The 72,089-nt window shown below is 43.2% G+C and overlaps 1 protein-coding gene across 3 annotated transcripts; it reads left to right on the top strand.

Annotated features, from left to right (window-relative positions):
- Nucleotides 1-9,570: 9,570 nt before the first annotated feature.
- On the top strand, nucleotides 9,571-46,249 carry LOC123410161 (protein SWEETIE). 3 transcript variants are annotated; one of them, XM_045103056.1, is made up of 48 exons: nucleotides 9,571-9,814; nucleotides 10,330-10,537; nucleotides 12,382-12,488; nucleotides 12,873-13,109; nucleotides 13,216-13,305; nucleotides 13,372-13,459; nucleotides 14,131-14,195; nucleotides 15,080-15,184; nucleotides 15,620-15,709; nucleotides 15,803-15,883; nucleotides 16,225-16,293; nucleotides 17,327-17,452; nucleotides 18,056-18,162; nucleotides 20,787-20,919; nucleotides 21,006-21,112; nucleotides 21,713-21,829; nucleotides 21,913-22,080; nucleotides 22,941-23,027; nucleotides 23,129-23,222; nucleotides 23,662-23,730; nucleotides 23,831-23,953; nucleotides 24,039-24,110; nucleotides 24,198-24,302; nucleotides 24,471-24,559; nucleotides 29,742-29,898; nucleotides 30,968-31,117; nucleotides 31,719-31,768; nucleotides 31,873-31,972; nucleotides 32,099-32,155; nucleotides 32,886-32,953; nucleotides 34,104-34,197; nucleotides 34,779-34,999; nucleotides 35,114-35,261; nucleotides 35,367-35,435; nucleotides 39,004-39,060; nucleotides 39,255-39,341; nucleotides 39,433-39,561; nucleotides 39,663-39,863; nucleotides 39,939-40,382; nucleotides 41,029-41,082; nucleotides 42,676-42,773; nucleotides 42,887-42,974; nucleotides 43,091-43,226; nucleotides 43,549-43,859; nucleotides 43,940-44,083; nucleotides 44,169-44,333; nucleotides 44,426-44,551; nucleotides 44,819-46,249. In XM_045103056.1, the coding sequence occupies exons 1-48, from the start codon at nucleotides 9,644-9,646 to the stop codon at nucleotides 45,686-45,688; spliced, it is 6,732 nt and encodes a 2,243-aa protein (XP_044958991.1). In that variant the 5' UTR covers nucleotides 9,571-9,643; the 3' UTR covers nucleotides 45,689-46,249. The 3 variants fall into 3 exon arrangements, with proteins under 3 accessions (XP_044958991.1, XP_044958993.1, XP_044958992.1); XM_045103058.1 differs by having other exon boundaries at nucleotides 42,890-42,974; XM_045103057.1 differs by having other exon boundaries at nucleotides 9,572-9,814; nucleotides 18,059-18,162.
- The last annotated feature ends 25,840 nt before the right edge of the window (nucleotides 46,250-72,089 follow it).

Consider the following 72,089-nt stretch of genomic DNA (forward strand, 5'->3'; position numbering starts at 1 on the left):
TTCTCCTCCACGATCAAATCGTAGACACTTAATTTTTCTGTCACGTTGATTCTCGACCTCACTCTGAAATTCCTTGAACTTTTCAAATGTCTGAGATTTGTGCTTCATCAAGTAGATATACCCATACCTACTCAAATCATCGGTGAGAGTGAGAACGTAACGATAGCCACCGCGAGCTTCAACGTTCATTGGACCACACACATCAGTATGTATTATTTCCAATAAGTCGGTTGCTCTCTCCATTATTCCTGAGAATGGAGTCTTAGTCATCTTGCCCATGAGGCACGGTTCGCATGTGTCAAATGATTCAAAGTCAAGAGACTCTAATAGTCCATCAGTATGGAGCTTCTTCATGCGCTTAACGCCGATATGACCAAGGCGGCACTGCCACAAGTATGTGGGACTATCATTATCAACTTTATATCTTTTGGTACTCACACTATGAATATGCGTAACATCACGATCGAGATTCATCAAGAATAAACCATTCACCAGCGGAGCATGACCATAAAACACATCACTCATATAAATAGAACAACCATTATTCTCTGACTTAAATGAGTAGCCGTCTCGCATTACGCAAGACCCTGATACAATATTCATGCTCAAAGATGGTACTAAATAACAATTATTAAGGTTTAAAACTAATCCCGATGGTAGATGTAGAGGTAGCGTGCCGACGGCGATCACATCGACCTTGGAGTCATTCCCGACGCGCATCGTCACCTCGTCCTTGGCCAGTCTCCGCTTATTCCGCAGTTCCTGCTTTGAGTTGCAAATATGAGCAACATCACCGGTATCAAATACCCAGGAGCTACTACGAGTGTTGGTAAGGTACACATCAATAACATGTATATCACATATACCTTTAACGTTGCCGGCCTTCTTGTTCGCTAAGTATTTGGGGCAGTTCCTCTTCCAGTGACCCTTTCCCTTGCAATAGAAGCACTCAGTCTCAGGCTTGGGTCCATTCTTTTTCTTCTTCCCGGCATCTATCTTACCGGGCGTGGCAACGGCTTTGCCGTCTTTCTTGAAGTTCTTCTTACCCTTGCCTTTCTTGAAACTAGTGGTCTTGTTGACCATCAACACTTGATGCTCTTTCTTGATTTCTACTTCTGCAGACTTGAGCATCGAGTACAACTCGGGAATGGTCTTCTCCATCCCTTGCATGTTGTAGTTAAGCACAAAGCCTTTGTAGCTTGGTGGGAGAGACTGGAGGATTCTGTCAATTATAGCATCATCCGGAAGTTTGACTCCAAGTGAAGTCAGACGACCGTGTAACCCAGACATTTTGAGTATGTGCTCACTGACAGAACTGTTCTCCTCCATCTTACAGCTAAAGAACTTGTCGGAGACTTCATATCTCTCGACACGGGCATGAGCTTGAAAAACTAGCTTCAGCTCTTGGAACATCTCATATGCACCATGTTGCTCAAAACGCCTTTGGAGCCCCGTTTCTAAACTGTATAACATGCCACACCTAACGAGAGAGTAGTCATCACTCCGCGTTTGCTAGACGTTCAGAATGTCTTGGGCTGCTGCGGGAGCGGGAGGGTCACCTAGCAGCACATCAAGGACATAAGCCTTTTTAGCTGCTTCAAGGATGAGCTTCAAGTTGCGAACCCAGTCCGCATAGTTGCTACCATCATCTTTCAGCTTGTGTTTTCTCTAGGAATGCGTTGAAATTGAGGTTGACGTTGGCCATCTACAATATTTATAAAGACAACTTTTAGACTAAGTTCATGACAATTAAGTTCATTTAATCAAATTAAGTATGAACTCCCACTTAAATCGACATCCCTCTAGTCATCTAAGTGATACATGATCCATGTTGACTAACCCGTGTCCGATCATCACGTGAGATGGACTAGTCACCATCGTGAGCAACTTCATGCTGATCATATTCAACCATATGACTCATGTTCTACCTTTTGGTCTCTTGTATTCGAGGTCATGTATGTACATTCTAAGCTCGTCGAGTCAACCTAGGTGTTTCGCGTGTGTAAATCTGGCTTACACCCGTTGTATGCGAATGTTAGAATCTATCACACCCGATCATCACGTGGTGCTTCGAGACAACGATCCTTCGCAACAGTTCACACTTAGGGGAATACGTTCTCGAAATTTTAAGAGGGATCATCTTATTATGCTACCACTGTTCTAAGCAATAAGATGAAAAACATGATAAACATCACAATGCAATCATATAGTGACATGATATGGCCATTATCATCTTTGTCTTTCGATCTCCATCTTCAGGCATCGCATGATCATCATTGTCACCGGCGTGACACCATGATCTCCATCATCATGATCTCCATCGTTGTGTCTCTGTGAAGTCGTCACGCCAACTACTACTATCACTACTACTATAGCTAACCGTTAGCAACGAAGTAAAAGTAGTAAGCACATGGCGTTGCATCTCATACAATAAATTAAGACAACTCCTATGGCTCCTGCCGGTTGTCATACTCATCGACATGCAAGTCGTGAAACTTATTACAATAACATGATCATCTCATACATCATACATGCAACATCACAACTTTGTCCATATCACATCACATGTCAAACCCTGCAAAAACAAGTTAGACGTCCTCTAATTGTTGTTGCAAGTTTTACGTGGCTGATTTGGGTTTCTAGCAAGAACGCTTTCTTACCTACGTGACAGCCACAACGATGATATGCCAAAGCTATTTACCCTTCATAAGTACCCTTTTCATCAAATCCAATCCGACTAGAGTAGGAGAGACAGACACCCGCTAGCCACCTTTATGCACGGTGTGCATGTCTGTCGGTGGAACCAGTCTCACGTAAGCGTACGTGTAATGTCGGTCCGGGACGCTTCATCCCACAATACCGTCGGAAAAGAATAAGACTAGTAGCATCAAGCAATTGACAAATCATCGCCCACAACCTTTTGTGTTCTACTCATGCATAGAATCTACGCATAGAAAACCTGGCTCGGATGCCACTGTTGGGTAACGTAGCATAAATTCAAATTTTTTCCTACGCATATTCAGATCTTCCTATGGAGAGACCAGCAACAAGATAGGGGTGAGTGCATCTTCATACCTTTGAAGATCGATAAGCGGAAGCGTTGCTAGAACGCGGTTAATGGAGTCGTACTCGTGGCGATTCAGATCGCGGTGTGATTCCGATCTAGTGCCGAACCACGACACCTCCACGTTCAACACACGTGCAGCCCGGTGACGTCTCCCACACCTTTATCTAGCAAGGAGGAGGGAGAGGTTGGGTAAGATCTCCGACAACACGACGGCGTGGTGTCGATGGAGAGACGAGGTCTCCCGGCAGAGCTTTGCCAAGCACCGTGGGAGAGGAGGAAGAAGGGGGGCAGGGCTGCGCCGAGGGAGATGGAAAACTGTGTGCAAAACAGCCCCAAAACCCCCACTATATATAGGAGGAGGGGAGGGGGGTGCCACCCCTAGGGTTCCCACCCTAGGTGGTGCGGAAGCCCCCCAGATGGGAGGTGCGGCGGCCAGGGCACGGGGAGGGGGTGGCGCACCCCTAGGTGGGCCTTAGGCCCACCAGCGCCTAGGGTTTCCCCCCCTCTCCACCTCCTGCGCCTTGGGCCTCCTTGTGGGAGGCACACCAGCCCACTTTGGGCTGGTTGCCCTCCCTCTTTTGGCCCATGTTACCTCTTGGGGCTGGTGGCCCCTCCCGGTGGACCCCCGGGACCACTTCCGGTGCTCCGGGTACACTACTGGTGACGTCCGAAACATTTCCGGTGTCCAAAACCATCCATCCTATATATCAATCTTTACCTTCGGACCATTCCGAAGCTCCTCGTGACGTCCGGGATCTCATCCGGGACTCCGAACAACTTTCAGTAACCTCGTATAACAATTCCCTATAACCCTAGCGTCATCGGACCTTAAGTGTGTAGACCCTACGGGTTCGGGAGATAGGCAGACATGACCGAGACACCTCTCCGGCCAATAACCATCAGCAGGGTCTGGATACCCATGGTGGCTCCCACTTGCTCCACGATGATCTCATCGGATGAACCACGATGTCAAGGATTCAATTAATCCCGTATACAATTCCCTTTGTCTGTCGGTATAGAACTTGCCCGAGATTCGATCGTCTGTATACCTATACCTTGTTCAATCTCGTTACCGATAAGTCTCTTTACTCGTTTCGTAGCACGTCATCGTGTGACTAACTCCTTAGTCACATTGAGCTCATGATGATGTTCTACCGAGTGGGCCCAGAGATACCTCTCCGTCACGCGGAGTGACAAATCCCGATCTCGATTCGTGCCAACCCAACAGACACTTTCAGAGGTACCCGTAGTGCACCTTTACCCAGTTACGTTGTGACATTTGATACATCCAAAGCACTCCTACGGTATCCGGGAGTTGCACAATCTCACGGTCGAAGGAAAAGACACTTGACATTAGAAAAGCTTTAGCATACAAACAATGCGATCTAGTGATATGCTTAGGATTGGGTCTTGTCCATCACATCATTCTCCCAATGATGTGATCCCGTTATCAATGACATCTAATTCCCATGACCAGGAAACCATGATCATCTATTGACTAACGAGCTAGCCAACTAGAGGCTTGCTGGGGACACATTGTGATCTATTTATTCACACATGTATTACTGTTTCCTTATAATACAATTATAGCATGAATAATAGACGATTATCATGAACAAGGAAATATGATAATAACCATTTTATTATTGCCTCTAGGGCATATTTCCAACAAAAAGTACATCTCTCTAGTCATTTGAGTGGTGCATGATCCAAATTCACTAACTCAAGTCCGATCATCACGTGAGTTGAGAACATTTTCAGTGGTAAGCATCTCCATGCTAATCATATCAACTATACGATTCATGCTCGACCTTTCGGTCTCATGTATTCCGAGGCCATGTTTGCACATGCTAGACTCGTCAAGTTTAACCTGAGTGTTCTGCGTGTGCAACTGTTTTGCACCCGTTGTATGTGAACGTTGAGTCTATCACACCCGATCATCACGTGGTGTCTTGAAACGACGAACTGTCGCAACGGTGCACAGTCGGGGAGAACACAATTTCATCTTGAAATTTTAGCGAGAGATCACCTTATAATGCCATCGTCGTTCTAAGCAAAATAAGATGCATAAAAGGATTAACATCACATGCAATTCATAAGTGACATGATATGGCCATTATCTTGTGCTTCTTGATCTCCATCACCAAAGCACCGGCATGATCTTCTTGTCACCGACGCCACACCATGATCTCCATCAACGTGTCGCCATCGAGGTTGTCGTGTTATCTATGTTATTACTACTAAAGCTACGACCTAGCAATATAGTAAACACATTTACAAACACAAACGTTAGTTTAAAGACAACCTTATGTCTCCTGCCCGTTGTCGTAGCATCGACGTGCAAGTCAATATTAACTATTACAGCATGAGCATCTCATACATCCAATATATCACATCACGTTATTGGCCATATCATATCACAAGCATACCCTGCAAAAACAAGTTAGACGTCCTCTAATTTGTTGTTGCATGTTTTACGTGGCTGCTATGGGTATCTAGTATGATTGCATCTTACTTACGCAAAAACCACAACAGAGATGTGCAAATTTCTATTTAACATCTCTCCAAGGACAGCCTCGGTCAAAACCAATTCAACTAAAGTTGAAAAAACACGCACCCGCCAGTCATCTTTATGCAACGAGGTTGCATGTCGGTCGATGAAACCAGTCTCATAAGCGTACGAGTTATGTCGGTCCAGGCCGCTTCAATCCAACAATACCGCCGAATCGATAAAAGACTAAGGAGGGCAGCAAATCGAACATCACCGTCCACAAAGCCTTTTGTGTTCTACTCGAGATAACATCTACGCATGAACCTAGCTCATGATGTGTCTCAAAAAGCCCTAAACTACCAATATATATAGGAGGAGGGGAGGGGCTAGCCTTGGGGCACAAGGGCCCCAATGGTGCGCCCGCCGCCAGGGAGGAGGAGGACTCCTCCTCCAATTCGGTTTGGGAAGGAGGAGTCCTCCTCTTACTTCCCATCTCCCTCTTTCCTTTTTTCCTTCTTTTCCTTTGGTATTTTTACATGTGGCGCCATAGCCCTCTTGGGTTAACTCCACCAGCCCACTAAGGACTTGGTGCGCCACCCTAGGGCCTTGGGCTCACTCCCGGTGGGTGGGCCCCTCCCGGTAAACACCCGGAACCCATTCTTCACTCCCGGTACACTACCGGTAATGCCCGAAACTTTTCGGTGACCAAATAAAACCATCCTATATATCAATCTTCGTTTCCGGACCATTCCGGAAACCCTCACGATGTCCGTGATCTCATCCGAGACTCCGAACAACATTCGGTTACCACACATTTAACTCAACTATACTAAAACATCATCGAACCTTAAGTGTGCAGACCCTGCGTGTTCGAGAACTGTGTAGACATGACCCGAGACACTCCTCGGTCAATATACAATAGCGGAACCTGGATGCCCATATTGGATCCTACATATTCTCCGAAGATCTTATCGGTTTGACCCTTAGTGCGAAGGATTCATATAATCCCGTATGTCATTCCCTTTGTCCTTCGGTATGTTACTTGCCCGAGATTCGATCGTAGGTATCTGCATACCTATTTCAATCTCGTTACTGTCAAGTATCTTTACTCGTTCCGTAATACAAGATCCCGTGACTTACACTTAGTAACATTGCTTGCAAGGCTTGTGTGTGATGTTGTATTACCGAGTGGGCCCCGAGATACCTCTCTGTCACACGGAGTGACAAATCCGAGTCTTGATCCATACTAACTCAACGGACACCTTCAGAGATACCTGTAGAGCACCTTTATAGTCACCCAGTTACGTTGCGACGTTTGATACACACAAGGTATTCCTCCGGTGCCAGTGAGTTATATGATCTCATGGTCATAGGAATAAATACTTGACACGCAGAAAACAATAGCAATAAAATGACACGACCAATATGCTACGTTCATAGTTTGGGTCTAGTCCATCACATAATTCTCCCAATGATGTGATCGAGTTATCAAGTGACAACACTTCCATATAGTCAGAAAATCTTGACCATCATTGATCAACTGGCTAGCCAACTAGAGGCTTGCTAGGGACATTGTTTTGTCTATGTATCCACACATGTATCTATGCTTTCATTCAATACAATTATAGCATGGATAATAAACGATTATCTTTTAACAGGAAATATAATAATAACTATTTTATCATTGCCTCTAGGGCACATTTCCAACAGTGGGACCCACACGCCATCTCTTGTCTTGGCTCTAGACCCACGACTCTCTTCTCGGTGGTTCTAATTTTTTGACTTTTTGAGAATTAGCTAGGCTTCAGGAAAATTATTTTCTTTGCGAGTATTCCTTTTGGTGTTTTTGTTGACTATTTTTTGACACTCCACCTTTCTTTGTTGCAACTTGCAAAATAAGAGGAAAAGTATAATAATGGTGTCATGATGTGCAAAACATGAATAATAATGAGTGATCTATAGTATGAAACAATGATGAATAATGGACGCATCATGGGCATGTGAAGTTGAAGAGGGAAGGGTAATGAGGACATTCCCATGTATCTCTTTCTTAGTAGCCCGTGTCAATTCACATGGGATGATACTCCGGGCTTGTTTGGAACTACTTTTCTCCCTATAATTCGGCTTCGCTCTAGAAAAATGTAGGCCAAACAAAGTAGCTCCATAATTTGTGGTTTCACAAAAAATAACCTATAATATGGGGTACAACTTCTTGTTTTTTGTGAAGATGAAGTTGGGGAGAAATTACCCACGAGTGCCATCAGTAAGTGGATACTCATTTCCTTCTCCCCACGTGAGCCAATCAAATAGATAATTTCCACAAAATTTCTCATTCTTTATGTCAGAGCTTGTTGGAAGCCAACATGATAAACTGCTCTTTGATGACGCTGCAACTTATGTGTGGAACTGCTTAAAAGTGGATTTGATGAAGTGAAGCTGATTTTGGTGGAGCGGAGCACTCCCAAACATACCCTTCCTCTCAAACTTTTCCCACCACAAAACAAACGTGGGTTTGGAAATTAAAATAAACCTCCCAAGCGTAAGCATCCCCTTTCCACATATTGGCCAAACATATTGTAGGGAACTGTCCAAATGTTGCACCATCTGCTTCAGCATCCACCACCGACGTTGACTTGTTCGACATTCGTTTACTCATCATCTACGGATCAGACATCGCTCTGCTTGCTCCTTTCTTACTGATCTTACCCCCTCGCCACAAACAAGATCACCTTCTTCAACCATGTTCTCCATACCCTCCACCGCCATCTCACATAGCTTGAAAACAAACGCCATAGACATCGAGGGTTTGTTAATTGCGATCGCATGTTGTCCAAATGCGAAAGGTTGTAAGGTTGATTGACACTGAATGTATCTAATCTCCGTCGCCATAGTAAGAACCGTCACACTAGCGATGATTTTGGGTCTACTCAAAGGTCTACTACACCAAACTTGGCGACTTGACGCAGAAGGAGAAAACACGAAAGTTCACAATGCGAGAATGAATACAGACAAAGGGATCACTGGATGCCAATCAGACAAGACTCGGTGTGGTGTATCAACACTAAACCAGAGTCCACGAAAACCTAGCGTCATGAAAAGGCCCCCCTAACTAGTGATTTCGTTTATAATCTTATGTTGACCAACATTGTTAGGAATGTTAAAGGGTATATACATTTGCCGGTTTATTATATCTGGATTGTCTTATCGCCTCGACAAGCTGAACATAATATGGGAGCACACCAAGAGCATGATTGGTTGCTTCACAAAATTTGAGCTAGTCAACATTTTGTCAAGTATTTTTTTAACCATGCTTCACGCATAAAAAAAAATAACCATGCAATCGTGTTCTACTTCCTTTGTTCCTAAATACTTTCCGTGTATCTAAATAATTATAGTTGAAAATAATTAGGCTAGTTTTCTCCAACTACAATTGTTTATGTGCAGAGAGAGTATAAGTCTTCTTAGATATTTCATTAGAGGACTACATACGGATGTATATAGACATATTTTAAAACATAAATTCACTCATTTTACGTCGCATGTAGTCTCCAATAAAATATCTAAAGAAAACTTATATTTAGAAATTGGTCATCTTGGTAAGCTATCAACAAAAAATGTAATCAAAGAAATTGAGGGAGTAATGAAAATGATAAGGCCGTGTTTGGATTCACTGTATTGTAATACGGAGGCGTAAAATTAACACGTGCATCATACTGGTCAACAGTGATTTCTGTCTCAAAATGAAACTGACGGGCGGAGGTCCGTATTTTTTACATGTGTATTTTTAAAAAATACGTTATTCCAACCAGGGCCTAAAGCTAACCACGATGACCTTTCCATTATAAGTCGAAAAGCCAAAAATCTAGCTAGGAAAAGTAGTAGTACATCTTGTTTGCCAATTTCTAAAAGTTGCAAAATTAAAGAAGCTTTGGACTTTGGAGTTGCAAATGTTGGCTCGCCAATTTTTTGACTACCAACCAAGCACCCCACCGCGCGGCACGTCTACTCTAGATCTCCATCCGGAAAAGGCCATCGGCCCAAACACCCGCACGCCCTCCCGCTCCCTCTCCTCCCCCACCTTTCGCATGGCGAAGCGCGGCGTCGCCGGCGGCGAGCCAATTCCGCTGTCGCGGTTCGGCGCTCTGGTGGCGCAGCTGGAGTCCGTGGTGGCGTCGGCCAGGCAGAAGCCCCCCGACGCGCTCCTCTGCTTCGACCTCCTCTCCGAGCTCTCCTCCGCCCTCGACGAGGCCCCCAAGGTCGCGCCCCAACCCTCCTCTCCCATTGCCCTAGATCTCACCTTCCAGATCCCTGCTGCTATAGCAATGCCTACGCGTATGCTACTTGCGTACGAGCTCCCTGGATCGGTGTTGCTGTGCCGTGATCTGCCTGAATTGGCTCGTGATGGGGAGTAATTTCGGTAGTTCACTGCTAGAGTTCGGCGTCCTTGCTCCTTGCAAAGCTCCAGTCTATCCTAGTTGCTGGGTTGGAGGATCCTAGTATTGGGTCATATGGTTGCTTTTAGCTGCGGCTGAGGGGGCAGTAGAAGTAAATAAATGCTTCATGATTGGTACACATTTGAACTGAAAATTGCCCACTATTTTGCCTCCCTTCCTGTTTGCACGTGTCAAACTTGCCATGTATGAGCCACCTTAAGGAAGTTTGCTCTTTGATTATCTTAACCCACAAAGTGTAATATGCAGCTTCAGGTGATGAATGGAGGATTTTCTTGGTACCTCTGATTTTGAATTGTGTGCTTGATGTTGCTATTCAGGACACCATACAGCTCTGGCAAAGGAAGTGCGAGGATGCTCTCCAGTCCTTGCTTGTCTTTGGTGCTTGCCGCCCTGTTCGACGGTTGGCGTCATCAGCAATGGGGCGGATAATTCAGAAAGGTGATGCAATATCAGTATACTCGAGAGCGAGCACCTTGCAGGGGTGGTTGGTAGATGTGAAAAGAGCAGATCCCATGGCATGTGCAGGTTAGGAATCATAATTCATGCTGTATAGATTTCTTAACTTATTTTGAATGTGTTGGCAGTTGTAAGTTGTAACTTATCTATTAAAAAATTCGTTTAATTACACATGTAGCCAATGGGTGAACATAAATGCCCACAATTCTCAAAAAAGAGAAATCTTGGAAGCACTCTCATTAGCTGAATGAAAAGAAGGATCTATGCCGTTTGTTGACCCAATAGTAATGTTGTTGTATAGCTGTATAACATATACATTTTGTAAGTGCTACATCAACTAGTCATGCAATTTTTGATGTTTAAACTTTTAGTACGTGAAATTGTGTTGGATGAGTTCACAAACAACAACAACAACAAAGCCTTTAGTCCCAAACAATTGTGTTGGATGAGTTCACCTTCTTGAAAAATTGATCCTTTATATTTTACTCTCACAATGCATCTATTTGTGATTGCTGAACCATCAGTAGTTCACTCTTAGTCATTATTGCTGCTCTGTTTGCGTCTGGGCCAATACGTTCATAGGTGATGAGACACTATCACTCAAATCTATCGCACTCTTTGTGTAATTGACCTGTTAAAGTCATCGCCATTGCGACATTAGCTTGATTGACCCATCGAAGTCACTGTCTTGCTCTTGAAGTTTGCACCTCCTTTGCCATTGAAGGTGAAGCCGTCACTGCCATTTGCCCAGTACCACTGGTGTTCTTGTGATTCTGTCCTGCTCCTCTAATTAGAAATAGGGAGACAACACAATATTTCAATGCTAAGAAGAATATTTAGGTATTTATTATGGATAAGCATAACCCTATTTTCTCGTCCCAAAAAACCTATCTGGTTTCTCTGCGAAAATTTAGATTTTTGAGGGCCCCCCTTTTGAAAATCCCCCAAATGCTAGTTTCTTGGGGGATCTTAAGGTGTGCCAAGCCAAACTACACTGTTTTTTACTAGAAACACAGTACAGATGCTCATGTACACGCATACACACTCACCTCTATAAATGCACACACACACCCTACCCCCATGAGCACCTCTGAGAGACTGAGCCAGCAGATCTTGAGATCGACGAAGTCACCACAGACGCCTTGTAGTTGATGGGCACGCCATACCGTTGAAAGAGTAGCGTCGGAAAGCCTGGAATAAATCCAGGAAAATGCGACCACCCGTGCGAAGCCTTGGACTTGAACCTGGGTCGGCAGGTTCCAGCACAAGGAACCTAGCCATTTGAGCTAAGCTCAGTTCGCAAACTGCACTGGAATTTTGCCTACACATGTTTTGAATAGCAAAAAGAACGAAATAAGAGAAACACAACGGCATTCAAATTAGTGCAATTCCTCAAAAAGCTGTTACTTTTCCAACATGACGTAAGTGGAGTAACCAAACTACACAATCAGTGAAGGAAGGGAGGTCAGGTTTATTTACACGACCAACCGCTTGGTCCGGCATCGGGTTTACCCGACCCGTAGATCGGAAGAAATAGTTCTTTGAAGAAAAGTACCCATTTTTTTTGAAAATTGAATTTTGTGGCGCAGCATAGTGGCAAGCCTATTGCTACAAACACCATAATTTTTTCATGGAAGATCTTTATCTAATGTTGTTCACGGGACAACTTCTAAGAGTTTATAGATAGACCCTAGCCTTAAGTATCTTTATCAGATACTATCCATATTACTTGTCTTAGATTTGTCTATATACGGATGTATCTAGACACGTTTTAGTGTTTGCGTATCTAGACAAATCTAAGACAAGTAATATGGGTCGGAGGGAGTAGCATGTAGTAATCCAATAATGATGTGGTCTGCGTATGGATTATGATTATGTTTCTAATGATGTAAAACCCAATAATTTCCTAACAGGTGCAGCACAATGCCTAGGAGAAATTTACCGCTTATTTGGGCGCAAGATTACCGCAGGATTGATTGAGACATCAAACATCGTAGCAAAACTAATGAAGTATCATGAGGTCGCGTGCTTCTCCCTTCAGTTTCCTTATTATTCTTTCTGTTCTCATTCCAGTGCCTTCTACAGACTATTATCTGACTGTTATTTCGTATTCATATCATTTTTTTTATTTCTCTTGCAATACAACATCTTTGTTAAAATGTGTGGAATACTTGCTTTTTTTGTCTAGAAACAACGATTCCTACAAGATTGGGGACTTGCTGTAAATCTGAATATGTGGAATATACCTTTGGGACTTTTGTTTCTTTTTTCCTGTTTCCAAGGACCCATGATTTTCTTAATAGTGCTGCTGCAAAGCTCCAGCCCTGTTTCTTTTGTTATTTTGCTCCTGGTTCATTTTCTAGTTTCTACCAGTAAAAGCATTTTTTCTTACTTTAATCTTCAGGACTTTGTAAGGCAAGATGCACTCCTCTTGCTTGAGAATGCATTGGAAGGCTCTGGTGGTGGTGGTAGTGGTGCAGCTTATTTGGAGGCTTTCCGCATAATCATGCGAGGAGGCATAAGTGACAAATCATATATTGTTAGAGTAGCAGCAGCACGATGCTTGAAGGCCTTTGCTAATATAGGTGGGCCTGGGTTGGGGATGGCTGAACTTGATACTTCAATGTCTTGTTGTGTTAAGGTATCATTGACTCATTTTATCTGTTCCTCATGTTTAATGCAAGTTAAAAACCAGTGGTTGCAGCTATTTTAGCTTAATTTGATTTTTGTTTGATGACATTTTATAGGGCTTGGAAGATAATGTGTCAGGAGTTCGAGATTCATTTGCGGAAGCACTTGGTGCCATACTTGCTCTTGCAGTGAACCCAGATGCACAGGTATATAGCTTCACATGTTCTTTATTTTTTTTCCTGTCAGTTTCTGTATATGACTTTAGTTGACAGGTTACTAAAGGAGGAAAAAAGCAAAATGTTTCTGCAAAGAAGTTTGATGATGGTATACAGAAGCATTTAATTTTACCATTTGTTAAAGGTAAATAATATGGTGTCCTTTTCTTCTTTTTAAAAAATGGATACAGTGTCCATTTCTAAGTGTGATAAAGATATTATAGACACGAGTGTGTATGTATGTTCTTGTAACACCATTTCAAATAGTGTTTTTTCATTCAAGTCTTGCATATTTGCTGCCTTTAGTTAAAAAGGAACTTATATGAAGGCATTATGAAAGAGAGACATGTGAAAGTGAGACACTGTTTTACCAGTTTCTGAATTCAGTGTGAACCACAATTGTTAAACTTGTTGCCGAACTCACACTATACCGAAAGTGGGCATTGATAGATTGCTAGTAGCACACTTAAGGCTACCTAGAATTAGCATTCTCAATATTTGAATAGGGCAATTTGGGAATTCCTAGGTACCTCAATGGTGGGATATATCGCCGGGGTTCATTCCCTCTTGCTCCTCTTTTTATACTGATATAATATAATATTGCAATCGTGCAATGCTTTCTTTCTCTTATTTTCTATAATTATTTAAATTTATGCTATGTTGCTCTTTTTATCAATTATATCGCCAATGTAAGCACGTTGCTACTTCTGCATATGGCACAGATAACTTGGATGCATCATGTATGACTTAGTCGATAATCCATGCTTATGTGCATTATGTGCATTCACTGAAATGTTCTCTGTTTTCCTATTGCAGCAAATGGAGCCAATGCAAAGAAACTCCGAGTTGGTTTGTCTCTATCATGGGTGTTCTTTTTGCAGGTAAATTTTTGTTCAAACAGAAATAAAGGTTTTGTAGGAAGCAAACGCAAAGATGTTAAAAAAAATCACGGAATTAGAATAGTGCAATACTAAGGTGACTAAGTTTATGCAAGGATGCTACAAGGATGAGCTATTAAACGTAACTGACCGTAAGGTAAGTAAAAACACTACAAAATCATCCGAGTGAGATTGCCACAGGGCACAAAGGCCAAATATGCACAAAGATATGTGAAATTTAATGCTGAAGTGGGCTCAGACACTTTGATCTGACTACGCCCCATCCTCTCATCCATTGTACATATGCCATCTTTTAAAAATTTATAATTTTATAAAATGGCACAGTAGGGGCGCCCCCTACTGTTTTCGCTCAAAAAATAAAGAAAATAAAAATAAAACCATTTGGTTGAATTATCTTATGTATACAATGTACCAAACTGACTATCATGAACACCTAAAAGGTTGCTGAGTAGTAAATACCCTTTCAAAGGGTTGTTGGCTTGTTGCCGTTCAGTTCCATCCTAAGGGATGCATCATTAGCCATCTCAACTTCATTCTTTACATTGTTAGATTATCGCTGTACTAAATTAGCAACCGGCCTAGCTTCGTTGGGTGGGTGAGTGGATGTACAACCCCATCAATGAGATTTAAGTCCTCTTTAACTTGAACATCAGCGCTTATCCTCTAGCTAGAAAAAAAAGGAAACATACCTACTTCCTCCTAGTTATTGTCATTTGGCTCGCTCACAAAAGGTTGCCTTCCTATTTAACTAGAAAGATTATACGCCTCAATTCTACTAAATTTACCTTAATTCACAAGTAGCTTGATTACATTTCACAGAGCATTGATATTTCATTTCTATCCATTAACGAAGTCATCTGGTGCAGATGATCCATATGAAGTATGGTACCTTGGACAGTGAGCTTCAAAACTATGCTGTACAAGTGATGGAAATTCTACAAGGGAATGGTTCTCCTGATCCACACGCTTTGGTAGCTCCCTTTGTCAAGTTTGGTTTGAAGTTTGAACTTGTATATAAATATTTTTTCTAGCCATGAATTATTATGCTTTTAACTGGCTGTATTGTCAGCAAATATTTCCTTTACAAGAGAGACTGCTTTTTCCACATGTGGTTTATCAATTTATTAGAATTTATTTTGAGGACGGAATGATGGGGCTGCATGAGGTACCTAGAAATGTGATATGTCCGCATGGAATGAGTTCACCTATAGATGACAGAAATGTGACACAAGAAGTTGAACATGCGCTTTGTAAGAGGCCAGCAGTTTGATGCTTGTTTCCAGTTAGTCTAAACTAGTTTGAATTTGTAATAAGAAAACAGGATATCAAATACTGGCAAGAAAATGTTATTCCACTTCAATTGCTTCAGTTTAAAGTTCTCATTGCTTTTATATCTAAATGCCCAGGCATGTGTGCTATATGTCCTCCGAGTTGGTTTTGCTGATCAGATGACTGAGCCAACACAGGGTGAATTTTTGGTATTTCTGGGAAGAAAGGTTCGGTAGCTTCTCTGATTCTAAAAAACAGTATAAAAACCTGAGTTAATTTCCTTACATCCTTTGAATTTTTGGATGTATGGTTGAGTGCAGTTGGAGTCTTCAAACTATACTGCTCCGACGAGGGTGGCAACATTCCGCATTCTATCTTACCTCTTTAGAAGCTTGGGCGAGGTATTTGCACTCAAGGGATGATGTATTATCAATGGTTTTCCCTGTTTAATTTGCAGACTTGATTGTTATAACTCAACGAAGTGGCATACTTTATGCATTTCCAGTTACTTTGAGTATGCTTATGATTTTTCTCTAGCGTAAGTAAAATTCTTATTTGGCTATCTGCTTATGGGCAATTGCTCACTACCATCACAGAGATCATGAAGTTGGAAAAATACTATCCAATGTGTTACTCACATGTGGCTCTGAGCCTCACATATCATTCCCACAAGCAATGAATTTTCTGTTTTTGCGATCAATGCTATGTGTACATGAGAAACATCACATGCTTCATCACGCAGGTTCCATCTGAATTCAAGGATATTCTTGACAACACAGTCGTTACGGCATTATCTCATTCTTCAGCAAATGTATGTTGCAAAATAGGTTTCCTGAATTTTCATTTTGTGTACTCTTAAATTCTACGTACATATTTTGTTTTTCACATCATCTTCACTGTAACATATCTGCTATGCAACTCTATGATCAAACACATGTAGCTTACTGAAAAACCTCGTGTATGATGGATGTATACTACACAATTATTCTATTTCAGCTTTCAGAGATATATATATATTGGATGACTAGATAACCATGTAGTCACAGATCCACTTGCTTGTGCCATTGCTATATTACGGGTCAGTTCTTTTGGTGGCTTAAAAAATAAGCTGCCTCCTCCCCAGCTTTTCCCATAAGCCGCCTCCCTCATTCATTGGGGCTTCTGAACTAGTTATGGGATAACTAATTTAGAAGTTTCGATAAATTTTGTGAGCGACTTATTTTTTAACCTGGGGAGAGGCAGCTTATTTTTTAAGCCGCTCAAAAGAACTGGCCCGTATGTCATGTTACTCCGTCTTGACAACATTTTTTTAACTGCTTGTTTTTTCTCAACATCAATGAAATGATAAACCATTGATGTTGATGAGTAAACTACACATATACTTACTTTTCTGGTGCTAATATTAACTGTTCTGATTGCATAACACATTTCATTAATCTGTTTCCTGCAAACAACCAACATAGCTTATCACACACTTTGCCTGCTTATCGATACAAAACTTGCATGCAGTGTCCGAACTTCACATTCAGTGTATCATATGGTTGATCATACTGCCTACTGAATTACTGAGTACTGAGCAAAACTGAATATTACTGTGATCTTCCATTGTATTCTACAAGCCCCCTTTAACATGATTATATTGAAAGCTGAATATAGTTGCAGTCATTTTGGTATGTCCTGCTGTTGCTGCACCTTGTTTCTTTGCGGTGTACAGTTTTTTCTTCTAAAATGAAACTCAAGCCATGCTTAAATTTTCTGTTACCGTCAATGTATGCTACAGATGTTTCTTTGTATGTTGTCTTAAGTGGTTGATCAACCATATTATCTTTGTTGACATTATATAGGTTCGTGTCGAGGCAGCTTTAACATTGCGTGCTTTAGCGGAAGTTGATCCGACATGTGTTGGCGGTTTAGTCTCATATGGCATTACAACATTACATGCCCTCAGGGAGACTTTATCATTTGATAAGGTATAGTGAAGCTTGTTTGTTACGTTCCATAAACTTATTATACCTAATATAAGTGGTTGTCCTGGATGTTCAAAATGCACAGCTATCCATGCTACTTTAATCTTTAGCACATACTTAAATAGTCACTCTTTAAAGTGCATAGTCAACCGATGTCTCTGTTACTAATTGTAATTGAATCACTCATGTTACAATCTTGAGAATTGATCCATGTTGCAGCTTCATAATTACTTTCTGCTGTCTCACAAATAGGAAACATCGGTTAAAAAATATGCATCATGCGTACAACATGATAAATACATGTAAGGCTAGAGCATTGTACTTGCAGCACTGAAGATACAGTCTTTATACACTTGTTTTTACTCAAGTTACCTCACTCATTAATCAGTACAAAGGTTTGGTGATCTAGTCCAAACTTTCCTATTGGATGAGTTGGCACTAGCCTGTAACATATTATGTTGTTTTTGTAGTTTAATATGTTCATCAGCGACTATTGGTTTATCTTTTTCATTAACGTACTGCTACTTTATACTGTATTTGGCATCACATGTGCATGATACAGTTTTACTGCCTTAACACTTACCCTCTTGATAAATTTACTTAAAGCAGGGTAAAAATCTGAACCATGAGCTTGATTCGCTACATGGACAGGCCACTGTATTAGCTACTCTCGTTGCGATCTCGCCAAAGTTGCTTCTTGGTTACCCTGCAAGGTTCATTTTATTATACTTTGCACTATTTTTCTTGGTTGTTGTCCTTGATGTTTTCATATGGCAGTAGTTTGTGGGGCTGCTTGCATTATTTCACTACTACATCTTCATAGTATTTTGTAGCTTTAGAAATTTGCCTAAGGTTTGTTGTATCAGTTTGCTGCCGTATTCCAAAGTTTGGTTGGTAACAATTGTTATGAATATGCAACTTATATTACAAGGAGGCCAAAGCCGACATATATATGTATAAGAGGATGCCAAAAGTCTAGAATACAAAAGGCCAAATGCCGTCATCAATATAACTCTAACACCCCCCTCATACTCATGGTGGATACACACACTGAGTTTGGAGAGATGAAATCTATGTTGCGCTCTAGTCTGGGCCTTCGTGAAGAAGTCCGCTAGCTGTAACTCAGAAGGCACATACTGAAGAGCAATAACATCATCCTGCACAACAGCGCGCACATAAGAAGCATCAACACGAATATGCTTGGTAAGCTCATGCTTCACGGGGTCCCGCGCAATACTGATAGCACCTGTATTGTCGGACAAGAGGGTGGTAGGTGTAGTAACAGAGACACTAAGTCCTCCAGTAAACATCGTAACCAAGTCACCTCTGCCGTCAGAAGAGCCATAGCTCTCAACTCAGCCTCTGCACTCGAACGAGAAACTACAATCTGTTTCTTCGTCTTCCAGGCAATGAGAGAACCACCAAGAAAAACACAGTAAGCAGAAAGTGAACGACGATCCGAAGGATCACTAGCCCACGTAGCATTCAAATAGGCCTGGAGTTGTAACGAGCTGGAACGGGAAAAAAGAGACGATAAGAGATCGTGCCACGAAGATATCGTAGAACACGAAGAAGGTGACTACTAGTGAACTGAAGTGGGAGCTGAAACAAACTGACTCAGAATATGGCGGCAGAGGGAATTGGATCGGAAGATCACGAGTTGTGAGAGCGGAAAATTTTCCTAGAGCTCTAATACCATGTTATGAATATGCAACTTATATTACAAGGAGTCCAAAGCCAACATATATATGTACAAGAGGATGCCAAAAGTCTAGAATACAAAAGGCCAAACGCCATCATCAATATAACTCTAACAACAATGTAGACTTGGGCGAAGTTGTAGATTGGATCTTTGGCAGTGTGACCTGGTGGGGCTAGGTTCAACATTGAGTTGGATCAATATTTTTATAGTGCGTTGCGTGCCCTCATATATCTCTGAGTAGCATTAGCACCTCGCAAAAGTGCATTGTTGTTGTCAGGTTGTTCACCTGTTGATAGTTTGACACTGTATCAAAGTCCCTTCCAGCATCCAACCAACAACCAACAACCAAGCCTTTCAGTCCCAAACAAGTTGGGGTAGGCTAGAGTTGAAACCCATAAGATCTCGAAGCCAAGTCATGGCTCTGGAACGTGGATAGCTAACTTCCACGCACCCCTGTCCATGGCTAAGTCTTTGTCGATATTCCAAACCTTCAGGTCTCTCTTAACGGACTCCTCCCATGTCAAGTTTGGTCTACCACGACCCCTCTTAACATTCTCAGCACGCTTTATCCGTCCGCTATGCACCGGCGCTTCCGGTGGCCTCCGTTGAATATGTCCAAACCATCTGAGACGATGCTGGACCAGCTTCTCTTCAGTCGGTGCTACCCCAAGTCTCTCTCGTATATCGTCATTCCGTACCCGATCCTTCCTTGTGTGGCCACATATCCATCTCAACATGCGCATCTCTGCTACACCTAACTGTTGGATATGTCGTCTCTTGGTTGGCCAACACTCGCGCCATACAACATCGCAGGTCGGATAGCTGTCCTATAAAACCTGTCTTTTAGCTTTTGTGGCACTCTCTTGTCACAGAGTACGCCAGAAGCTTGGCGCCACTTCATCCACCCAGCCTTGATTCGGTGGCCCACGTCTTCATCGATATCGCCATCCTTCTGCAACATGGACCCTAAATATCGAAACATGTCTCTCTCCGGTACCACCTGCCCACCAAGGCTAACCTCTCCATCCTCGTGCCTAGTAGCACTAAAACTGCACCTCATGTATTCAGTTTTAGTTCTACTAAGCCTAAAACCTTTCGATTCTAGAGTCCGCCTCCATAACTCTAACTTTCTATTAACCCCCGTTCGGCTATCATCGACTAGCACAAATAATTTTATGAATTAACTAGCGCCTAGCATTATGTTTCTGTAGTTGATACAGAATCTACCTTGTTATTCATGTGAACAAAGCAGAAGCAACGGATAAAGAAATGCTCTAACATTCTGGAATCTGAACCATATATTTGGCATGGAAAGGATATAAATGCTCTAATATTCTGAAATCTGTACCATATATTTGGCATGAAAAGGGTATTGTACTAGGTTGTGCTAACTTTGTATTGGATGTATTATCGCAGGTTAACATAATTTTGATAAGCATTCTTAACAGTCTGCCAACATGTATTAAAATCACAATGTTAGAATGGATAACTCTCATTTTGTTATTTTGGGTTTGTAGGATCAAAATTCTGTTAGTGGGAATTATGCCCAAGGAATAAGCACCCTTAGTTATTTTTAATGTTTTGACGCTCATATATTATAAATTTATCTTACTTCTCTATTCAATTAATGTGCAGGCTGCCCAATTCCGTACTTGAGTTGTCCAAAAAGATGCTGAATGGCTTCAGCCGAAACCCAGTGGCTGCTACAGCAGAGCGTGAAGCTGGCTGGTTGTTATTAGCTTCTCTTTTAGCATCCATGCCAAAAGAGGTATTGCAGATAGTCTATGTGTCTCATGTATATATATTGCTATTAAGCTTACATAATGATGGCTCTTTTCTGTGGTATGTATGCAGGAGCTGGAAGATCAAGTGTTTGATGTTCTTTTGCTATGGGCCAGCCCTTTTACTGGAAATCCTGAGTCGTACCTTACTCATATACAGGACTGGGCATCAGAACTGCGGTTCGTTTCAGCAACTGCACATGCATTACATGTTTTCTAGTTCATATATAGTTTCATAATAGCTTAAAAAACTTTTTTGCGATACCGTTCATTGCCATCCTGGATGTCCATGTCCATGTTTTCCATACCTGCAAACTTTGCAACCTTGATATTTCTATTTCTTCCATGATTCTTTGTTTGATACCAAGTTGTGAGTTGTGACATGCATGTTTGGGCATAGGTCTGAAGACTGAAAGTAGGGCAATCGATTGTAGAGGCTCACCCACATCTATCCGTTGGCAGTGCTCTTCCCTGACTTGGTAGATAGGTATTAGGCCTTTTGCAGTCTTGGAGGAGGAGGGGGAAACTAGAACTTCTGGTTATTGCTTAAGGATCTCAATGACCTGCCTCCCCTTCATAGTAATAGAAGTCCCTGTCCATCTCAACTAAGATAGGCAACAGTGTCATGAAAGGTTCATATCGGTTCCTACCAGATACAAGCAGATAATACAAGAAAGTAGGGATAAAGAAATATTACACTGGACAACTTCTGCACATCTGTTCAATGCTAAAGTTTTAATTCTTTCAGTTAATTCACTGATTCTTTATTTTTTGCTGCAGTGTTCTGTCGGTTGCAATCGAGGCTCTTACTGCTTTCATAAGAAGTTTTGTTTCTCCCATTATCGCAACTGCTAATGGTGGAATCTTACTTAACCCTGTCCTGGCCTACCTTGGTGGGTGCGTAAAGTTCACTGCTGAATTCCTATTTTAGTCTTCAGTGTGTATTCCGTGAAGGCTAAGTTTCAAGCTATACAATGCAGAGCTTTATCCCTTATATCTTCGTTGAGCACTAAGCAACTGCCAAATCTCAAATCTGCACTGAATCTCTTCACAACTAGAACACTGATGGCGTATCAGTCCCTTTCCAACCCAATGGTTTATCAATCGGAGCATGAGCAAATGCTTCAGCTGTGTTCAAGCCCATTCAGGTGGTGTATTTTGAATAGCATGGTTTTATTATATTTATGCTTGGCATGCCATTATGCGTTAATATGTACAGTTGAATTTAATTAAAAATAACGAGCACCAGCACCTGCTACCAATCTCTGACCATAATACCCCCCTCCCTCCTTGTGATTATTTGGAGCATTACATTGCAAGCCCCGCAACTTATTTTTGTAGTGTGCTCAATGACCCTAAATTAGTTTTATTTCAGTCCATCTACTCAATTTAATGTAATCGACTACAAAGAATTGTGCAAGTGCAACTGTATTTGACTACTCAGAATTGTTCAACTAGGATGTTTTGTACTACTGAATTTTTTTTAACTAGGATTTTATTAAATCTATTCTACTCAATCATGTATCTTATTTTCACAAGAGTTTTCAATTGGGGTTGCCCGGCATACTTTAACTGCAACAAACACTCCAAGAAAATGCTTCTGGGACTCAGCGCTACAGTACAATTTCCATAACTGTTTTGTCCTTACTGCCGCGAACATTTTGGCATTATTGTGCTGTATATGAATTGCTTTCTATAACGCTGATTGATTCCCCAATATGGCATCATCCTGGTCTTAAAAGGCAATTCTGGCTTTTCAGTTTATTCTTTTGATCGCTATTTTCACATATGCTTCATCAAGGTACCTGGCTACATGAACTCCCAGCATTCTAGAACTTATGTAATTACGCTGTAGGTCCTTGGTGTGTTCTAAAACACAGAGGGTTAAAACATGTAATTAATCTACATGAATTCACATATTCCCTTCTTTTTGCTCATTCTGCGTTTCTACAATACTGTATCACTCGCCTTTTGTTCTATGTATTAACGTTCTGGGTGATCAAACTAGTGACCCTTCCGGATGGGAAGAAAGCTCATGCTTGAAGTTTCTGTTAGACAAGAGAGATGCTTCTTTGGGCCCATGGATACCTGGAAGGTAGCGTGCCAAGTATGAGTTCTCGTTGTACTGAACTATAGCCACCTCCGCTGTCTTCTTTTTAAATTATTTATGATGGTTTATTGGTTATTACCTATCAGGGATTCATTTGAGGATGAACTTCGAGCTTTTGATGGTGGTGCTGATGGATTTTTACCTTGTGTGTGGGATGATGAAATCAGCAACTTTCCTCAGGTAGTTATCTTTTCAATATCTCGGCCCAGCTGTCTTTATGCTACTTAAAAATATCCAGACAGGGAAACAACATTCTAGGCCAGTTCTAAAATACAATAACTGGTTCAGGAAGGAACTAATTTAGTACTCCCTCAAATAAGTGTCTCAAGTTTAGTACAATTTTGTACTAAAGCTAGTACAAAGTTGAGACACTTATTTTGGGACAGAGGGAGTATTAGTCAATAAGAATCATACGTTAAACTTATACCTAGAAAGCACCATGTACATGCGGAATTTTTTAAATGTTTCCTTTTACAAGAGACGCAATTGCTAATTAACAAAGCTGCCTGTGCCCGGCAAGCTCTTGCGATGCATGTATTGCGGGTATACTACCATTCTGAATGTGCAGTCAGATGCACACTCTGAATGTGCTAATATATGTTTGTTTTTCTTATTGAAGCCAGAATCAGTAAGCAAAATGCTGGTTAATCAGATGCTTCTGTGCTATGGTTCTATCTTTGCATGTCAGGTGCATTTAACTTCAGCATTTCATTTATTTTTAACTTGGGAATTCTGCTTCTGTTGGTTAACGATTTTCTGTTTTTGTTTGTTTATATGCCTATTGATAGGACAATACTGCCAAGATGAGGCTGCTGAACAATATTGACCAATGCCTCAAAGCTGGGAAGAAGTACTCCTGGTATATGTTTCTTGTTTCAAATGCCTGTGTTGCCCTATTGTCAGGGCTAAAGGTACTTCTAATATTTGTTATAAGCTGAGAGCGCTAACAGTCTGATTTATTTTCTGAATTTTAATATTATCGTGCTCTCTGTTCAGGAGTTACTGACTTTACGTGGCGCTCAATCATTGCCAACGGATATATTTAGCATGATCCAATCTATATTCAAGGTAAACTATGTGTACACACCATTTAAACTTGCGAAATTATGACTCCCCCCTCCCTCCCCTAGGATTTAACATGATTACTGGCATCAGGGCATCCTAGGGGAGAGTGAAATTTCTATAGCACAACGGCGGGCAGCATGTGAGGGTCTTGGTTTACTGGCACGCACTGGGAATGATATATTCACCGCAAGAATGGTCTGTCTCTTGATTGTGGTCCTACTTTTGCTGTTAATATTTGTCAGTATTAATATTTCCCATCTTATCAACCTCATTTTTTGGTTTAAAATTACATTTTTCATCAGAACAAAGATACATTTTCATTTTCTAGACTATAGTAATGGAACTGTTTTTTGAATTTGCTAGGCTCGTTCTTTTCTTGGGGAGCTAGTAACACCAGTGGATCTGAGCTATGCAGCATCTGTTGCACTTTCATTGGGTTGCATTCATCGAACGTAAGTTGTGCTTACTGTATTCATTCTTCCTCTCCCTATAAAGTACAGTTCAGGCTTTACCTGACGGAAGCCTTTTTTTTGGTCACCTGTGATACTGCTCACCTTACTTCGATATGTTCAGAACTGTGTTAAACAAATATTTCATCATTTGTGTTGCATAAGTATGGATGGCCCAAACCTACATCAAGTTTGGTCAGGCTAGTTTGAGCTAGCTTGCATTGTGCCTGCAAAGTTTAGATCATCATACTTTTGTAATTTGTATTTCTACCAGTTTCTGTACTAGTATAGAGACTTCATTGGTGAATGGTCATGACACCTTCTCTCTTTGCCTCCCCAACTCCCAGTTGTAAAAAACAACTAAAATAAAACCAGAGAAAGAGCTAGTAAGAGTAAATCCTAGCTATCTCACAAAAGAGGATATCTCATAACTAAATCCTAAATAACCTCCCTGCAACCTGTGTACAAAAAATCACACCAGTACACCATGGTGCATGGACGCACCAAGTAGACCGGAGAATGCTCCCCTTAAGTCTCGGGGCTTGGACCAAAAGTAAGAGGCAAAATACAGAAATTATGCAATTTAGTAGAGCAATTTTGTGTCTCAACTCCTGAACTACCCTTAGTAACAACACTAATTGATGAAGCCTTACTAAATTGCAGGCCCACCTGATCCTGATGAAGCCTTGCCCATGTTTTCCTTACTGGTTAGAACAACTCTTTAGCATGTGCATGCCTCCATTTTAGATAAAGCAAGCTGCAGCAACTGGTGCGGTCTGATTTCACCATTGGCAATCCAACAGAAGGACAACGGCCATGAAGTTAGGGGTATGATGAGGCATAAGGTTGACAGGGCGGTACACTCTGCTCTCTCGCGACCTCTACTCTAATCAAAAGACTAAAGGCCCCTACGGAAGATGAAAAAGGCGAGGACTGAAATGAGAAAGGAAGGAGTTCGGCAAGACGACTTCGGTTCACACGTGAAAGCGCTTCGAAAGGTGTCAGCAGGTGCACACTCGAGGGGATGGCATGGGCCAAGTGAAAGGACGTGGATGTCGCCTAGAGGGGGGGGGGAATAATTACGGTTTATGCTTGAACAAATACGGAATAAAACTAGCGTATAATTAGTCAAGCACAAAGCCTAAAACAACTAGGCTCACCTATGTGCACCAACAACTTATGCTAAGCAAGTTATACAACTAAGTGATAGCAAGATATATAACAAGAAACGATATGTCTATCACAGAGTAAAGTGCATAAGTAAAGGGCTCGGATAAGAGATAACCGAGGCACGCGGAGACGGCGATGTATCTCGAAGTTCACACCCTTGCGGATGTTAATCTCCGTTTGAAGCGGTGTGAAGGCACAATGCTCCCCAAGAAGCCACTAGGACCACCGTAATCTCCTCACGCCCTCGCACAATGCAAGATCCCGTGATTCCACTAAGGGATCCTTGAGGGCGGTCACGGAACCCGTACAAATGGCAACCCTTGGGGCGGTCACCGAACCCGTACAAATTGCTCGGAGCAATCTCCACAACCTAATTGGAGACCCCGACGCTTGCCCGGAGCTTTACACCATAACGATTGAGCTCCAAGGCACCACCAAGCATCTAGGGCGTCAAAGCATCCAAGATGAACAAGCCCTAGGATACCAAGCACCCAAGAGTAATAAGCTTCTCAACTTTTCACTTCCACGTATCACTGTGGAGAACCCAAACCGATGCAACTAATGCAATGGCAAGAACACACGAAGTGGTCAAGTCCCTCACACTCAAAGCCCTCCACAACAACAAAAGCTATGGAGCTCACAAAGAACTCCAAGATCTAGATCCAAGGGGTTCCCCTCACATAGAGGAGAGAGAAAGTGATTGGTCGAAATGTGGATCTGGATCTTCTCTCTCTTTTTCCTCAAGAACTAGCAAGAATCATTGGAGGGATTGAGAGTTAGCAAGCTCGAAGAAGGTCAACAATGGGGGAAGAACACGAGCTTAAGAGTTAAGTAGCATTGGGGAAGAAGACCCCCTTTTATAGGCCTCCTCAAATCCAACCGTTATGTGCACTGGTCGTGCACAAGCGGTACTACCGCTCGGCTGAGCGGTACTACCGCTCGGCTGAGCGGTACTACCGCTCGGCTGAGCGGTACTACTGCGCTAAGCAGGAAAAGCATGCAAATGTCAGAAACCTCAAGGCGGTAGTGTCGCCGGAGCGGTACTACCGGCTGACCCAGCGGAACTACCGCTGGGGATGCAGTACCAAGGTAAGCAGTAGTAGAGAGAGAGCAGGGCGGTAGTACCGTTCCCTCCTACCGCCCTACTACGGCTGAGACGAAAAGAGACTAGCACCACAAAGTAAGCGGTAGTAGCAGCGGTACTAGAGAGCGGTAGTACCGCTCGGGCGGTACTATCGCCCTACTACCGTGCTACTGCCGTGAGTGAAGAGCAGACAAACAGAACCATCAAAATAAGCAGTAGTAGCAGCGGTAGTACATAGCGGAAGTACCGCCTAAGCGGTACTACCGCCTGAGCACTGAAAACTGTTCTGAGAAATGAAACTGCCATAACTTCTGCAAATGAGCTTCAAATTGAGCAAACTCAAGCTTGTTGGATTCAGGCCAGCAAGAGCTATCCAACATCGATTGATTATAATAAGAAGAGACAATATAAAAATGCCAATGACATAGAGATGTGAAACCTCTATGAATGAAGAACCAACAAAAACTCCAACTTTGAAAACATCATAGAATATGCATGTGAACTCCGTCTTCGATGAACTCGAGCTTGTCATGAAGATGACCATAAGCTCGAGAACCCACATAGAGAAAAGCCAACCAAGAACCAAGAAAGATGATGATGCAAAGCATGCAATGGTTTGAGCTCTCAACGAACGATACGATCAAGCTACTCACTTGATAGCCCCCCTTGATAGTACGACAATCGGTCCTATAACTCGGTCTCGCCACTAACACCCTGAGACCAGTAAAATAGAAAACCTATCAAGGACAAACCTATACCTTGCACATAGTCCGCTTGAGCTAGATGATGACGAGCTTGACTTCCTCAAGTTGGACCACCTTTCTTGACTGCGTTGGCCCGGTGAAGACTAGTTGATTGCTCCCCCGTACTCCACTATGGGTGAGCAACTCTTTGTCACATCTTCACAAGTCCATTGTAACCATAATGGGCGGCAAGCTTCAAGCATGATCTCTTCGTGATGCTCCACTTGAACTTGCACACCGCAAACTTGATGACGATCGCCACTTGATGTCATCCTCCATGGGTTGTATGAGATCTTTCTCTTGACGCAAGCCTATGGACACATATCTAACCCCACATAGAACTCTCATGTAGATTATGGGTTAGTACACAAAGCGTAATGGACAATGCTTACCATACCATGGGTTCACTTGATTCTACTTGGTACATCTTGTACGCTTTGTGTGTTGATCAACTTGATTTACTCTTTGACTTAGTCTTGATCAACCTTGCATCTTATCTTCTCAATGGCCAATCTTTGAATAAAACCTTACATACCACCTTGGTCACCATATAAACTCCTTGACACCAATAGATGGACTCCAAGAAGTGCCTATGGACAAATCCTTCGAATATAACTTAAGGCAATCATTAGTCCATAGGGATTGTCATCAATTACCAAAACCACACATGGAGAAATCTATACCTAATAATAAAGCGGCTATTGCTTCCGTCGGAAAACCCACCGCCACATTTTTATAAAAAAGCCTCTGTAATTTTTGTTATTCAACCCGCGCTCCATCATTTATCTGCAACGCAAAAGGAAAAAACGATTCGCAGCAAAAATTATACCCGTACGCATCGTCTCCCCCCGTCGACCCTGGGCCACCCTGGCTTGTGCCTAGGCCGCCGCCACACCACTCGCCGCCGCGGCCGACCTCAACCGCCACCGCTGTCAATCTCAACCCACCCGCCTCCGCGGCCGTACCTCTCCCGGCTCACTGCCCCCGTTACGGCGCTTGAGCGCATCGCGTCGACCCTGGTCCACCCTGGCCTGTGCCCAGGCCGCTGCCACACCACTCGCCGCCGCGGCCGACCTCAACCACCATTGTCGTCGATCTCAACCCACCCGCCTCCGCGGCCGTACCTCTGCCCGCTTGCTGCCCCCGTTTCGGCCTCGAGCACAGCTTCTGGATCAAATCAACGCGACAGCTACAGTGAGTGGGGATGATGCGTCTGCTCGATGCAGAACGGCGGCGGCGCGTGGATAAGGCGCGGCGGAGCGAAGTACTTGGAGGTGGAGGCGGGCCTCCATGGCTCACACGGGGAACTCCGTGGTTATGGCGCGGCAACAGCGACTCCTTATGGCCAGATAGAGGCGTCTAACCCTTGCTCCCCTCATCGTATCCCCTCCTCCGGCAGGAACTCATCATCTGGTGAGATCCCCTCCCCATGCCTCCAACCGTGTGCCAAGCACGGGCAAGAAATTTTGTTTTGTGGGGATTTGTTTGCTGATGAATGAATGTATTGAATGTAAGATTGTATTGTTGTAGAGACAGAGAATGGAACACCACCTTCAGTTTGTCATCTGATCCCACATTCTCTACCCCATGAGTGAAATAAGATAACAGTCCATTGATCAATTCACGTAGCCTCTTTGTTTTGCTTTGCTTGTCCCGCTCAATTTCTCATCATGGTGTAATTAACAATGGACGGGTTGATTTCTCAACAAAATAGGATAGGACTGACTACATTAGTTAGTTAGCTTATTATTTTAATAAATCAAAATAATTATAAAAAGATTAAAAACGTGTGGTATTTTTTTCTCCCGTTGCAACACCAAGTACAGTGGCGGAGGTGCGATGCATGTTGGCGTGGACCATGGCTGGGAATTGCAGCAGAGCCTTTAATTTAAAAAATGTGTCTAGGGTTCAAAAAGGAAAATTTTGGGGTAATGTGTAATTTGAAGAAATATTAGAGCTTCAATTAAAAATTTAGGGTGTGGTTAGAGCTTGTAATATTTTTCTGTTTCATGTGTAGCAAATGCATTGGACTAGTCTTATGTATGTGAAATTGCTCGTTAGAAGCATGTATCAACTTGTCTTTTTATTGGGATTCTGTGAGGAGATGTAGTGGTGTCTATAGGGCAAGTTGAGTGGGTATGTTTGACACGTGGAGTTCACTGCAGTAATGCTGTTTTTGTTGGTGCAGTGCAGGGGGAATGGCATTATCTACTCTGGTCACTCCAACTGTGAACTCACTGTCTCATTTGAGTAAGAGTTCTAATTCTGACCTGCAGTTGTGGTCACTCCATGCTCTTCTTTTGACCATTGAAGCTGCTGGCTTGTCTTACGTCTCCCAGGTTCAGGTATTGGTCGTTGCAGTCTTATTTCATAACTTGTAACACTTTCTTAGAGCAATAAATTACATGATTCAACCTAGTGGGTTATAAACTGGCTGTGCAAGGGTTTTCAATGACTGTTCCTACATCATCTTAGTTAGTAATTGCATTCTCATCAGATTTTCATACGCAGAGAAATCTTGTAAGCGGCAGCCATGCATAGGTTTGAAAAGTATTGTCAGTTTCCTTTTGGTTTATGTCATCTTTCATACATGACATGCAATCTTTTTTGTAAACTGTCTACGCTGTTGTGTTAACAGTGTGAAGATTTATGCAACACACCAGAACACACCGGTATTAAGTGCATTTTTGCTTAACATCTCTTCCATAGGGATAGGGGTATGAGACTCAAGGATTGTATTCTTCACCGTTTTCTATCTCAAGGGAAACCCTGTGGTGACACTTCCTAGTTCCTATTAATCATGCCTTGGCGCACTGGCTTGGTCCTTGATTTTATGGAATATTATCCTATTTGAGACTAACACGGTGGATCTACATGTTTAGCATCATAACTGTGTCACATTGGCAAAACAATTTCCCTTTAGTGCCAGAAGCATTCTATGTAGTCCCCGCCTTCACACAGATTAAAACATCTCAGTTTCGTCGAATTAGGGTATGTTTGGTTGGTTACTATGGGCATGCTTGGTTCAAAGCTAACCTTGCCACATTAGTGTGGCAAAAACATTTTTTTTGGCAAATTGCCAAAACATGTCTGAGGTTAGGCAATCAAAGTAATCGCCATGTTGCCAAACCAAAGAAAATCTTGTCACACCTTTCTAAGTCAATGGTGGGACCCATGCAGTAGGAAATATATCTTGCCACAAGTGCGGCTTCTAACCAAACAGGGTGACTAACTCAGTCAAACTTGCCTAACATGTAGCGTGGCGAAGTGTGGCGTGCTAGGCACCAACCAAGCAGGCCAACCTCTTAACATCACCTTTTGTGCCTTTATTTCTTCACACTAATTGCATAATAATTGTATTCTTGTACTGCTGATTGTAATTTGTAATTGGTGCTTTGATATGTTGTTACACAGGGGACACTTTTCCTTGCTATGGAAATTCTTCTGTTGGAAGAAAATGGTTACGTGGATTTTAGACAGGAAATAGGTCATCTTATCAATGCAATAGTGGCAGTTCTAGGCCCTGAACTTGCTCCGGGTAGCACATTCTTCTCACGCTGCAAGGTTGGACAATTTTTTCTGTATAATTTTCTGGTAACCTTTATTCATAAGACCCGCCCTATTTTACATTGGATCCTGCTAATAATTACTGTCTTATTTGTAAATGTACTTGTCAGTCTACCCGTTTAGTTTGGGTATTACATACATGTCAGTCTACCCTTTTGGTTTTCTTATTACATACATGTCATTTTACCACTTCAAGGTTCACATGCCATTCTACCACTTCGAGATGCACATGTCACATATTTTCCATAGCGTGAACTACTGGCTGTAGCTATATAAAGTACAATACAGAGGGTATATTGAACTAATGAACACTGTAAAGTTTATCTTGTTAAGTCTGCCTTATGCCTGAGTTCTCTGCATGTTGCTAGAATGACATGTCTCCGTCCAGAATTACTTGTCTTAGATTTGTATCTAAACACGTTTTAGTGTTAGATACATCCGTATCTAGACAAATCTAAGACAAATAATTTGGGACGGAGACATGTCTAGTAACGGAGGGACCATTTACTGTCTTTTAAGATACATGGACTTGCAGCTATTTTTCTCTTTGTTAGTTTCTAGCGAAGGTTGTTCACACGACTCATATTGTTAAGTTCAGTCTGTCATTGCAGAAATAAGCTCCTCAAATGAAACGGCTACACTTCTAGAGTACGTAATGAGCATAAATAATATCTATTTTCTTTAACAAGTAGGTGATTAGTAGAGGTCAGATTTGGAGTAGTGCTCAAAATATTTTTTGTTGTGTGTTGCAGATCAGTTAGGTTTGCCCAGCAGCTTGTTCTTTTTGCTCCTCAAGCTGTTCCTGTGCATTCCCATGTTCGAAGTCTTGTTCCAACACTTTTCTCAAGACAGGTAGGTGATCCTGTGTTATTGTTTGCTTTCTTTTTAGCATTTCCTTTGTCTAGACAGTTAGGTATTACTTGTATTTACTCTGATATTAGCATTCCTTTCCCTTACTGTGCCCTACTTTTGTAACAGCCAAGTCATAGGTATTTAGCAGTCTCTACATTGCGTCATCTGATCGAAAGAGACCCGGTAAGGCATGCAAGCTGAAACCCTTTATTTTAGTGCTTCAGTCCAAATACCTGACAGTCTCTAGTATCATTTGCATACCAGTTTTCATTTTCTGCTCTATGTTGTACATATCATGGAAATGAGGATTTATTTCTGGTTGCTTGTCACTGTATATTATTTTGCATAATTTATCATATTTATTTATCTTATTTTAATGTAAAAGCTACCTGTGCATGCAATTTTTCTTACAAGGGTAACTGTCTAAACTTATTGCTATTTCTGGAAAATATGCATGCAATCTTTCCTAGTAAAGTAAAGTAAAATAAGCACTCACTAATTACTGTCAACTCTGCTATTGTGGATGCCATTAATTTTGTACTCCCTCCATCCCAAAATAAGTGTCTCAACTTTATACTAACTTTAGTATGGTTGTACTAAGCTCGAGACACTTATTTTGGCATGGAGGGAGTATGTAGGAAGATCTGATGTTAGTGTATTATTTCGTCGTATTTTTCAAATTGATGTTTGATTTGTCACTGATAACATTTTTATATAAGTTTGATGGACAGCTAGTTCATCAATCAATTATATTTTAGCTCCTTGACTTGAATAAAATTGAATGACCTCTTTTATGCTATAACATTTTTTGGCATCTTTATGATAAGAACTTTTGTCCAGAATTTCCTGTTGTGGAAGAATCCTATGCATTTACATTTGCTCGTCTTATTTGCTGCTGATTCTTCTCTGTCAGGCTGCAATGATCAATGAGAACATCGAAGAGAATCTGTTCAGTATGCTTGATGGGGAAACTGACTCTGAGTATGTTACTATCATTGGGGTGTGTGTGTTGCATCTGTGGTATATCCTGTATTGTTTGCACCCATGAGTTCTTATAATATTTTCATGTCCAAGTAAGCTAGTTCTTATTAGGTTTTAAATTTCCATATTGGTTGAAATATATCTTCCTGTCTTCGGATGCATCATCATGCTGTGTTGATGCTGTCGTCTTGCTGCATAATACAAAGATGCCAAGACTGGCATTGTCATATTTGGCAGTGTGCCATCATAATGTGTCAACATGGTATATTTTTGCACCCATCTGTAGCTTCTTACCACCATTATATTATATAGTTACCAAAGTAATGGTGGACGAGTGCAAGCGTACAATTGAAGGGATGGGGTACGCAGCTCTTAGGTGCCAGTATGACATATTTTGGCACCCATGTATAGCTTCTTACCATCATCATATTATACTCCATCTAATTCATCTTTACATGACATTCTAGGCTTCTTACTATCATCATATTGAGCTTTACATTACATTCTATCCCATTTAATTACTCCTTCGAATGAGCCATGCTAAATCCAATCTCTGCTTCCATATTAGATGCTTGTGTATGCACATCAAATGCAGCCAATAGAGGGCTACCACCGCTTAGAGAATTTTTATATGGATAACACAATGATATTTATTGCGGATTGGGAGACTGTGAAATACATGGCGTTTACACTTTCAAAGAGAATGTTCGACAGCATTTTCTACTGAACACTTAAGCAGGGCAAGTATGTCATAGTAAATGGTGAATATCCTCTTTGAGGGTGTAAACGCCATAGTATTATTTAACAAACATACTGAAAATATTATTCCCCGTCCGGAATTACTTGGCGCAGAAATAGATAAAAATGGATGTATCTAGAACTAAAATACGTCTAGATACATCCATTTTTCTGACAAGTATTTCAGGACGGTGAGAGTATATGCCTAAAATGTCATCTATGTGCCAACAGAGGACATACATATTGTATCAACTCTCATTCAATGGTTGTACATGCGTGTATTGCTGACACTTATTTTTGGATTTATATTTCTATTTAAATCATTGTTTGGAAGGTGGAAAAAATAATACTATTATAAAATGTTCTTGTCAGTTGTGAGATGGAAATTAATATTCAATTTTCGAATGTGTAGAATAGCAACATTGGTTCGGGCGACTATTATTCGCTTATTGTATACATCATGTCCACTGCGTCCATCTCGGTGGTTAGCCGTTCTGCGCAATATGGTATGTTTAATAGGCTTTGCATTTTGCTTCAATATGTTTTGTGTAGTTCCTAAGACCTTCTGAATATATATAACTCGTAATTGTCCGAGTTAGTTTGTCCACACCATAAAAACAGACATGCATCACAATAATTATCTGCTATGCATATATCCTGTTACCACATGTTCCGATAATTAATTCCGTGCCAAGTGTAGATATCATATCTCTACATTTCTCAAAGAACAAATCATGCAAAATGCTATAGATTCTTGCAACTAGCATGTTCTATGCAATTTAATTGTAGCATGATAGCATTTCCTATCTCAATACCTGTCTTCCTATTTGCATGCACACTGACAGAAGGCTGTTGGTACTACATGTCAAACACTTTCTTGCCTCTGAATTTGTTGATTCTCATCATGATCGTATATTCTCAGTAAGAGAATCATAGGTTGGTGACGTTGTGGTACATTCACCATGGATCTAGTATACGTGATGATAAACATGTGTATTAGTTCCTTCAAGTGTTAGTACATAATTCTTCAGGAGAATTCATGCTTTGGAGTTGGTATGGCTTATGTTGATTCTGTTATACAATTCAGGTTCTTGCTACATCAGTTACAAGAAATATGAGTGAAGGTCTGACCAGTTCTGGACATGATTCCATTGACAGTACACATGAAAATGATGTGTATGGAGAAGATGAAGACACTATGATTTCTGGCCCAAAGCAGGAGCAAGTAAACTGGTCTGCTCCTATATCGAGTCAGTTTTCTCGAAGAAATAAACACCTCAGATACCGCACTAGGGTATTTGCAGCAGAGTATGTTGTGTATATGACTTTTGCTTCTATCAAGCCCAAACTTCTCTGGAGATACAACGTAATATTTTTTTGTCTTCCACTCATCATTTGTACTTTCTATTTTTGATACAATAGATGTGTCAGGCATGTACCGGTTGCAGTTGGAACAGAACCAGCTCATTTTGATCTCTTGTTGGCAAGGGGTGCAATAGCTAAAGGGACTTATTTATCAAATGATTGGCTCGTGCTTAAGCTACAGGAGTTGGTCTCGCTTTCGTACCAGGTCTAAACTTAAAACAGTTCTTACACACAGACCATAGAACTATCTGGAAGAAGCTCTGGAGTCAAATTTGCCCGTTTAAAGCTAACAGCTACATTTGCATGGCAGATAAGTACTGGACAGTTTGAGGGTATGCAACCGATAGGCGTGCAGCTTTTATGTTTGATTATGGACAAGGTATCTCAGCTCTTCCAAAGATATAGGCCTTGACATAAATGAATTACTTCATGCAATCAACCGTTCCCTTTATAGCAGTTCTAAGGCAAACATCTGTGACTTGAATTATAATATGAGAGTACTGGTCAAGGCGTGTTGACCATGCATATTGTGTTGCCTCTAAAATGCCGCGAAACTATAGTACATTGTTTTGTGAAGTATAATGTTGTACATGTGTCCTGAAATGATTTAGGCACCTGGTAACTCTAGTCTATCTATCATGCAATAACGAAGTCCTGTTATTTGCTTGCACAAATCATGTGGTTGTTATGATCAGAGTTATTTGCTTGCACAAATCATGTGGTTGTTATGATCAGAGTTATTTGCTTGCACAAATCATGTGGTTGTTATGATCAGAGGCCCAGTTAGCCAAACTGGCCCAGTTATCTTAATAGTATTAGGGGCTTAGCCCAAGTTATCTTAGAGTCCAAGTTATCTTAGTTATCTTAGAGTCCAAGTTATCGAGATTATATAAACCGATGTAAACAACTCTTTTGGAATCAAGCAATAAGACAATTCTATTGCCCGGCTCCCAGAGGAGCCGGAACCCTAACCCTAGCCACCGCCTCCTCTACTCGCCGCCGCCTCCTCCCTACGCCGAGACGGCACCGTCGCGCCGGCCACGGCGCCCTCGTCTCCTCCAACCTCCCTCCTATCCTTATAACCTAAGGCAGAGGGCCGGTAGAACCCTAGTTTCTACCAGTTTGGTATCACGAGGCTCTGGTTCGATCATGTCATCACCGCCGCCCGTCTCCACCGTTGCGCCGTCGTTCCCCACCACCACTCCGATGATCTCCACGGCCGGCGGGCCGCACCTGCCTGCGCCGGCCTCTTCTGCCGCACCGCCTCCAGCCGTCCTCACCCCGGAGGAGCTGACCGGCGCGATCTGCGACCTGGCTACCGCCGTCCAGGGCATCCGGCTATACTTGGCCGCGCCCTACGGGCCGCAGCCAGCCGCGCCACCACCAGCCAGCTCCGGCCCGTCCTGGCCGCCCTGGCAGCAGCCGTTGCTGGCAGCAACCGCCGCGCTCGCCTGGCTGCTGCCAACACTGCAGCTGCCTCCGCCACCGTCAGCCGAGCCGCTGTAGCTGCCGCCGATGCCACAAACCACCTCCGGGCCGCGCCCTACCTCTGCGCTGGGGGTGCCGATCCACCAGCTCCGGTTTCCCCCCTCGCCGTCGCCGCTACCGGCCTGGGTGACCGAGTCGTCACAGCCGGTGTACACGACGGCCTCGGCGCCGCTGCACATCCAGTCGCCATCGGCACCACCCCCGCAGTACGGCGGGCCCTCCAGCTTCGCCGGCCCCGACGGGTACCCGGCGTCGACCCCTGCACTACTCCGCACCGACGAGCCGTACCGCCAGAGCGGCCCTACCCACACGCCGCCGCGCTTCGCCAAACTGGACTTCGCCACCTATGACGGCACGGAGGACCCCCTGAGCTGGCTCTACCAATGTGACCAGTTTTTTCAGGGGCAACGGACGCCAGTGTCGTATCGCACCTGGCTCGCTTCATATCACCTCCGAGGTGCTGCACAGACGTGGTATTACGCTCTCGAGCAGGACGAGGGCGGCATGCCTGCATGGGAGCGTTTCCGCGAGCTCTGCCTCCTATGTTTCGGGCCTCCAATCCAAGGGAGCCGGTTGGCGGAGCTTGGCCGCCTACCCTTCACCTCCACGGTGCAGGACTTCGCCGACCGCTTCCAGGCCCTGGCGTGTCACACGCCTGGCGTGACGACTCGCCAGCGGGCCGAGCTCTTCGTCGGAGGCCTCCCCGACCACATCCGCGTGGACGTCGAGATGCGCGGACCACAGGACATCCAGACGACCATGTACTATGCCCGCGCGTTCGAGCAGCAGGCGGTGGCTATGCAACAGGCGTTCCCGGCCCAGGCACCTCGCCCACCCCCTCAGTCGGCTATGTCTGCACCCAGCCAGCCTGCCTAGCCGGCGACAGGGACGCCCGCCACAGCAGCAACTCGACCATTCCGTCGGCTAACCCCGGCCAAACAAAACGAGCATCGTCGCCAGGGGTTATGTTTCAACTGCGATGAGCCCTACGTGCCAGGCCACGTGTGCCCGCGCCTCTTCTATCTGGAGGCGGACGACTATGTCGCGAAGGATACAGCTCCCTCCGAGCTTGCCGAGGCGGCAGCCCCGACGTCAGCCACCGCTCTCGTGGTCTCCCTGCATGCCCTTGTCGGCATACGAACGGAAACAACGATGCTGTTGCCAGTGACGGTTAATGGGGAGCGCCTCTTAGCTCTCCTGGACACGGGCTCTACACACAACTTCCTGCTCGCGTCTACCATGCATCGCCTGGCCCTCCAGCCGACGGGCGGCGAGTAGCTCCGAGTTACCGTGGCTAATGGTGACCGTCTCCGTTGCCACGGAATTGCGCAGCAGGTTCCCATCCTCATCGGCGACGAGTCCTTCGCCATCACGTGCGTCGACATCGACTTGGGCGACTACGACTTCATCCTCGGCGTCGACTTCTTGCGGACGCTCGGACCCATCCTTTGGGACTTCGATGCACTGACCATGACTTTCTGGCGTCAAGGGCGCATGGTGCAGTGGAAGGGCGAGGGTGACACTTCTCCAGCATTTCCCTCTCAGCTGTCGACCGCCATAGCAGACTCCGAGCCGCCCCTGTTGGCTCATCTCCTGCAGCGGCACGACGACCTTTTACCGGTGCTCCTTGTTCACAATCCCGGGGGCTTGTGGCGTTTCTGCCTCGATTATCGTGCTCTAACTACCACGACGACGAGGGTCAATTTTCCTATACCGGTCATGGCGGAGCTCCGGAAAAAGCCGCAAGGGCCACGCTTATTCCCTACGCTCGACTTGCGTTCTGGCTAGCATCACGATCACTTCGAGTTTTTGGTGATGCTTTTCGGTCTCTTCAATGTGCCGGCGTCATTCCAGGCCTTGACGCACGACGTACTTCGGACTAGCTCAACCCTCCGAAGGCACCTTGGGAGCAGCTCAAGGAATTCTGCCAACATTTTCTAGACATCCAGCTCGTCCTCTGTTTGCGCAGGCGGGGAGAAATGTTATGATCAGAGGCCCAGTTAGCCAAACTGGCCCAGTTATCTTAATAATATTAGGGGCTTAGCCCAAGTTATCTTAGTTATCTTAGAGTCCAAGTTATCTTAGTTACCTTAGAGTCCAAGTTATCGAGATTATATAAACCGATGTAAACAGCTCTTTTAGAATCAAGCAATAAGACAATTCTATTGCCCGGTTCCCAGAGGAGCCGGAACCCTAACCCTAGCCACCGCCTCCTCTACTCGCCGCCGCCTCCTCCCTACGCCGAGACGGCGCCGTCGCGCTAGCCACGGCACCCTCGTCTCCTCCAACCTCCCTCCTATCCTTATAATTGTTTCACCAGGGATATTAAGTACCGAATAGGAAATTTGAAATTATTTATCTTTTTGTACAAATTCTTTCCTGTGATTATATTAGCCCTCTAATTATCTCTTTTAAATTATATACTCTGTTAAACTCAATCCTGGGCCTTTTTTTTCTAGTTTGGCATGACAGTGGATCCTGAATTTCCTGGGCATATCTTGTTGGAACAATTTCAGGTGAGTCTCTGATCTCATCACTTCCTAATAGCAGTTTTGAGCAAAAAAGAAATTCTTGATGGCCTGTGTTCTTACTGTGTAATCCAATACATGCATGCGGCAGATGAATGCTGGTAAAATCATCTATGCTGATATGAATTAATCAAGTGATTGACCAATTATTTGATGCCACTGTTGCATACTTCAAAATGCAGGCTCAGCTTGTTTCAGCTGTTAAAACGGCAATAAGTACTACTTCTGGTCCACTTCTATTGGAGGCTGGCCTTGAACTTGCTACAAAGGTGAAAGCCTTATCCCTAAATAAATCCTGTTCTTTCCCTTTGATATTGATCTCCATTGAACCTGGCCTTGAACTATGCTCATTAACACCAGGTTATGACGAGCAGCGTCATTGGTGGGGACAAAGTAGCCCTTAATCGTCTCTTTTTGCTAATAGCCCGTCCACTAAGTGATATAGAGGACCTTTTTTACCCATCTTTTGCTGACTGGGTTGTGTGTAAGGTATTTCTCTTAGATTTTCTTCTGTAGTGATACATCTCTTCCGGGTCTTTTCAGTATCTGGTACCTTCATTGTTTCTGATCTATGCTGTGCAATCATACAGATCAAAGTGCGCCTTCTTACAGCGCATGCTGCAGTAAAATGTTACACCTATCAATTCTTGAGGGCAAAGGAAAATGTTCCCGACGAATACCAGCAGCTGGCACCTTTACTAGCAAATAGCTCAACGCTATTGGGGAAATATTGGGTTGGAGCCCTCAAGGATTACTTTTCTATAATCTTTGGCTTGCATTCAAGAATTGATGTAAGACCATCCGTCACACTCCAATTACTTCACACCTAAGATTAGGAAATGACCTATATTGTTTTCTTTAAACAGCACAAGCCGTTCCTTGATGGAATTCAGTCATTATTGGTCTCGTCGAAGGTACAGAAGTATCTTGATGAAGTTTGGGTACTGATACTCCAGGCAACAGCTCTTGATGCAGCTCCTGTGGATTTCGGTGCGGATGATTCTGAAGATATTCATGAACACACGTTTATCTCTGGACGTAGTATGGTCAAATTGGAGCAAAGTGATTTCCAGTTTCTCTGGGGACTATCTGTCCTTGTGCTATTTCATTCACACCAATCAACTGTGAATGGTTCTGTCAAGATGAAGCTTGAGTGTAGCAAAGAGAATATTTTTTGGAACATTGTTTTCTGTGGACTAGATAATCCAAGACCATGTGATCAAGTCTTACCTGTGTTATTGTCCCTCACAACTGAATTCTTTTTCAGCAAGGATTTCCTTTCAGTCAATATTTGCCAGGAACTCCTTCAGGTCAGTGCACTCTGCTGTATTCTCGATATTTTATTGTATTCTTGGTTATGATGGGAATCCATGTATAGTGCTAAAGTATGCATTACTAGGTACATATACACATCTGATCAGTGTGATGGTTCTCTAGTTTAGTTTTGAGTATATTTCTGTCAACCTTGTGCTAGTAGAGCGGTTGAGCCTACTAATATAGCCATGCAAATTTCAATTCAAGGGAACAACTTTGGCCATGGTAGTCTCTAGTCTATACCATTGGCTAATAAGCTCAAGCATTTAGCATTTAATATGACAAAAGAGTCTTACATCTTAGTTATTTCTATTTCTGAGGGAACTTGCGTCGGCATACCCAACTAAACTCTACTCACATTTCTAAAAGATGAGATGCCTAGATGCAATTGTGATACGCCATCAGTGTTCTTCAACTTCATGGACATCTCTGGGTGATCATATAGTTGCAAATTCTTATGTTAGCAATTTGCAATTTCATACGCCATCAGTATGCAGGTCTGAGGTTGTCAAAAAAGATAAATAGCTGCTTGCTTTAGATGTGTTACTGTTTGTACTTCTATTTAGTTGTGAGTTTGACTTCATTAATTGTGTTGTATCCTTCTCAAGGCCATTCTTATGTTAGCAATTTGCATCAATGCAGGCTCTAATATATGCTGATTGCTCCGGTGCTCCTGTTGTATCTCTGTTCTCAAAGGTAATCTACCAATCACAGTTCATCACGCTTTCATCATGAGCACTCCTGAATGTGAATATTATCCTCATTGTATAATATGTTTGAGGATATATGATTATTAATACACATGAAAATTCTAAGATAGAAGATGAAAGTTGAAAACAAGCTCACCAGAAAACCACAGCGGCTTATTATAATGTAAATTCAGAATGAATGTCTGGCAGCAAAACTATGATAAGATATTACTGAATTAGTAAATTGCATTCATTGGCTTGCAGCATGGGATCGTCTTGATCCAACAACTCGTGAATGTCAATCTGGCACCTTAATTTGTACTCCCTCCGTCCAGAAATACTTGTCGGAGAAATGGATGCATCTAGATGTATTGTAGTTCTAGATACATCCATTTTTACCCATTTCTCTGACAAGTATTTTCGAACGGAGGGAGTATATGTGATGCACAATTAGTTCAAACCCTCCCACAAGGGGTCCACTTCTGACAAACCTGCCGGAGTTGGGCCGGGATTTGTCTTTTGGGGTGTTCTCAAACGACTCCCCAGGAACAAGGCGCCAGGAAAAAAATGATTTCACTTCCAAAGTTGTCAAAGCATTGAGAGACAGTGAAAACTGCTACGTCTGACAAATTTACCTGAGTTAAGCATTGATCATGCTGATCTGGGAGAAACAGGATGGCTTCGTCCTGTGTGAGATCAGGCGAATTAACCTGATACATCTATTGGCTAATCTCTTTGCCTAGATGCTAGTATTGTGCCTCTCTCCTAAGCTTTCCGGCAATTGTGCCTACGAACTAATGCACATTCATCTGTAGAACTCATAATCCATGACAACTTTATGACGGTGCAACTGACTGCTGCACCATCATGGAGTTTGCCTAGAGGTTTACAATCTTGTGCCCAGCTGTGTTAAGGCATGTATTCACACGACTAGCCTGTGTATTCGACAGCGGACTATCTGCCCAGGCACGAGCTACCACATGCTAATCCTTGTCTGCTGTCGGACCAAGCACCAGAAACTATGCAACATCTCTTGATCGTGGCAGCTTTGGCGCGAGATTCTGTCATGGATTCAATCCACTGGACAGCCACCTGGGTCTGGAGATGACTTTGTAGAGTTGTAGATCTTCACGATGCACAGCGTGCCCATGGTGCAATGGAGGGATGTAGCCTTCCTTGCCATGCTCTTCACATATTAGATTTAAGTGCTGAAATGCTGCCCTCTTCAACGACCGACATCGCTAAGCTGATGTCTGCCATCCTAGCAGATGCAGGACTCTTGAGTGGCGGTTGGCACGAAGGGTTACAGATCACATTACCATCCACGCCTAGCCTGTGACGACCTATTTAATTCTATCTATCAATGCATCAAGACCCGTGGCTTTTGTGTTATCTCAGGAAAAAGGACTTGCTACTATTGTATTTCTTTTTTGAATATAAGATCATCATTTATTCATGTGTGTTAAAGGCTTGTGAGAACATTGCACCTTTGTGCCATAAAAGTGTTGCTGCTGCTTTGGAATTTGGGGCATCTGTTGATTTTATTCTATTTCAACATGCTTTCATGGCTACCTCACTAACAATTTTTTTCCTGTTGAAGATTATAAGATTCTGCCCTGACAAGTTTTTTGAGGCGGATGACTTTGTCTTTGTTGCATTAGAGCTATACTCTCATTGTCTTGCCATGGTACTTCAAAGGTATTTCTCACCGTAGTGTACTTAACTCCGAATCCCATTTTATGTTCTTGTGATTATTTCTTCTCTCCTCAACATAACGTTGCCAATTGGTTCCTTTCTCACTCTCATTGCAGCAGGGATGGAAATTCTCAGGAAAGTAACACATTACTTCCTGAGCTATCTTCTGCAAGTGAGACTATGGGTTGCCGAATGAAAAATAAGGTAATGATATGAGGCAACCTGAGCTAATATCTCTGACTCTGCGTGTAAAAATTCCTTATTGCCTTCTGGAGGGCTTTTGTGATTTATGTAAACTAATGGCTTAATTCATGTGGCAGCATTTGTGGAAGCTAACGATGGTACTGCTATCCACATCACATCAATCGTTTCAACTAGTCTCGACTGATCAGTGCTTGTCAAATATCATCTCCTTTCTGCATAATATCTTGCCTTTCATGAAGAAGTGCTTTAGAGGTAGTATCTTCCTGTTGTTCTTGACCTACTTCCTTTGAGAGATTTTTTTTGCTTGTGTCCGTACACTATCTGCATATTTCAGATTTTCCTTGAAAACATAACAAGTATCTAAACTGCCCTTAGTCCTTTCTGTATGCATCTCAAGGCTCAGTAAACTACTGGAGACTGGTCAAACCAGTCTGGAAAATACGAGTATCTATGTTTGCCTTATATACCAAAACAGAATTTTGCCAAAAGGAAAATCATAGGTAGCTTTAAACTTACCTGCCTGAAAGGGCCGACTGAAAAGGACTATAAATATTAATGTTCATCTGTTTTGCAGAAAGAGTTGAACCAGGTGATGTGCACACCAATCCGCAAGTTGCATTAGGAGCTTTGGTTAGCCTGTTGGCGTACTTCTGTACAGAATGTGACAATAGGATTTCGATGCTGGAAAACAAGATTTCTGATTCCTACAGGCTGTTGGCGAAGATACTATTTTTTTGTTCCGGAGAAGTCATTGCTCTTGCAAAACTTGTTCACAAGATTGAGTTTCTTAATGAAAATGGAACTAAGAATGATGTGCATATGTGTGACAGCTTTAGGCATTGCATACACATTATTCAGGGATCACTTCATAGCACCAACATGCAGGTACTGACTGACTTTGCCTACTTTATGCACCTAACATTTTAGATTGTGTTAGTAGCTAAGAAGATGGTTTAACAAATCAGGTTCAAATGCTGGGGATACATGTGCTGAAAACTTGTGCACAGAGAGAGCTAACTGAAGTTTCACAAACAGAGACTCATTCTTTTATGATATTACTTGGGGAATTACTAGGAGATGTGTTTGATTTGATGCAAACTGCATTGAAGGTACTGTTTGTAGCTGTATTAATTTTGATATTATTGTCATCTCTACAAAATCAGATGGCATGCTTTGACAACTTTCCTCCTCCAGAATTGTTCAAGCCAGGAATCTGTCAACGTGATTGATGATTGTCTAAAGTTGCTTTTCCTCTTCCACACACTAGCGCAATCACAGAAATACCAGCAAGAGGCTACTGTACTTTTGTTGGATGCCTTACTGATGGTTTTCTATTTGTCCGATGATAATGCTTCACAGGTACCAAATCGATATCTTTTTCCCAACTTCATATCATGTGTATACTATTGAGTTTGGTGTTGTTAATGTCTGTCTAAGAGGATCTTTTTCAGGAACTTACTGAAGTAAATACCATCTCCAAGAAGTTGTTCTCTCATTTTATTCAGATTCCATCAGCGGCCATACAGATCAAAGATGTAATGCTGTCAGCACCACCTACAAAAAGACAGCAGCTTCAGGTATTGTGCATTACTATGTGCTTGTCATTCATCGCGTGAATGTTTTTATTTGTACATCTTTTAGATCCTGATTTTCATGATGGCTTCTAATGTTGTTAGTCACCTTGCGATCCATTCTCTTGTAATTTGAGGTTACCTTCGTGCTAAATATCCAGCTGCGATACAGCTTTCTTTTGATGGGATGTGGGTTTGGGGCATCTTTTGATGTGCTAAGTATCTGCATTCTTTGCATCTTAAAGCACTCTGTGCTCTTGCCATTTGTTGTAGGACATGATCCGAGCTTCAGTCAGCCATGGTCAGATCATTGTGCCGTTGAATACAAGTGTACAATCACAGCAGAATGTTCAGGATAGCAGTAAAAAACCTGGGTCTGTAGCCATAGCGTCTGGTGCTGATGCAGTCGAAGAGAAGGATGAAGATGAAGTTAGTGATGATGACTGGGATGATGATTGGGACACTTTCCAATCTCTTCCCGCAACTGCTGCCAAGGATGATGCAGATTCTGCTGTAGGTGTTTCACCTATTCCTGAACAGGGCTCCGTTGTAAGTTCGCAAGAACAGATCCATCAGGGAAATACTAATCATGACATTGGTGATATGGATCTAGCAGCGGGTACAATAGAAGACAGAGAATCTGCTGACAGAGTATTTGGAGAACCCTCTGCTTCACAACGCTCTAGCCCTAAGCCACAGGTCAATAGAGAATCCCTAGAGTCGTCGTATGAAGATGATGAGGAAGTTCCAAGATATCCAACAGTTGATTGCATGGAGCAACCAGCGGATGTTCTGATGAATGAGTGCACAGTGGGCGAACTGCAGCAGGATCATGATAACCAGTTTGGTTGTAACGAAAGAAACAATGGTGACCTTGATCCAGCAAGCGAAGATAACAGCAGGGACGACCCCACTAGCAGTTTGAACAAGACTTCAGATGTTGTGGTTAATGAGGGCAGCGACATGCTATCAACTGGTGATATCAAGGACTCTGGGGTAGAGTTAGCACCTTCCTCTCATGTCCTTGATACTATGAATGCTAGCATATCTGGGAATGATACCAGTACGAGCAATGCAAGCGAACAACCTGATAATGCCGACACCAAACCAGAATCATCTGTAGGTGAAAGCTCAGAATCATAACCAAAAAGAACTAGTTGTAGACCACATACATCACTGGAGAGAATTGAATATGCTGACCAGAAGATAGGAGAACAAAAACAGCAAGGCTGGCCTAGTTGCAAGCACTTCGAATCCTCATTGCCTGACCTTGATGATACAATCCGGGTGCTCAAGCCCGCAGTCTAAAAGAAGTGTCTGCCAAGGTTTGGTGAGGTCAGAAGCATAGAAGATTTGTTGGTAGTTACGGGTAGCCGGGGCTTGTTTGGGTATGACGTGGATTGCATTGTATGCTTGTACCATACTGCTTGTTCTCACGTGTTTGCTGTGGGTTTTGGTTGCATATACTGTAGAGCTTGTATATCGAAATTTTTATACCTGAGAGTTGAGGCATGGGGTTGTTGTACACATGTATCTACTGTTTAATATTGCGCGGTATGCAATTGCTGGCCTCATCTTTGTGGTGGGAACAAGAGGCCAGCTGATACCATGTTTGTATGGGAACCTGATCTTACATCATGACATTTTGTTGACGTCGTGGATACGTTTATATGAAGTCGAGTGTGTGTGTGTGGCTTGCATTTACTGATGCGTTTATGCGATGTTAGCATGCTGTGCTTAAATTCAAGGCAAAGGTGAATCTGCAGAAGCTAAGAAAATAGCTAAGGTGAATCTGCGACCTGTTATAAACCCTTAAGCATGCCGATGCAGACATTGGCGGTGACACAAGCCGAGGAAGATATGTCTCGGCCAAGCTTGAAATTGCCAAACTTCATCGACAAAAGTTTCTTCACGCCCGGCCTTGGGTGCTCGGGGTCCGTCTCTACTCCGGCCCTATATGTCAAAGGAGAATCGACGTGGAACTTGAGCCCTGGCAATACCTGAACTTACCGCTGAAACCAGTCCTGGAGCCAAGTGTGAGACGCGTGTCCACTGTGCTTCTCCACCATTTTCACAGAGCCATAAGAGGCTCAACCCGAAGTGCACAGTCACGCTCACGCCATATGAAGACGTCACAGGACGTCCCTCACCAAGGGCGCCTGAAGGTAGTGCCCTTCGTAACGCGCAGACGCATCATCAAACGCACCTCCTTCCAGCACGGCCAGCAGGAACGAATCCGCAGCCGCACATGCGAGGACACGTCCCATCCAGCAGGTAGCAAGACGTACATCGCACGGTTTGTTTCGAAAGCCGAGTGAGTAGCATATTTGATCATTTGGACGTTGATCCGTGACGTGACACATCAGGAATATGCCCACAGTGCACCGCTCAAAAGAGTTCTCCGCAAAAAAAGATGATTCGTCTGGCAGGCCTCTTTTATTATTTCATTTCTCCCCGGGCAATGATATAGTCTCTTGGAAAAAAAAGATGATTGATATGCCTGGCCTTCTATTCCCCCATGGCAATGATATGATCTGTTGCGAACCACGTGATCCTTGTTACGTTAGTGGATCACACCTACACCCGTGGTTCCGTGCTGTTACTGGTGGATTTGGATCTCGTTCATCCTCTCCCGTATGCCGCAGACCCTTTTCTCGTTTGCCCCTTTCCGTTGGAAGAAGAAGCCAGAATGGAAAGGGCGATGTACGCACTGTACATACCAGGTGGGAGTGTGGGGGCATTGTGGATCACACTTGGAGTGGACGAGTATCAAAGCACGCAGGGTTTAATGGCTGGTCTTCTCCCGTCCATCTGTTTGAGATGCAACTGTTTTTGCATAGTTGGGATGGAAAGGGACGCTTGTGCCAGCTTTGGAAAAGGGGGCCTAGGCCCATTTCGGGATGGCATGATGACCTTGTGCGTGCAGGGGCAGAAAGACCTTGTGCGTGCAAGGGCAGAAAGATCCCTTGGCAGCTTTCGTGGGGCCGCATGTGTATTTACACAAACGATGGAAGCTTCCGGTGTCGATTCCTCGTCTGGGGAGGGGTAGAATGCCGAGGCGGAGCTAACGAACATGATGGTTGGGTGAGGAGAGGACATTGGCAGCGCGAACCAGAAGCGGGCATCGAAAATGACGAAAAGTGAACACCAACGACATACTCGCCGCATGGTGAGAAAGAGGATATGAGACTGATGGACGAATTAGGCAATGCCGAGGCGGTCCTAACGCGACGGAGGGAAAGAGATGGGGGTGAACCGGGTTGGTGGAATTTGCTGACATAGCATCGGATGGCTGAGACTGAGAAGGCTTTGAAGACGCTGTGTGTGCATCGATGCACGAACGACCTCACAGATGATGTGGTTGGACACGGTGTGGCTTGCCAGACACACCGGTGCGAGGCAGTGGCACGGTGCTGAAATGGTCTAGGATGACAACAACCAGAGATGGCATCGGCCCATCGTGCACGCGCCGCACAATTGGTTGAGGAAGAGGGCCCTACTCATGAGTGGCACATGTGAAAATATAATTTGCCGAAAGTGCATTAAATGGCCTAAACGATGACCATTTTGTGTAATTTTTGTTTGTCTTTACTTTTTCCGTTGTTTCAAGAAGAAAAGGGTGACTAGAATTGTCTCGTAGTGATTTGGACCATCGTGTATCCGTATAACAAGTTCATCACATGGACTGGCCCGTTGCATTTTGCAAGTTTATAGACTTCATAAATTGTTCTGGCCTCTCAAGCTCACTTACTCATATTCCAGCCGTATCAGAATTCTTATCTTACATTTATCTAGATATGAACGTATCTAATCATGTTTTAAAATTTAGATACATCTATTTTTAAGCAAACTTAAGATAATTTTTTTGAGACGGAGGGAGTATCAGGTTTGGGCAGCTGGCCAACAACTAGTAGCACAGCCTGCGTATTTTTAAACTAACGAACACTGCCTCGGTGGACGTGATGGACATAGTAAACGAATCAAAGAGATAACATGGGAAGAGAGCTGAGCATGTGAAGAGCCGTGGATCACGCGTGTACCACCACCTGATTAGGATCCAGCACGCAGCTGTCCCGTTTACTCAGGTTTATGGTTATACGTACGGTTGTCCTAATATTATAAGCAGGCAGGCACATCCATGCTTATCGACGCATCGTATCCGTACGGAGGAGGCCATTGATGATAAGCTATCGCCATCACCATTTCTGTCCCTAATGTCAACCCTTTGTACGGAATCCCAATCAGATCTTTATGCTATGCTGCGCACGGTACTCCGTGAGAGGGAGACCAAGTCCAAATTTGTTTGTCACCTTTTCGCGGATCATTTGTCGTCGCGTCTGCTTTTCTAACCTTTGGTGTAGATTTTGCATGAATTTTAGTTTTTGTTTTGCTTGTGGTGTCATATGGGTGCTCAGTTATTATTAGTTAAAATAAAAAGTCTGTTCGTGTTCATCTTTGCAGATTTTTTTAAACACACTATAATTAAAGTCGCTCACATAAACGTACATACATTCATTTTTAAAGCATCTCAGACGTGCGGTAGCACGACACATTATTTTTTTCAGCGCCGGAATAGGGTTCCTGCGTGCGGAGCGATGAAGAGGCTTTTCAGATGCACAAAAACACAACGCTTAATCCGACGGCCCAGCCTACAACAGCCAGCGTGCACAATCGGGCGCCCTAGATTTGCAGCCCGGGAACCAACGCGCCAAAGATTTGCAGCATCGAAGCGAAGGTTTTTTTATATACGCTCTATTTTACAGTATCTGCTGGAGCGTTATTTTTTGTCTTCGACGCACAAAAACATTGGTTTTTAACGCGTGGATGCCTGTTAAGGATGCTCTTATGAACGCACACACACACATCTTATTTCTATGAGCACCTCTAAAAGACTGACATGTCACTTCATCTTGAGATTGATAAATTTGCCACACATGTCTTCGTAGTCAACGAAAACGTCTTCTTCCGTCGAACGCACATTACCGAAAAACCTGAAATAAATTTTAAAAAATATGAACACCAATGTCAATTCTAAGACTTAAAGTCTGATGGATACCACTGTTCTCCTAGTTGTGCAAGATTTTGGTTCTGCATGCGTTAATAGGTCAGTGGATTGACAATATACATACTGTTTACATTGGTTCCAGACAAGTGCAATAGTGATCTGTTTATAAATCGTCTATTTTTAGTTATACCAATTTGTGAGTGTATTTCTTTCTTTGCGGGAAGAGGGTAATTTATAGACGACCTCCATGCAATAACAATACAAACTTTCTCCGTCTTGTTTCTCTTTACTCCAACCATTAGATCGAGCAGGTGGCAACTGTTACAAACGGCTGATATGATAAATAAGCCTATTGTGCGTGCCCTTACGGCCTCAGGAAGTCATGTGCACCAGCTCTACAATCATAACGGACGTTTCACGAATATTCATGGTATATATACATCCCGACGCTACCACAACGTGATCGAACACAGAAACCATGTGATGCGCCATAGATCCCAACAACGAAATGAAACTAATATCACAACTTGCACCCTTGATTAAAGCTACTTGGTATATGGAAACCCTAGCCTGTGTTCTTGTCTGGCGTCTGGTTGATTAACTGTTTTTCTTTTCGTTCGTCAGGGTCAATTAGTTGCACCCATATTCTTAAGCAAGCCATCATGAACGTTCCATCTGAATTTGATCGAGAAACGCATGACTTTTACAAGAATCATGAAGAAAACCTAAGAGTTCCTTGGAGAACATGTTCCCGTAGAAAAATCTATGCGACTTGCGACTTCTTTGCCTCCAAACACGGGTCTTGCTGTCCGTAGCAAAGAAATTTCAAGCAATCAATCAAATATGGCGACGCTGAGTGGACAAGGTACGTACGTCTATATGTACGGCAGCTCTTCTAGCTACCTTTTTCGCGATGGCATTTGTACTCCTTGCTCTCCAACACACTACTCATGTATATCCCTTTCTTAATTAATTGCTCCTGCACACACAGATATATATGAACGTAAGCTTCATATGACGTGCCCCCTTCCGTACAAAAGTTCGTCGACTTCGATCGGGCACTAATTCTCCATCTGTGACACACATGTGATTTTGACATCAACGTTAGCGCAAGCAACCAATATTGACTGGCTCAGCTCATATAAAACACAATATCCAGCTAGTCAAAACACTTCTTCGACGCACCCCCGGCCCAAAGGCACCCGGCTTTGATTTATGGATTTCTACAACGTAATCAAATAGATTCTTCGACAGAAAAAATCGTATGAAGATGCATGCTACATGTTCATTTCATCCTTCTATAAAGATACTGATGGAATAGTGTGGAATATTTGTTCTTCAAGGGTGAAATAGTTTCAAACGGCGGTAAACTATTGTTTGGTGTCAGATAAATTATGAGTACATGATCCACATTAGCTGGATAAAATCTTGGCGGGCGTACAAGGATAAGCACGGATGCTTATATGCCAAAGAAAATTTTGAATGAAGAGCCTTTTTATTTGAACCTACATCGAGGGCGCGATACATGTCAAACACAAATAGCTGGTTTGTGTTGGCTATGGATGACTGAAAGGAAATAGTATGTCAATTATCATGTATTATTCCACCTAACTAACACCAATTTTTAGCACAATAAACATAACTTTATCCTAATAATATATCGTCTAAACTACTCGCCTTCTCCGGGAAAGATTCCCTGTGAGCGAGCCTACCTATGAAAACCAAGCCTTAGGCAATAAGGAAACTCTTCATTAATTCCTAATATTTTTTCTTCCCAAGCATCTCCCCTCATGATATACGCATACTTGGTCAAAGTAGTTGCATGTGACATTATTGTCCACTGGATTAAATTATTAGATAAAAAGACCCGGTTGAATGGTTTTTGTGGTCAACCAAAGAAGTACGGAAACTGATCTAAGCAGCATGATTTTTTTTATATTTGAGTAATTAGTTTCAATTAAGCATCAAATTTTGATAATGTGAGGGTTGTCATTTCAACATTGGTTAAACCTACAGACCCGATGACGAGAAATATTAGGCTGATCGTAATGGGAGTATCATGTCAACTAGGCAATTTTAACGAGGTGATATAAAATTAAATTAAGAAAGAAAGGGTTTATTATCATATCATGATATCTCATATTAAATATTGTGTTACTATGTGTCATGCATAGCAATAAATGATCTATCTTATGGTATTAACATATGATACTATGCATTACGGATGCAGCATGCAGTATCATATGCTAATATCATATGCATGGTACTAGTATATGATACTCTCCATTAGGACTGACCTTAGTAACATATTGATGTGCTCGTGTGAGCCTCTCGTCAGCATCATTAAGTTACACTTTCTTCAATAATGCGATCACTTATCATAAGAAAATATTAGGCAATTTATAGGGTCACACTTTCTATGTAAATAACTTTTTGAAGGGTTCTATCTAAATAACTTAGGACACAATAAGTTCATGTAGCTCACAGAAAAACTGGGCCATAAAGAAGGCTCAACTTTAGCAACAAAAAAGAAAAGAAACCCTAAAACTGGAAAATAGAACTTTAAAAAACTGGGCCAAAACTGTGCTGTTTTTTATTTATTTCAGAAAACAGTAAAATGGTTCATGCCATGATACTACAAAAAAACCATGGTTATGATAATAGTTTTTTCCTTTATTTTTGCTATGGACCAGTACAAAATGCCACGTGATAGTAGAATAAAAATCTTTCCATGTTAGCATTATATATTCCACACACAAAATGTTTACCATGAATTAGAAAAACCAAACTTCATAAATGTGCCATGTGACATTGCAAAATTATAAAATAACTAACAACACTTTGCGGGGGCGAAAAAACCATATGAATTTGCCATTTGAACATAAACATTTCTTCCATAAATGCCATGAGTTACGACACAAAAATTGTAATTCTACCATGTGAAAGATGAACTAAAAATATGTACATTTGCCATGCAAGAAGAAAAATTGCCATGGTGTTTCAAAATAAAATTGCCATACCACCTACAATAAAGCTACCATGGGCTAATTAATAACTTTGCCATGGTCCACCTAATAAAACTGCCATGGTACAAATAATAAATTTCCATGGTACTATACAATATATTTTCCATGGTAAGTCTACTAAAATTTTCACTATAAGTCTAGTATATTTGCAGTGGTAAGCATATTATATTTTTCAATGTAAGTGAACTAAAATTGCCATGATCCAAAAAACATAGTTGTGTATAATTGGCTTGGTGCATACATACTACTTCTCATGATGCTCTAATAACAAATCATGACTTGCCATGCAGGAAAAACAAAAGTTTGCAAAAAATCTAGAAAATTCCCATGTTCTCCAAAAAGGAAAATGTTTGCCATCCAAAATTTGCCATGTGACTTTTAGTAACAATTCAAAAAATATTCCATGGCCGAAATGATAAATTTGCCATGCCACTAAAAAAAATAAACATGCTCTAGATAATAAAATTGCCATGCTCATAAAAACAGAATGACCATGCTTTGTACACAATAAGGTGTCATGAAACGTTAGAGTTTTTTCTTAACTTTGCCTATACCCCGTGGGAAGTATATATATACATCATGAAAAGTTTATGTCATGGAAAATGTAGGAAAACATAGTACAAAATGACATGGCAACATAAAAAATAACTGTACCAATCAACTAAAATGCTAGAAGTTTTTGAGCATTTGCAAAAAATGTTGAGACATAGCAAAATTTTAAAACAAATAACATATTTGTACCTAAAGATCATGGCCAATTTGCCATGACAGAAAGTTGAGATAAGGCAAATTTAACAACATTTAAAAAAATCATTGGAAAATGTTGAAGCTTCTTGTTTAATGTCATTCTCTAACTAATAAAAAATGTCATGGTACCTAAAATAAAACTACCATGTTATCAGTAATAAAAATGACATGGTCTAACTAGTAAAATTGCCATGGTCCATATAATAGATTTACGCATGAAAAAATAGCACGAGTCAACATTTATAAGATGTTGTGGCGACTATCTACAAAATTGACACGTGATTTTTTTATCATATGAATAATTCATGACAATCATACAAATAGCCATGCGAACGTTTCAAAAACATTCATACTATTAGCCATAGTGGAAAAACAGAGATACATACACTTTTCCATACAAGTTGTCATCACAAATTTTATGGAGCTACCATGGAAAAATATATGTTTTTTTCCATTTGAAATAAATTATAGGATTTAGAGACATAGTATTAGAGAGTTGAGTTGATGTGACAATTTATTTTTAGTTTCCATGGCCACATGATACTTTAAGGAAAAATGCCATGTGAACACTAAACAAATTTATGTAAGAATGACATGATACTATATGAAACAATTCTACAATTTTTCATGGGAGTAAAAATATTTTAGTTGCACACACCATTTGGGTTTGGAATCATTTCAACAATTTCCTTACACACTGCCATACATATTGATTAGTACCGCATATTAATCATTTAAGTTGCCATACAAAATCTAACAAATTTGCCATGCTTGTGAACAGGATGAAGTAGACATTCAAATAGGTGTGATTCGTCTAAGAAACTAGAAAAAATAGGGGGATTGGGTTCATGCCCATCCAATGGGCAGACACGTTGAGTGAGTTCTCTCCTGCCCGGTCTGTGCCTTTCCGCCCTCCACGATAAGCCATTTTGGCAGTAGAGGGTGATGTTGGGGAACGTTGCATGGGAAACAAGATTTTCCTACGCACACAAAGACCTATCATGATGATGTTCATCTACGAGAGTGAGATCGGATCCACATACCCTTGTAGATCGCTAAGCGGGAAGCGTTAAGAAACGCGGTTGATGTAGTGATACGTCTTCACGATCCGTCCCACGAACCATCTTGCGATCCGTCCCGCTATCCGTTCTGATCTAGCGCCGAACGGACGGCACCTCCGCGTTCAGCACACGTACAGCTCGATGATGATCTCCGCCTTCTTGATCCAGCAAGAGAGACGGGGAAGTAGATGAGTTCTCCGGCAACGTGACGACGCGCCGGTGATGGTGATGATCTATTCGTGCAGGGCTCCGCCCGAGCTCCGCAGAAATCCGATCTAGAGGAAGAGCTACGACGTATAGGTTTGAGTTGCACGTGGCAAAGTTGTGTCTCAAAAACCCTAAAACCACCAGTATATATAGGAGGAGGGGAGGGGCTAGCCTTGGGGCTCAAGAGAGCCCCAAGGGTGCTGGCCAAAGGGAGGACTCCTACTCCAATTCGGTTGGGAAGGAGTCCTCCTCTTCCTTCCCACCTCCCTCTTTTTCTTTCTTTCTTTTGTTTTTTCTCCTTGTGGCGCCATAGCCCACTTGGGCTGGCTCACCAGCCCACTAAGGGTTGGTGCGCCACCCTAGGGCTCACTCCCGGGTGGGTGGGCCCCTCCCGGTGAAAACCTGGAACCCATTCGTCACTCCCGGTACACTCCCGGTAATGTCCAAAATCTTTTCGGTGACCAAATGAAACCATCCTATATATCAATCTTCGTTTTCGGACCATTCCGGAAACCCTCATGACGTCCGTGATCTCATCCAGGACGCCGAACAACCTTCGGTCACCAACACATATTACTCAACTATACTAAAACGTCACCGAACCTAAAGTGTGCAGACCCTGCGGGTTCGAGAACTATGCAGACATGACCTCAGACACTCCTCGGTCAATATCCAATAGCGGGACCTGGATGTCCATATTGGATCCTACATATTCTAGTAGATCTTATCGGCTGAACCTCTGCGCCAAGGATTCACATAATCCCGTATAACATTCCCTTTGTCCTTCAGTATGTTACTTGCCCGAGATTTGATCGTCGGTATCTCTATACCTATTTCAATCTCGTTACTGGCAAGTTTCTTTACTCGTTCCGTAATACAAGATCCCATGACTTACACTTGAGTCACATTGATTGCAAGGCTTATATGTGATGTTGTATTACCGAGTGGGCCCCGAGATACCTCTCCGTCACATGGAGTGACCAATCCCAGTCTTGATCCATGCTAACTCAACGAACACCTTCGGAGATACCTGTAGAGCACCTTTATAGTCACCTAGTAACGTTGTGACGTTTGATACTCACAAGGTATTATTCCGGTGTCAGTGAGTTACATGATCTCATGGTCATAGGAATGAATACTTGACACGCAGAAAACAATAGCAACAAAATGACACAATCACATGCTACATTCATAGTTTGGTTCTTGTCCATCACATCATTCTCCTAATGATGTGATCCAGTTATCAAGTAACATAGTTAGCAAGTAACTGAAAGTGCATGCTATGCCCCTAATCGTCTTTTGGTGTTAATGACAACACATACATAGGAAACTAATCCTATTTGTTGAGTGTATCTCAGGATGGCAAGTACTTTAGTAGATTGAGAATTACGTGCCAAAGGTTGTCTGAGAAGTTTGGGGATTTATATTTCGAGAAGGCTCGGGATTAAGAAATGATGATGTAGACTAGTCTTTTGAGTTTACTGATATTGAGTATAGGGATCCCGCACTATTAAGAGGGGATCACAGGTTTTGCGATGAACTTGCTCATACCACATCTTTACTGTCATACCCAATACCACATATTCTCCACTCTGTTCTTGTATCAAAACAGGTCTATTGCCTCGGACATCCGGCTCCCTCCGGACGTCCGGCAGGCTTCGGAAATCCGCAGCCCTTCACCAGAAGTTTGTAAGTCATATAACTCGGAAATCCGGCTCCCTCCGGACATCCGAGGGCCGGACGTCCGACCAGCCCCGGAAATCCGGAGCCCTGCACCAGTAGAAGTTGAGTTCTATAACTCGGATTTCCAGCTCCCTCCGGACGTCCGAGGGCCGGATGTCCGCCCCCCTTCGGAAATCCGGAACCTACCACCAGAAGAAGTTGAGTCGTATAACTTGGATTTCCGGTCCTCTCCGGACGTCCAGTCGCTGTTCAATTCAAAATAGTTTCAGTCGTATCTACAAGCCTCGGACAACCGACCCCTGTCGGACGTCCGACCCCTCGCGGACGCCCGGACGTCCGGCAACTGTCGGACGTTCGGACCCTGTGTGACTTAAAGTGCCCCCAACGGTTGGATTTCACTCCCCACTATATATACTGTTCTCCCACCTCGTGAAAGTGTGTTCAACACAGCTAGAATACATCCAAGAACACCTTTCCTCTCACTCACTCTTGTCTACACCAAATCCTAGATCCCAAGAGCATTTGTGAGTCCTTTTGAGTGTTGTTCCAATCAAAAGATAGATCGTCTCCCTCTCCTCCTTCCCACCAAAGTGATTTGTGATTTGAGCAAGTTTTGAGCAATCCCCGTGATCTTGTTACTCTTGGAGGTTGGAGACTCCTAGGCGGTAGGAGTCTTCGGAGAGGGATCAAACCATTGTGATTTCCCCCGGAAAGTTTGTGAAGGATTGGAAGCCACCTCAAGGCTTACCACTAGTGGTTGAGAAACGCCTTCGTGGAGTTATCTCAAAGGGAGAATATGGTGAGCCTTCGTGGCGTTGGTGTGCCTTCGTGGTAACACCCGCCCCTCTAACGGTGACGTAGCTTCCCTCCAAGGAAATGAACATCGGGATACATCCTTGTCTCTCTTGGAGTTTCGGTTATTCCTAAACCCTAACTCTCTACTTGTGTTAATCCTTATTACACACTTGTATTTGATTATTGTTTATCGCTTGTCCTACTTCACTCTAAATAGCTTACTCCTTGTCGTAGCAATTATTAGGCCTACACTCATATTCCGCACTTTTGCCTAAAATTGCTAAGTAATTATTAAAATTTGGATTTGTACCTATTCACCCCCTCTAGGTCCATCTCGATCCTTTTCAATTGGTATCAGAGCCTCGTGCTCTATTCTTGTGGCTTAACCGCCCTAGAGCGAGATGGACGGGGTTCCAGGTACGGTAGCTCCAGTGCAGAGGGACGGGACTTCCTCGGAAGTCAAGTATTTCACCTCTGAGGACCTGGAACGGGCCCTTGCCAAGCAAAGAGAGGAGCATGATGCTTCTCTTGAGACCATGGTCCAAATGAGACTAGCATCACTAACCACGGGGACAACCACGTCCCCGAGGGCCTCAGGGCCACATGTGCATGGTACTTCATCTGGCCAACAACCTCCGGAAAGGAACCAAACTAGTGTTCCATGGATTTATGCTAGATCTCAAATTGAGAAACCTAAGTACAATCCTGGAGGAAAACCTCCCTTGCTTGATGACAATTCCGATTTTGCTTTGTGGAGAGTTGGTATGCAGGATCATCTTAGGTACGCCAATGATGAGATGTCGCACATCCTCAAGCATGGGTACAATCCTGTAGATCCAAGGTGCCTCACTCCCAGAGAAACTTATGACAAGCATCTCAATGACACTGCGATCATGTGCATAAGAAAAGGAATGAATGACAAGCAACGAAGACCTTACATTCACATCACAAGTGCCAAGGAACTGTGGGATAGCATTATAAGGACCAAGACCGGTACCTCCACTCTTCGGCTTGCTCAATATGAAATTGCCAAGGGGCAATTACAGAATTTCTGTATGGAAAAGGGTGAATCTCCCAAGCAACTACTAGAACGGCTCATGACTCTCGCCGCAGACATTGAGTCATGTGACTGTGACAAGATGCAAGATGGTTTCAATCTGACCAAGAGATTTCTTGTGGACAAGTTACTTCATGCTCTTGCTCCGTATCACCATCAAATGGTATGGGACATGAGGCAGCACCATGGGTTCAAAGAAATGACTCCAGATGACATCATATCCACTTTCCAATTATTTGAAGAGTCAAAAGCAAATGCAACAAAGCACCTTGCCATGCATGGCACTTCAACATCAAAGATCAATCTTGCTTTGAAAGCCAAGCATGAATGTGACGAAGAAGAAAGTGAAGAAGAAGAGGGTGATGATGACTGCGAAGATGGTGATGAGGTTGACTCTGATGAAAGCCCATCTTATCAGGACATTTCTCTCTTTGTAAAGAAGTTCAGTGCAAGAAAGTTCAAGGGAAGATTCCCAAAGAAGAAGGTAAGGAAATGCTATAACTGTGAGGAAACCAACCACTTCTCCAATGACTGCCCTTATGAGAAGAGAGAAGACAAACCAAGGTTTCCAAAGACCTTTGTAAAGAAGAAGTTGCCAAACCCTATGAACTCCAAGTTCAAGAGGACAGATGGAAGAGCAATGGTTGCACATGAAGAATCAGATCCAGAAGATGTTGGTGGAGTTGCCGGAGTAGCTCAGGATACACAAAACACCTTGAGGCTAGTCAACAAAAGTGGTGATGTTGTTCACTACAACTATATGAAGGACTACAAGGGCAACGCTCACAAGTGTTTGATGGCAAAGGCTGCCATGGGAGATGAGGAAGACCAAAGCTCCCACGATAAGGTTAAGGTAACTCCACGGTTAAACTCTTTCAGTCTAGCTTCTACTTCATCTGATGAGTATCTTGATGCGGAAGATCACTATGAGGATAATGACTTAGATCATCCCATGTTTGCTAAAATAAACAAATTTATGTGCTCTCTTAAAGGAAAGAAGCTCACTATGTTTCGCATACTTATGGAAATGGTGAGTAAGCACACCAATACCATCAAGGAACTCGAAACCCTCGTCACTGAGGAGAAGGAAAGAAATGAAATCCTTGAGCAGAAAGTACTGTATGAGGAAGCACAAAATGATGCTCTATGCTCAAAAGTAGGTGAAAACCTTGATAAACATGCTAATAATCTCGCCTCCTTGAAAAAGGCTGAATCTGTGTGTAAAGAATTACTAAATGATAAAAACCGACTTGTGAACTCTCATGCTTCCCTTTGCAAGGACTATGAGCGTCTATCCTTGTCTCTCAAAGACAAAGAAGAGAAACTCACTGTTCTTACAAAGAGCTTTGAGGCACTTAAGGTTACTTATCTTGACACTCTAGCTAAGGCCTACTCCTCACCTATCATTAATGCTGATACTTGCACTACTAACTCTAGTAGTGAACTGACATCTATCCTTGAGGAAAACTGTTCGCTAAAGGCATAGTTAGACAGAGGTCTCATGACATGTGCACAAGGACAAAAGACTCTCAATGAGATCTTAACTCGACACAATGGAGGCTTCGCCAAGGAAGGCCTTGGGTTCAACCAAAGCACTGCCAAGAAAAGTGCATCTCCTCTCAAGTGTACCACTCCGCTTAAAGAAATATTTGTACGAGAGGGACACAAGGAGAAAGGTAAGGTTGTGAGTGGACCGGCCACTAGGGGTTCGCCTACTCACAACAAGACAACCGAATTCATGCCTCCATCCTATGTACTACGCAAATCAAAGGAAGGAGAGGTCTATGCTAAATTCATTGGTCCCCGTAATGCATTCCGATTCTATGCTATTTGGGTCCCTAAGACTCTTGTGACTAATGTGAAAGGCCCCATGACAAAATGGGTACCTCAAACCAAGTCTTAATTTGTTACAGGCTGTTTTCTCCGGAGGAGCCAAATGGGTGATCGACAGTGGATGCACCAATCATATGACCGGAGATAGTAACTTGCTCTATGACTTCATGCAAGCCATTCGACCATACATGAGCATTGTATTTGGTGGAGGGTCGAAAGGGCAGGTAATTGGGTTGGGCAAGGTGGCAATCACTAATGACATGTCTATTGCAAATGTCATACTTGTCCAATCTCTTCAATATCAATTACTCTCAGTTTGCCAATTGGCTTCCGTCGGTTATGACACATTATTTGGACTAACGGATGTGAAAGTCTTTAAGAGAGACACTCTCGAAGTGTCCTTTATTGGAGAGTTGGATGGCAACCTTTACACGGTTGATTTCTCGAAAGAGAGCACCTTCCATACAACTTGTCTAATGGCCAAGGCCGACATGGGATGGCTGTGGCATCGCCGGCTCGCCCATGTTGGCATGAAAAATCTTCAAAATCTCTTAAATGGCAATCACATCCTTGGACTAACAAATGTATCTTTTAAGAAAGATCGTGTGTGCAGTGCATGCATAGCTGGGAAACAACATCAATCAAAACATCCACCCAAGAACATTGTATCCACTTCGAGGCCGTTAGAGCTCCTTCATGTGGATCTGTTTGGGCCTCCTTCATGGGCAAGTCTTGGAGGGAAAAAGTATGGCCTAGTCATTGTTGATGATTACTCAAGATATACATGGGTGTTCTTTCTCAAGTCCAAGGAAGAGACGAAGATCACCTTCATTGATTTTGCCAAACAAGCCCAGCGGAAGTTTGACAAGGACATCAAGGCAGTAAGAAGTGATAATGGCTCTGAGTTCAAGAACTACACCCTAGAAGAATTTCTTAGTGATGAGGGAATTGAACATCAGTACTCCGCACCTTACACCCCTCAACAAAATGGTGTGGCAGAGAGGAAGAACCGGACACTTGTGGAGATGGCAAGGTCCATGTTAGACGAATACAAGTCACCACATAGTTTTTGGGCTGAGGCCGTCAACACAACATGTCATGCATCAAACCGGCTCTTCCTTCGATCAATATTGGAGAAGACTCCATATGAGCTCCTAACTGGGAACAAGCCCAATGTTAAGTATTTTCGTGTGTTTGGATGCAAGTGTTTCATCCTCAACAAACGAGAACGGTTAGGAAAATTTCAATCCAAAACAACTGAAGGGATTTTTGTTGGCTATGGGTCAAACTCTCACGCCTACAGAGTCTACAACAAATCCACTGGATGTGTTATAGAAACCTGTGACGTGACGTTTGATGAATTTAACCGCTCCCATGGGGAGCAAGTTGATCTAAATGATGCAGGTGAAGATGACTCCCCACAAGATATCTTAAACATGGGTGTAGGTGCACTTCTTCCCATGGAACAAAGACCCCATGATGATGATGAAGATGATGAGAGTATTTCTCATCCTCAAGTCAGTTCACTGCCCGTACCTCCACAAGATACTAGCACACACATCATACCAGTTGTTGAGGATCAAGTGGGAGAACATGTCTCTCACCCTGATCACACTCAAGAACAAGCTGATCTTCAAGAGGTAGACCAAAGTATGGGTATGTTTGATGATGAACCTCAACAAGTGCAGCGCGAAGAGGAATATCTTCCTCCGCACATAAATGATCCATATGTTGAGGACGTTGATGATGGAAACGAAGTCGAACCTCGTGAAACCTTGACCTCCATCATGCCACGTGTGGCCGGTCGTGTTGATATTGATCAAATCCTCACCGGCGTGTCGGAAGGTAGAGTGACTCGTAAACAATTAACAAACTTTTGTGCTCACTTTTCGTTTGTCTCTAGTACTGTGCCACACAGGGTTCAGGATGCATTGTGTGACAATGACTGGCTTCTTGCTATGCAAGAGGAGCTAAACAGTTTTACACGCAACAAAGTATGGTCATTGGTAGAACGACCAACTGAGGAACATAATGTCATTGGAACTAAATGGATTTTCAAGAACAAGGAAGATGAGAACAGGACTGTCCTACGCAACAAGGCAAGGTTAGTAGCATAGGGGTACTCCCAAGTTGAAGGTTTGGACTTTGGTGAAACCTTCGCCCCTGTTGCTCGTCTTGAGTCCATTCGCATTTTATTGGCGTATGCTGCTTTCAATGGTTTTACTTTGCATCAAATGGATGTGAAAAGTTCTTTTCTTAACGGTCCTCTACAAGAAGAGGTATATGTATCACAACCACCTGGGTTTGTTGACCCTCACCACAAAGACCATGTATATAAACTTCACAAGGCTCTGTATGGCCTCAAACAAGCACCCCGTGCTTGGTACGATCATCTTAAGAAGTTCCTACTCGATGATGGCTTTGTGGTGGGGGTGATCGATCCCACTCTTTTTACTAAGAGGGAAAATTGTGAATTGATCTTATGCCAAATCTATGTAGATGACATCATTTTTAGTTCTCCTAACATCCATTTATGCAAGAACTTTGCGGCTTCCATGACCAAGACCTTTGAGATGTCACTCAACACGGACTTGAAGTTCTTTCTTGGTTTTCAAATACAACAATTTCAAGAAGGGATTTTCTTGTCTCAAACTAAGTACCTCAAGGACATTCTTGAAAAATTTGATATGACAAATGCTAAACCAATGAAGACGCCCATGGCCACCGATGTAGTTCTAAATGAAGACACAAACGGTATTCCTTTTGACCCATCTACTTACCGCTCCATGATTGGTTCGCTACTTTATCTTTGCGCATCTAGACCGGACGTCATGTTAAGTGTAGGCATATGTGCTAGATTTCAAGCTTCCCCTAGGGAAAGCCATCACACGGCGGTTAAGCATATTCTTAGATACCTTGTTCACACCCCAAAGTTAGGCTTATGGTACCCTAAGGATGCAAAGTTTGATCTTATTGGGTATGCGGATTGGGCCGGTGATAAAGTGGGACGGAAATCCACTTCCGGTGCATGTCAGTTTCTTGGACGCTCCCTGGTAAGTTGGTCCTCGAAAAAGAAGAACTGTGTTTCTCTCTCCATGGCCGAGGCCGAATATATTGCAGCCGCAAGCTGTGCAACCCAACTGCTATGGATGAGGCAAACACTAAAGGATTATGGTATCACGTATCAACACGTTCCTCTTCTCTGTGATAATGAAAGTGCCATAAAGATCTCCGAGAACCCCATTGATCACCCTCGCACAAAACATATTGATATTAGGTATCATTTCTTGAGAGACCATGTGCAAAAGGGTGACACTGATATTACCCATGTGGGTACCGACATGCAGTGAGCCGACATTTTCACCAAGCCACTTAGCATTGCTAGGTTCTGTCAACTTAGGCGTGAACTTGGTATCTTGGAGCTTGACAACATATCTTGAAACCTTGCACACATACACACACTCACATTATGTTTGTGTCTTGATGTGGGCATGCATTTAGGGGGAGTGAGTCTTAATTTTCTGTTTTTAAAGCTTACAATGTACGCATAAATCAATTTCTGTCCCCAAGTAGTACATGTAATGCTTGTAGGCTACTATGTTCGTACTTTTTGTGCGAAACCATGCAAGTCATCATCTCATCATCAAAACAAAAAATCCAGAATCAGCCTCTGCCTCCTCCTCCCTCTCGGACGTCCGCCACATCATATATAGCTGGGCGCGGTGGCTGGGCTCTTGCCCTAACCCTCAGCGCCCCTTTTCCCTACCATAGCCGCCGCCAGCTCAAGGAGCTCCCGCGTGCGCCGCTAAACTCGAGATCGGGCCGATCTCCTCCGCGGATCCTCCACTCCTTCCTCCTTCTTCTTCGCGGGATCCGTCTTCAGGTCGCTCCTCCGTCTTCTTTCGCGTTTGTTTTGGTTCTCTCCCTCTCCCATGAATCTCCATGTTCGTTCCTCATTTGGGGATTTTTCATCCGCGTAGGTTTTTGTGCTCCATGGGCAAGACCAAGCACAACGCTCGGAAGACCGTGGCTGGCTCATCATCTCGCGCCCCTACTAGCACGGGGTCAGAATCAGATGAGCCACGTCGTCCCTTCAAACGGATTGCCCGACGTTCTCCGGCCCGGCGTTCTCCGTCTCCACAACTCCCCTCGTCGTCTAATGGTGATGACCCCGACTTAGAGGAGGAGCTTGCCGCCGAGGACCTTCCTGACCAGCACGTCGATCGAAGGTCCAAGCCAAAGCCCGGGACTCACAGGGCGTCCTACATGCCACCACCTCCTCCTGCCCAGCCCGCAGGTGAAGCTCGCCGCATCTCACTAGAACCTCCTGCTACTTTAGGTTGTGCAATCACGAACTTCACCACACTTGGCGCTGCTTCATACCTCACTTTTCGCCGCGACATTGATCAATATGCTGTCGTACGTGACTCTACGGACTCACGTTTCCGCACACACGTCCAGGCGGACATTTTTACCACAGCCATAGTTCCTAAGGAGTTATCTATTCATCTCTATGTTGATGTTGAGCATATTCGCATGCACCCGGCGAAATATCCGGGTGCCATTGAGCTTATTGAGGCATCGGGGCTTGCCGCCCCGTTTGCCTCTCATCGCGACTTTAATGCTGCTGCCATTCACCAGTTCTATGCCACATGCCACTTTGGTCCAAACCACACTGTCAGCTGGATCACCTCTGACGTTCGCTTCACACCTTCTTATGATACATTTGTTGCCGCACTTGGTTTCCCCAATTCCGGTTTCAAAATACATAGGGATGATCCTAACCATGCGCCTAAGTCCATTGACGCGTGTGGGTATCTTCTCAAGCCACTAAGTGAGCTTGATGCGGATGAACGCATGAAGGACATTAACCAGGTATCCATCTGGCGGTCACCTTACTTCATCATTTTTCACTGTCTCATCCGCACCATCTATCCCAAGATGGGTGATAAGGGTTCTTGTAGTGGCTATTGTATCGACATCATGTCTCACTTGTTCGAGCACCCCAAGGGCAAAATCAATGTGCCTCATTTTCTATGGCATGAGATTTGGCTTGCTAGCTTTCAGTACAAGCGAGCCTTTCCTCACGCCCCCTTCATCCAGGCTCTTATTAACCATGTTGCTAATTTCTCTGTGGCTGTCACTCACACACATCACAAGTGGGTCATTCCTGCTCACATGGCGGATGACTATGCTCCCAAGAAAACCCCCTCATCCTCCACATCCACTCGCCGCACTGCTGCACGGGCCGCCACCCCCTCATCTAGCTCCGCTCCTCTCGGTCGCATTGCCAAATTCCTTGGCAAGGCACATTCTGCTTTGATGAAGGCCGTCTCTTTCCAGTGTGGTCAAACCCATGATGTGGTTTCTCGCTTAGTCTCCTCCAAGAATGCCCTCAAGGCTCGTCTGAGAGCCTTGGGCGCTCTTGATGTGAGTGATGATGAGGCCCCTCCTGCTGCTCCTCCTACTGATTTTGGCTTCCCATCTGGTCCTGAGTGGCCTGATTTCCTTGACGAGGCTGGTGGCAGTGGCTTGCCTGATGATGCTGATGATGATGGTGATGAGCTCTGAGCGTGATTGGTGCTGTTGATGTCTCCCTTTTTGGTACTTGGTGCCAAAGGGGGAGTAATGTATCGTAGTTTTTAGTCTTTGGAGATTTAATGTAATGGATAAACTCATGTATGGCTACTTATGAATGATTGTTATTTGCTATGGATTGCTATGATATCATCATAGACTATTATGTTTTGCTCCACTACTTCTATGATGATCTATTATCTTTACATGTTGATCCATTGGAGCTTCGATTTTTTTATCATGCATATACTAAGGGGGAGCTCCGTACTAAATATCTCCTAGACTATAATGTATGATAAATCTTTTTGAGACCTATGTATATGTTGTCATCAACTACCAAAAAGGGGGAGATTGGAAGTGCATGCTATGCCCCTAATCGTCTTTTGGTGTTAATGACAACACATACATAGGAAACTAATCCTATTTGTTGAGTGTATCTCAGGATGGCAAGTACTTTAGTAGATTGAGAATTATGTGCCAAAGGTTGTCTGAGAAGTTTGGGGATTTATATTTCGAGAAGGCTCGGGATTAAGAAAAGATGATGTAGACTAGTCTTTTGAGTTTACTGATACTGAGTATAGGGATCCCGCACTATTAAGAGGGGATCACAGGTTTTGCGATGAACTTGCTCATACCACATCTTTACTGTCATACCCAATACCACATATTCTCCACTCTGTTCTTATATCAAAACATGTCTATTGCCTCGGACATCCGGCTCCCTCCGGACGTCCGAGGGACGGACGTCCGACAGGCTTCGGAAATCCGCAGCCCTTCACCAGAAGTTTGTGAGTCATATAACTCGGAAATCCGGCTCCCTCCGGACATCCGAGGGCCGGATGTCCGACCAGCCCCGGAAATCCGGAGCCCTGCACCAGTAGAAGTTGAGTTCTATAACTCGGATTTCCGGCTCCCTCCGGACGTTCGAGGGCCGGACGTCCGCCCCCCTTCGGAAATCCGGAACCTACCACCAGAAGAAGTTGAGTCGTATAACTCAGATTTCCGGTCCTCTCCGGACGTCCGGTCGCTGTTCAATTCAAAATAGTTTCAGTCGTATCTACAGGCCTCGGACAACCGACCCCTGTCGGACGTCCGACCCCTCGCGGACGCTCGGACGTCCGGCAACTGTCGGATGTCCGGACCCTGTGTGACTTAAAGTGCCCCCAACGGCTGGATTTCACTCCCCACTATATATACTCTTCTCCCACCTCGTGAAAGTGTGTTCAACACAGCTAGAATACATCCAAGAACACCTTTCCTCTCACTCACTCTTGTCTACACCAAATCCTAGATCCCAAGAGCATTTGTGAGTCCTTTTGAGTGTTGTTCCAATCAAAAGATAGATCGTCTCCCTCTCCTCCTTCCCACCAAAGTGATTTGTGATTTGAGCAAGTTTTGAGCAATCCCCGTGATCTTGTTACTCTTGGAGGTTGGAGACTCCTAGGCGGTAGGAGTCTTCGGAGAGGGATCAAACCATTGTGATTTCCCCCAGAAAGTTTGTGAAGGTTTGGAAGCCACCTCAAGGCTTACCACTAGTGGTTGAGAAACGCCTTCGTGGAGTTATCTCAAAGGGAGAATAGGGTGAGCCTTCGTGGCGTTGGTGTGCCTTCGTGGTAACATCCACCCCTCTAACGGTGACGTAGCTTCCCTCCAAGGAAGTGAACATCGGGATACATCCTTGTCTCTCTTGGAGTTTCGGTTATTCCTAAACCCTAAATCTCTACTTGTGTTAATCCTTATTATGCACTTGTATTTGATTATTGTTTACCGCTTGTCCTATTTCACTCTAAATAGCTTACTCCTTGTCGTAGCAATTATTAGGCCTACACTCATATTCCGCACTTTTGCCTAAAATTGCTAAGTAATTACTAAAATTTGGATTTGTACCTATTCACCCCCCTCTAGGTCCATCTCGATCCTTTTCAGTAACATAGCAACAAAATGACACAATCACATGCTACGTTCATAGTTTGATTCTTGTCCATCACATTATTCTCCTAATGATGTGATCCAGTTATCAAGTAACAACACTTTGCATATGGTCAGAAAACCTTAACCATCCGTGATCAACTGGCTAGTCAACTAGGGGCTTACTAAGGACATTGTTTTTGTCTATATATCCACACATGTATCTATGCTTTCATTCAATACAATTATAGCATGGATAATAAACGATTATCTTGAAAGAGGAAATATAATAATAACTATTTTATCATTGCCTCTAGGGCATATTTCAACACGTGGCACCATGGTACTACAAGATACGAACTCGTGGCCTGCACCTTTTTTGACTTTGACAAAGGGTGGAGGCGGGCCTAGGTTCCGTGCCGTCTAGGACATACCACTACATCGTCAGTTGTAGCTCCATCGCGGGAGCTTATATTGGGCACTGCATGCGCCTCGGAAGCTCCCTCGCACCCACATGCCAACCATGACGGGCCGACCCATTAGAGCTAGACTGGCTTCATTGAAAAACAGAGAGGAAAAAATTGTAAAATAAAAGAATTAAAAAATGTTTATGGATTTTGGAAAAATGTTAGAAAAGTTCGTAAATTTGAATAAGGTCAGCGGATTTGAAAAAAGTTCACCGAGAATGAAGAAGTTCATGGATTTTAAAAACAAGGTTCATTGAACTTCAAAAAAAGTTCATCAAATATGAAGAAAGTTCATAGATCTTCTAAAAAGTTCATCAAATTTTTAAAAAATTTCATCAAATTTTAAAAAGTTCTCTAATTTTGAAAAAAGTTCATTGAATTAGAGAAAAAGGTTAAACGTTCTTAAAGAAAAATTGGTCGAATTCAAAAGAAGTTCATGACTTTTTGAGGAAATAATTGGTGCATATAAGAAAATAAAATGAAACATAACGAAAAATAGAAGGAACAAGAAAAACAAAAAAAAGACGCAAGCTAGGAGACCATGGAGTGAATAAGAGGTATAAAAAAGTAGGTATACACGAAGCGGGTACCTAGCTTAGTGGTCCTCTTGAAAATTAGAGGTTTTGAGTTCGATTCCTATCGCGCACAAATTTTTTAGTTTCTTTAAAACAGAACAAAAGAGAAGTACGTGGGCTGGCCCAACGATGAGAGGTGCACGCGCGAGTTTGCAAAATGCAAGCAAATGGGCTTCTGCAATGCTAAATAGGAAATACCCTGCATCGCACCACGATGCCTCCGTTAGCGTACACATTGATGAGGTTATCTCCGACTGGGTAGGCCCATGGTTACACAAAACCCACTAAAGGCCCATGGAAGTTCAAACCCATATATTTGATGGACAAGACAATATTAGTAACATAGGTGTTTTTGGGATCGTCGGAGGAAGAATCAAAGATGGCCATCAATGGAGATGGAATCCGATCAAGCCGATGGATCGAGCATCATATAGTAGGCGGAGAAGTTCCCTCTTGCTAGGGTTTCGTTCTCTTGGCGGAGATGTCACTACCGTTGAGCCATAGAGATTGATTCCTTCCCTCTGGCCGGACGAGGGCTTCGTTTCTGTCTCGGTTACGAGCTCCTCTATTGGGGACAGGCTGGGTTAGGTTCCCCACCTTCATATACCTGGTTGCGATAGACCGGGTTAGGGTTTGCTGAGCTATGGATGTGGGAAGAGAAGGAGTCGCGGCTTAGGCCGGTGGCTCTTCGGCCGCATTAGAGATTGAGGAATTGATGGTGGATCTTGGTCTCGAGGAAGACGACATGGGCGACGGGGTGGTGGACGAGTCCGAGGTGCCGCAAGATGTTGTTCTATGGCTTGCGGTGGCGCGAGTACACATTGATGAACCTATAGTGAGGGATGATTTTTTAGAAACATGTATGCGACATGGAGCCTTGCGCACCCAGTCAACTTCAAGCCACTGGAGGAGAACCTGTACACACTCCAATTCCATTGCCTGGGCGATTGGGAGCGATTCATGCAGGAAGGAACTTGGAACTTCCATGGTAATGCAATCATAATCACACCATATGATGGTGTAACTCAGCCATATAAGGTTAAGCTCGATAGCTTGGACATATGGATCCAGATTCATGATGTACCAAGCCTGTACGCACACCTGGTACCCGCCTTAGCCTCAAAGGTGGGAGAAGTTCTGTTCTCATAGCTTGCATCCTTTGATTTCACGGGAAACTTTTACCGTGTGTGGGTCAGAGTCAACATCCATAAACCGCTGAAGAACGTTGTTTCTTTAATCAGATTCTTGAAGAGACAAATATATAGGGTGAAATACGAGCGTCTTAGAGATTAGTGCATAGTCTGTGGGCACCTGGGTCATGTGTTTAAAGAGCATGAGAATGGGATTCACCAAAAAACTGCATTAACCTTCAAGGATCTCCGAGCTTCTTGGGCCATGCGTCACGATCAGGGTCCAGGCCGTGGGCGCCATGGAGGAAGAAGGGGAGGCCGAGCCAGGGTGATCGAGGTGGTAAAGAAGATCGTTATGATTATGAGACCTACAAGGAATATGAAGATGCGGGTCCGGAGGACATGAACATGGAAGATCCAAGTAGGAAGAGGACGGAGAGTCCTACCCTAGGGGATATTTCTGAAACTGATTGAGGCAAGCAATTGATGAAGCCAAAGGCCGACGAACTACTTGTGTTTCATGGAGGTGATGGTATTGTTAGCCCTCCCCCTGTCAGAGACTCAAAACGGACCAGAATTGGGGAAGAAAAGAAACTGGGGCAGAACAATATTGTGAAGAACTTGGCAGGCTCCTTTGAGGAGCGCCGCTCGGCCCAATGCGTGATCTATGCTGGAACTGCATGACTCAACGGAGTGGGCAATGTTGCGACAGTCCGAGAATTTCACGACTTTGCGACGAAGTCTGCCCCTACCCTTTTGTGCATCGTTGAAACACAAATAGAACGTTCTAGGATAGAAGCTTTAGCTAGCACTTTGGGTTATGATAATTCTTTCGTTGCTGATAGTCAATGTAGAAGTGGTGGTCTAGGGATCTTCCGGAACAATGAAATAAAATTCGATATTTTGGGTTAATCTTGCTATCATCTCGATGTGTTTGTTGAGGAAGCTGGCTGTGATAAATGGAGATTCACATGTGTTTAAGGTGAGGCCTAGACCCACCTAAGACATCAGACTTGGACCGTTCTGGAGAACATTAGCACTTTGAGCAACTTACCATGGATGTGCATGCACGGCTTTAATGAAGTCTTACACCAGAATGAACATCAGGGTACTCGTACACGTAGCAATGCCCAAATGCAAGGTTTCTAAGAGGCCTTCGACGTCTACATGCTGCTTGATATTGGCTATACAGGGTGATACTAGACTTTGGAGAAGAAGGTCGCAGGGGGGACATATACAAGGTGCAGGTTGGACCGTGACCTGGTTAATGCCAAATGGATGAATCTCTTCCCATCGGCTTGTGTGCAACACCATTTAGCGCCTACATCTGATCATGGGCCTATTATCCTCGACCTGAGGCGTAACCAAGTGAGCATTGGGAGGTGACCCTTCCGCTATGAGGCAATGTTAGAGAAACATTATGAATTTGGAGCGATGGTACTTGTAAAGTGTACGGTTGGGGGTCCATGTACCAGTGCACAGGAGTTGCATATCAAACTGAACAACGTCTCAAAGGGTCTCATCAAGTGTAACAAAGAGTCTTTTGGGAGTTTTCGTCGTGTAATCAAGGAACTGAAGCAGAAACTAGGCGAACTACAGGGAGATCCTCTTCGCACAACCCCCTCCCATGCAGAGTTGAAAATAAATGAGCATATGGTGGAACTATACCACTGGGAGGAGATTATGTGGATGCAAAGGGAAAGGATTGAATGGTTGTCCTCTGGCGACAAGAACACTAATTTTTTGTATCTACAAGCCAACATTAGAAGGAAAAATAACATGATACGCGCATTGCAGAATACTATGGGAGTTATTGACAGAGGATCCGTGGGAGTTGAGGGCTTTGGTTAACTCTTTTTATAACGACCTTTACTCCTTCGAGGGAGTTCAATGTGTGGACATGGTCCTGGAACATGTCCCATGCAGGGCTAGCCCAGCCATGAATGCTAGCGTGTGTGCTTGATATACACAGGAGGAGGTCAAGGTGGATCTTTTTCAGATGAGCCCAACAAAAGCGCCAGGTCCTGATGGCTTCCCTGCCCAGTTTTATCAAAAACACTTGGATATGTGTGGGGATGACGTCACTAATATTTTCCTTAGGATTGTGAGAGGGGTGGAGAGCCCGGAGTGCATCAACGATACCATACTTGTTCTGACCCGGAGCTTACTTCCCCCACTTTACATTCACAGTTCACGCATATCAGTCTTTGCAACGTTCTATACAAAATTCCATTGAAGGTGGTGGCAAATAGATTGTAGCTGGTTTTACCAGATATTATCTCCGAGGAGTAATCTACTTTCATGCCTGGTAGGTTAATTACAGATAATATTATTTGGGCCTACAAGTGCCTACACTTTATGAAACGGAACAGGTCCGAGAGTAACAGTTATTGTGCGTTAAAATTGCATATGATGAAGGCCTACGACAGATTGGAGTGGCCTTATTTGAGGGCTATTATGGTGAAGCTGGGCT

The sequence above is a fragment of the Hordeum vulgare genome, chromosome 7H (genome assembly GCF_904849725.1).
Source record: "Hordeum vulgare subsp. vulgare chromosome 7H, MorexV3_pseudomolecules_assembly, whole genome shotgun sequence".
Taxonomy (NCBI): Eukaryota; Viridiplantae; Streptophyta; class Magnoliopsida; order Poales; family Poaceae; genus Hordeum; species Hordeum vulgare.

What these genes read in the sequence shown, in the direction of transcription:
- LOC123410161 (XM_045103056.1), top strand. Translation starts at nt 9,644, where the DNA reads ATGGCGAAGCGCGGCGTCGCCGGCGGCGAGCCAATTCCGCTGTCGCGG. An exon ending in AACTAATGAAGTATCATGAG is followed by an intron (nt 12,489 to 12,872) that starts GTCGCGTGCTTC and finishes TTTAATCTTCAG; the next exon opens with GACTTTGTAAGGCAAGATGC. An exon ending in GGCCCATGGATACCTGGAAG is followed by an intron (nt 23,028 to 23,128) that starts GTAGCGTGCCAA and finishes ATTACCTATCAG; the next exon opens with GGATTCATTTGAGGATGAAC.